Source organism: Microtus pennsylvanicus, chromosome 2, assembly GCF_037038515.1.
Source record: "Microtus pennsylvanicus isolate mMicPen1 chromosome 2, mMicPen1.hap1, whole genome shotgun sequence".
In the NCBI taxonomy this organism is placed as follows: domain Eukaryota; kingdom Metazoa; phylum Chordata; class Mammalia; order Rodentia; family Cricetidae; genus Microtus; species Microtus pennsylvanicus.
Window position 1 is genome coordinate 82,325,892 of NC_134580.1, and position 72,089 is coordinate 82,397,980.

A 72,089-nucleotide genomic window follows, 5' to 3' on the forward strand; every position below is an offset into this window, starting at 1 on the left:
AGTATCTTGACCTAAGGAATAAAAATAGCCACCATAAAGCTATGGCAAGTTCACCAACCTTAATGGCATTTTTGAGGGGTTCTGGTGTTTCCTACTGACATATGAACCACTTACCATACTTGTAGCTTCTTCTGCCACACCCTCCTAAGCTTGGCTTTAATATCCTAGGTACCATACTTTCATCTACCATGCTTTTCAAGTGACTGCCGGGAATGACTTGCCACCTGAACATTGTGGGCCTCATGGATTCTATCCTAATGGAGGCGCCATCATCCTACCTGTGCAGCTTGCTCTTCCTCTTTCTGCCTGAGCTCAGTCCGCAAAGTGCAAATGAGTTCTTTATTTTCTTGAAGCTGCTGCTTCATCAAGACAAACTCCTCCATTACAGCTGATTTCTCATCCAACTGAAGGAGAAAATATTTACTTAAGCAATGGGATTGGCAACTTTTAGTTGTTTTGACTTTCTCATTTACCTTGAATATCTACCCTATTTTTTTCTAATTTCCACTTTAATAATGCAACAAGAATTTTACTTGCTAATTTATAAAGTATCATTGAATCGCCAAAACTTTTCAGAAGACAGAAGCAATAGCAATACGCTTTTCAATTTCTTTGAAAGCTAACATAGCAAAGAGACAGACCAAATAGTCAGTGAGCAGAAAAACATGGAAAACAGTAACAATATGTAAAAACTATCCTAAAAACCTTGCACTAAACAAGTTAAGGGCAAACAATAAAAATTGGGATTTTCTTGGCATTAGAGACTATAAAATAATAATGATGAAAAAAAGACAGCAACAGAGCTACATCTGATGTTCCTGTGGAATAGGGAAAAATCCAAGGTAACCAAGAAGTATTTGCAGGAATAGGTGGCAACTAGTATTAGAAGAGATGCAACACTTCCCGTTCTTTGATCATGGCTAAATGCAGGCCATCCACAGGAAAAAAAAACCCAAATGCGATCTGTATAGAGGTTTAGCAATGGTTCAGTGGCAACTAGCATTTGCTGCTCTTGTGAAAAGATCCAGGTTCCATCACAGCACCCACGCTATCTGTAACTCCAGTTCCAGGGGATCTGATGTCCTCGTCTGACCTCTTGGGGTTATGTAGTGCATATACATACATGTAAGCAAAAACATTCACACAAAAGATGCATAAACAATTACATAATACCATTCAAAAGTCAGGCATGGTGGCTCATGCCTATAATTCCAGCACTAAAGAGGCTGAGACAGGAGGACTGCCACAAGTTCAAGGTAAAACTGGGCTACATTGTGAGACCTTCCTTCAAAAACAACAACAAAAATCACGAAGAATAAAAAGCAGAACAATATGCTGAAAGACACTGTAACTTATTTCATAGTTAACCATGATTAACAAAAATGAAGAGGACATGAAAGGAACATAAGAATTAGAATAGTTTTAAAAAGTAATAAAATTTAATGAGGTTGATATAAAAGAAAACTCGTTTCAGAAGAGGAAGCCAAACACAAAACAGAATGCCTTGAGTTAAATAAGAAAACGGATAAATCAAAAAAATATTAATCAAAATTGGGAAAAAAAATTACACAACGAAAAATAAAGGTTAACAGAAACCTGCAAGGAAAAAAAATGAAAGCATCGGAGCTGACCGAATGCTATGCATCATGTAATTCAAGAGTTTCTGAAAACACACGATCCATACAGGAAAAATACACTGAATATGTGCAAATATCAAGACTGTCACAAACACACATGCAAACTCTAATAAATGAGTAGACCAGGAAGCAAAGGAGAGCGGGAGGGGCAGGCAGGGAAGGACAGACTGACAGGAGAGCACTACTGCTCTGGCTCTGGCTTCAGAATGACCATGAAGAAGAATGCTGCATACTAGAGTCATTAGCAATGAGCCTCATACCCTCCACTTCTTTAGTCTATGTTCAGTAAGTAGCTTTAAGCCTAAGATATATCTTCCTAACAAGATTTTAATCAGAAAAGAATGGAGGTAATGATTTGATTTCTTTTGTTGTGTCTATCCATTTCCTTTGAGTTCCGCCATGAGCCCTTTCCTGAGATACAGAATCTCTGTGCTATTAAAATGGAGTATCTTGACCTAAGGAATAAAAACAGCCACCATAAAGCTATGGCAAGTTCACCAACCTTAATGGCATTTTTGAGGGGTTCTGGTGTTTCCTACTGAAATATGAACCACTTACCATACTTGTAGCTTCTTCTGCCACACCCGCCTAAGCTTGGCTTTAATATCCTAGGTACCATACTTTCATCTACCATGCTTTTCAAGTGACTGCCGGGATTGACTTGCCCCTTGCACCATTGAGGGCCTCATGGATTCTATCCTAATGGAGGCGCCATCATCCTACCTGTGCAGCTTGCTCTTCCTCTTTCTGCCTGAGCTCAGTCCGCAAAGTGCAAATGAGTTCTTTATTTTCTTGAAGCTGCTGCTTCATCAATACAAACTCCTCCATCGCAGCCGATTCCTCATCCAACTGAAGGAGAAAATATTTACTTAAGCAATGGAATTGGCAACTTTTAGTTCTTTTGACTTTCTCATTTGCCTTGAATACCTACCCTATTTTTTTGTAATTTCAACTTTAATGGACAACGAATTTTATTTGCTAATTTATAAAATATCATTCAATTGCCAAAACTTTTCAGAAGAAGACAGAAGCAATAGCAATATGCTTTTCAATTTCTTTGAAAGCTAACGCAGCAAAGAGGCAGACCATTCAGATACTGAGCAGAAAAACATGGACAACAGTAACAATATGTAGGTATCTATTCTACAAACCGTGGACTAAAGAAGCTAAGGGCAAACCATGAAAATTGGGATTTTCTTGGCATTAGAGACTGTAAAGTAATGATAAAAAAGACAGCAATAGAGCTACATCTGATGTTCCTTTGGAATAGGGAAAAAATCCAAGGTAACCAAGAGGTATTTGCAGGAATAGGTGGCAGCTAGTATTAGAAGAGATGCAACCCTTCCTGTTCTTTGATCAAGGGTAAATGCAGGCCATCCACAGGAAAAAAATCCCATATGCGATCTGTATAGATAGAGGCTTAGCAATGTTTCAGTCGCTACTAGCACTTGCTGCTCACATGAAAAGATCCAGGTTCCGTACCAGCACCCACGCTATCTGTAACTCCAATTCCAGGGGATCTGATGTCTTCGTCTGACCTCTGGGGGTATGTAGTGCATATACATACATGTAAGCAAAAATCTTCACACAAAAGATGCATGAACAATTACATAATATCATTCAAAAGTCAGGCATGGTGGCTCATGCCTATAATTCCAGCACTCAAAATGCTGAGACAGGAGGACTGCCACAAGTTCAAGGTAAAACTGGGCTACATTGTGAGACCTTCCTTCAAAATCAACAACAAAAATCACAAAGAATAAGGAGCAGAACAATATGCTGAAAGACACTGTAAGAAGAGGACATGAAAGGAAAATTAGAGTTAGAAAATTTGAAAAATTAATAAAATTCATGAAGTTGATATAAAAGAAAGCTCGTTTCAGAAGAGAAAGCCAAACACAAAACAGAATGCCTTGAGTTAAATGAGAGAAAGGAGAAATCTAAAAAATATTAATCAAAATTGGTTAAAAAAAATACTCAACCAAAAATAAAGGTTAACAGAAACCTGCAAGGAGAAAATGAAAGCATCGGAGCTGACCGAATGCTATGAATCATGTAATTCACGAGTTTCTCAGAACACACGATCCATATATGAAGAATACACTGAATATGTGCAAATACCAACCGAGAATGCCATACACGTTTGCACACCTAGGGGGCTAAACCTAGGGCCTTATCCACACTGCATAGGTGCTCTTCTCCTGAGCCACATCCCCAGTGCAGTCAAGGGACAGCAATGTCCCTGAAAGGCAAGGCTAAGCAGGGCACTGGGAGGTAACAAGTGCCCTCAAGGGCTGTGGCTCAGAACTTGAAAAACTCCCCTCAGAAGGAACACTTCTGACAATATAATACAGGGGGCAGGGGGAGTCGAGGCTGACTTACAACCACTGTGAGCCACAGGGGCACAGCAGCATCAGGGTAAACTGCACACGCCCCCAATACCTGACGGTTCCTGTTCGTTCTCTACAGCGATACCCAACACTCAGAAGGCAGAGGCTGAGAGATCAGGAGTCCAAGGTCATTCTTTGGCTAGCTACAGAGCAAGTTGGAGACCAGCCTGGAATACACAAGACCCTGTCTCAAACAAATTAAATTAAATTAAAATAATTTATCAAAAATTACTTAAACAAAACAAAAGCCCTCAACTCTTTGGCTTGCCACTTGTCTTTGAAAAAGTTCATGGACATCTTTTGAATCCTCAAGGGTTGGAAAATACAATGCAAACTATAAGAAAGGCAGACAAATTTACAGAAATAAACAGAGGTTTATAAACAAATACAGTGCTCCAGTCCAATTTACTCTTTACACTTTTCTTGTGGAACAAGAGTTATGTCCCTAAGGAGGAGGAAAGGGGGGATAGGGAGGAGGAAGGGGAGGATAGGGAGGAGGAAGGGGAGAAGGAAGATGTTAACAATAACTTTTTTGTATCTCCCCCCCCCCTCTCTCTCTCTTTTTTTTTCTTTTTTTTTTGGATTTTCGAGACAAGGTTTCCTCCATAGCTTTTGGCTCCTGTCCTGGAACTAGCTCTAGTAGACCAGGCCGGCCTCGAACTCACAGAGATCCACTTGCCTCTGCCTTTCGAGTGCTGAGTTTAAAGGCGTGCGCCACAACCGCTGGTTAACAATAACTTCTTAAGACAGTTTGATACTAAACTGTCTAAGTAGATAGCAGAGACCCATCTTTCCCGGCTCATCTACACTTGGTTTCTTTCCCCACAGCTCTCGGACTAACAGGATCATTTACAGAGTGGCAGTGGTTTTCTTAAACATCACTTCTACTGCACGAGGGAGGCTGCTCACATCCCTCTAGCTTAAGTTATTCTCCTCAGAAGAACACACAACGGAGGTCTTGTTAATCTGGATCTGGACAAAGTTACTCACAGCTTCCAAACGATCTTTCATCTCTTGCTCGGCATTATAGCCCGACAATTCATGTAAAACTGCATTCCCTATGTCATAAAATAGCCTCAGCATCTCTGTAAGAGAAATAGAAAGAAAGCGCAACAATCAGTAAAAACAGATACAGGCTGCTGGGGAGTAAGTAAAGCAGATGGGTGCAGCTAGACATTAGTACCCATATCATCTGTGTGAGAGAAGGGACTGTCACTGGATTCTGGGTGCAGCCAGCTGTGTGCCACACCCTGTCCTGCTCAGGTGCCTTATTGCACGCACCATCACTAGGATCAGTTTGAATAATAAAATGCAAGAACACAATCTTTAAATGCAAGGACATCATTGTCAAGGATGTCTTAAGGGCTGCCTTTTAATACCCTATGTTTTTTCATTGATAAACAAAAATCTTAAGTTTTCCTTCTCCCACATTGATCCTTTTCTGATTTTCGATAAAACCCCAAGACTCATCAAAATTTCCCTTCTCATGTGTTCCCGAAGCCCGTTCTTTCATGTAGTTTCCCTGACAAACCATGTGGTGTCAGTGGAGAGTCACTATTCAATGTGGAGTATAGACATTTACAGTAGTAAATGACTGAAATCAGTATCCGCTTGTTCTGAGCAGAATTAGAAAACAAAAGGCAACACAAGCAGAGAGCAGGAGACAAAGTCCAGAGCAGAAATCAGTGAACAGAAAATTAAACCCATAAAGAAAAGGCTGTGCTCAGAAAAGCTACACCCCCAAAGCCCCTATGCTGAGGATTCAGGGCCTGCGCATGCTGTGTAGACACTCAACCGCTAATCCACACCCCAACCATTGAAGATTAATTTTAATAAAGGAAATGAACACCATCAGTAATCTTTCATAGAGATCTGTATAAATCTTCTAAAGAAATTCATACTAGAATATAACTTATCAGATGATTATTCTGTCTTTAAATTTTACATGCCGCTCTTGGGAATAAGCAAACAACCAACTGATGGACTCAGAAGATGGCAATAGGCAGGGAAGAAGGAACATGTGTGTGCTTCTTAGATCCCCAGATAAGAGCAAAGCAAGTAGAGGAACAGCAAAGACCTGTGGGCAACCTGAGCAGAACAAACAGTGCCCCCCAACAACAGAAAAGTCCCTGCACAATCAAGTTTCCTGTCAACCCCCAGGTTAACGTAGCAACAGTCAAAATCAACGACCACCACCAAATCTGGCTTCAGCAGTGTCCGTTCAAGAGGAAACAGATGGTAGCCACGGGTGTGCAACAAACCAAGCAAAGGGCAGAGCCAATTGGCGTTTGTTAACTAATCAGTGTGTCGAGCACACTGATGAGGGAATGGCTCACAGACTGCCAGGTCTGGCAGCACACTTGGAATCCTAGAACCAAAAATGTGAAGGCAAGACCTCGAGACTCCCTGGACAGCCATCCTCACTTATCTGACCAGCACAGGTCCCAGGGAGACCCTGTCTCAAAAGGGCAAGGGTGGAGGATTCCTAAGGGCACCCAGGGGTGACCTCTAGCCTGCACGCACACACGCACGCACACACACACACACACACACAAACATGAACGCACACACAAGTGTGCACTACCTTCCCATAAAATTATTCAGAAAAAAAAAAACAACTATTCTAACATTTTCAGGCCCTGATCAAGGTATCTAGATACCGATCAGTCAATAGCTGATAAAGTAAAGTCCAGACATTATGAACTTCCCAAAGAAAGAAGATAACCACCTTCTAGAGTCTTGTCAAAGCATGGAAACTCAGGCCACCCATCCTGCTACATCTGCAGGAAACGCAGAGGACAGAGGAACACACTGAACCACATAAGCCATGTGCACTCCTGCGGAGTGTCCAACTCCACAGCCGCAGGACCCATGTCTCTCTACACGCCGTTGTAAGCAAAAGATGGAAGACGTAGCAAGTGAAAAGGGCAAGATTCCCAAAAGGATAATAAAACTAAAAGGAAAGCATAAAGAAGGGCTTCTAGAATGGACAACCAAGTTATATCTGTTACAGTAACTATATGTTTTATAGTGTGCCTTTCTATATCTGTGTTTTATCAATGAGAAGTGGTTTTCTAAAGAAAAATGAACAGAAACTGTTAAATAATTATGTTTAGAGACACCCATAGGAAACTTAAGTTCTTATTTTTATTGACACATATCTGTACATTCCATAAGGTATATGATGTTGAGATTCAGGCATATAGTGTGTGGTTTTCCACTGAGGGTGATTAGCATATTTATAAAGGAGTCTCTAGACTTAAAGCCAGGCTTTGTCACACACCCCACCTAGAAACACGCAGGACTGGCCGGCTCGCCCACCTCTGAGCCTCTCCCAAGGAGAAAGGACCCTGCTGGCCACCAGGGTGTCTAAATGCTCCTGGGCCTCATAGGGCTGCAGCAACTGGGCTGCCACCTAGGATGGGCAGGTGACAGAGGCGGAGCTGCGAGGGGCGGGGCGGCCGGCTGAGCTCCAGTGTCCCCTGGCCAGCGGTGCACTGTGGGCCTATGCGGGGCTCCCAGCGAGGCCTGCCCACCAGACTCACCTGCAGGTGGGTGGCACCGGCAAAGCCGGGCTCCCCCCCGCTCGACCTAAGCCAAGTCAACTCAGGAATACCGCTCGACCTAAGCCACGTCAACTCTGGAATCCCAAACTCAGCGCCTCCGCCTCCACGTCCCTGAAACACGACCACTCTCCCTGGGTCGGAAGACGAGACTGAGGCTTCTGCCTTTGGAACTGTGAAAGCGCCATTACCCTGGCGACCAGGCAGGCCTTGTTTGTTACCTATCGCATCACAATGACAGACACCAATTGATGCCCTACAACCTTCCACTTCCACAAAGACACAACCAAGGGGTTCTAAGGGGGAGAGGCATGGCAGATGATTATGTGTTGGGGTGTGACCCAGGAGAAGATCCAAGAAGGCGGGGCTATGGAGAGAGGATGGGTATTCTGAAAACATCAGGTGTTTGCTGCATAGTTTGGGAGTTCAGGTTTACCCTAATTTCTTACCTACTGCTGTTTGTGCTAGAGACTATGGGCCAGGCTTTTGAGGAGATTTTGGACTAGGGGCACCAGCTGCTAGTATTGGGTTCTGTGTGAGAACCCACCCGGAGTAGAGCCTGAAACTTGGTTTAGTATGGCTTTTTAACTTTGCGATGAAAAAAGGAGAACCAGAGACGAGGCTAGTAAAAGACAACAGCAATTTAGCAAGGGTCGGACTACAACCTGACCTCACAAGGCATCCTTTGTTGGGATCGCTCAGGATGTGATCTAAGAGACAGTCAAGAGTTGGAAAGTGGTGCTTCAGCTGGGATAAGCAGACAGAGATCAAAGGGCTCAGGCTCTGGGAAGAGTCAGTGAGGAGCTCCAACAAGAGACAGAGAGCACTCATCAAGTGCTCCTTCCCCCCAAAAGGCCGGCCGGCAGAGGGTGCAGAAATCTAGCCAACTCCTAATGATTTCAGACATTCTTCGTAAGAATGTTACTATGAATTTATGGAATCTCGTTGTACACCAAGCACTCAGCTAGCCCACTGTATTTGCAGTCTCATCCTAGTGACCACACAATCCCGACGCTCAAATAGTAGCTCAGTGAGGCATCTCTCAGCTGCTTATTTAAAGTTGTGTATTTACTATATCTATTTTGCCACCTAACGTAACTATCTTATTGCCTTATCACACTTTATTATAAGAAGTCTCTTTTGATCTCAGTTGTATGTCCACGTCCCTTGAAGCAGTATTATGTGTAATATCTTTAATTTAAATGCAATATAATAAACTTAAATTATTTAGCTTATAAAATAGGTTTATAAAAAATAAAACCCCGAAGGTGCAAATTAGGAAAGACTGTTGGCAGACTCTTAATGACTTCCAAAGATTGCTAGGGGACATTTTCCTTCTATGGCACACTATTGGAATAAAACCTGACGACCTGATTAATTTAAACAAAACCTTAGCTGGTGACAATGACTTAAACAGACCCAGGGTATTGTCAACTGGAAGAGAGAATTGGCTTTGATTAAGAGAAATTACAGAAGGCACATGTGGATCATGTAGATCTGAGTCTTGCCTGCATTTTGGTCATGTTATCCCCCTAACATTCCACTACAGGAATTTTAATGTAGAGAGAAGATATTATCTCAGAATGAATCTTTTACCACATAAACTGAGTATAAAATCAAAAATTTATGTGAAAAGGGTCTCAGTTATGTGGAAGGACACTTAAAAGAAATCCCACACTAGCTCAGAACTAACAAATAGACGGTTATTTATTTAGGGGTCACACAAAATCAGAATCCTCTGCTGGAACAGACATCTTCCTTACCTTTAGGACTCCACAGATTTCAGTGCTGTTCGCAATAGGGACCCTCTAGTTGCCTCGGTCCTAGTGTCCTCTTGCAGCAATTGAAAAGTAACTGAGATAGTGAGCAGAACAGCCTTACTGGAAGAAGTGTGTCACTGGGGCAGGCTTCGAGATTAAAATCCTCCTGACAGTCCCCACTAGTTCTCTCAGCTTCATGATTATGGTTTAAGATTTGAGCTCTCAGCTTCCTGTTCCTGCTTTTTGTCAGCTTGCTGTACCCACCATTATATATCCTAACCTTGTGGAACCCTAAGTCCAAATAAACTCTTTCTTCTATCAGTCGCTTTGGTCTTGGTGTTTTATCATAGCAACAAGAAAGGAACTAAGATAGCATTTTTTTTAGTTAATTTTTTAAAACTTAATTAACATTTTTTCCATTTATTTTACATATCAATTACAGTTTTCCCTCCCTCCTCTCCTTCTGTCCTGTGCATCAAGTCCCTTCCTCCTCCCATCCCCCCTTCCCCATCCACTCCTCCTCTGCCTCCATTCAGAAAAGTGCAGGCCCCCATGGGCTTGAACAAAGCAGGGCACATCAAGTTGAGGCAGGACTGAGCTCCTCCATCTGCATCATGGCTGGTTGAAGAAATCCAGCATGGGAAACAGATTCCCAAAAGCCATCTAAGCATCAAGGACAGGTCCTGGTCTCACTGCTAGGAGCTTTACAAACAGACCAAGGAACTAGGACATTTAGGGGTCTGGAGCTTGAGTTCTTACCTTACTTTTATGCTGCGGGAAAAAGGCAGTGAGGCACAGCCATCTTCCCTGATGAAGAGAGCCTGCACAAAATCAGAGGGTCAGATTTCCCTGAAGGGAGCTGACATAGGGAACTTACTCTGAAAGTACATCATCAGAGAGAGTCTATACCTCACATATCCGTGGGGTCAGCCCAACAGAAGCCTGGATGACAGAAAAAGAAAAACATTACTGTTCACTCTGGGCAATGCCCCTGCCCTCCTCTTACCCCCAAACACCCGGGATCCTGGACCCCCCCAAACACAGAGGAGGGGTGTGTGGGCTTAGTGCTAGCTAGCCACTATAGAAGGACGTATAAAACTTGAGGCTGGCACTATCAAGAGACACAGATGAGAGGCAGATTATTACCATAAATAGATAGGAGAAGCTGGCAAACTTAGACATGTGCTTTCCTGCAATGAACTTTATCATTTTCCACCACTAATGTGGTCTCTTCTAGATCCCTACTGTGTCTAGATCCCTAGATACAGAAGCACACACAAACACCCTCTGCAAAACTGCAAAAATCCAAAGAAGTAGGTATTTCCTCTATCTCATAACCAGAGGCTTAAGGTTTTATCCCTTTTGACCTAGTAGGATTTTTTTTTTCTTAATTTCAAATGTCTGAAACCACACTAACCACAGACAAAGGGAACAGTGAGCTGTACCCAGAGAAGTGGGCTATTTTTTCAGATTGTTTCTATACAATGTTATTTGTCAACCAGTGCTCAGGTCATCTCACTAGCATACTTCTATATCTTCTAGGTTTGTTTGTTTGTTTTGTTTTGTTTTTTCGAGACAGGGTTTCTGGAGCCTGTCCTGGAACTAGCTCTTGTAAACCAGGCTAGCCTCAAATTCACAGAGATCCACTTGTCTCCACCTTCAGAGTGCTGGGATTAAAGGCTTGCACCACCACTGCCTGGCTAGAAAGGGTATTCTTTTTTTTTTTTTTAGTTGTTGCAAAAAAAAAAAAAATCCCATTTCCCTCCCCCTCCTCGCACACATTACCCCTTCCCCCACTCCCCTCCCCCTCTCCCCACTCCTCTTTCCCTCCCAACACTCCATTTCCCCCTCCCTCTTGAGAATGAAGAGCAGTCTAGATTCCCTGCCCTGCTGGAAGTTCAAGGTCCTCCCACTTCTATCCAGGACCAGGAAGGTGAGCATCCAAACAGGCTAGGCTCCCACAAAGCCACTTCACATATTAGGATCGAAACCTAGTGCCCTCGTCCTTGGCTTCTCATCAGCCTTCATTGTCCGCCACGTTCAGAAAATCCGGTTTCATCCCATGCTTATTCAGTCCCAGTCTAGCTGGCCTTGGTGAGCTCCCAATAGATCAGTTCCACTGTCACAGTGGGTGGGTGCACCCCCCGTGGTCCTGACTAAGGGTATTCTTAAGGAATGCTATCCCCTTAATTTTATTTTTATTGCTGTTGTCTGTTTTGAGACAGAGTCTCAGTGTGTATCCCTGGATGGCCTGGAATCAAAGATTTGCCTTGCCTCTACTACCTTCAAAGATTAAAGGGATTAAAGGCATGTGCCACCATACCTGGCATTATCCCCTCAATTTTCTGTGATTAAAAACAACTTGCATTATACTCTACATTTTTAAAAGCCCCCAGCAAAGCTACATCTCTTGCTTTCTTCTAATACACATAGCTTTGAAAGCTGAACACGGCATTCTTATCCCTGTATAGCACTAAAATGCAGTCCAGGTTTAACCCCAGTCAAATTGTGAAGCTTTATGTGATGAACCTGGAAGTAATACATATATCCAGTGGGATCAACAAGGACTCATTGTCAAAGGGAATCATGAAAGTCTAGTTTTTCAAAGTTTCACAAAGAGAGACTAATTATACAAACTTTACTGTTCAGGTAAACTAGTAAAATGCCATTGTTAAGTATAGGAGAGGGTCACACGCATGCCTTTAATCCCTTTAATATTGATTATGGAGGTCATGCTCCATATCACAGTGGTAAGGACAATGTAAGATACAGGTTTGTTGTGACATTAGGAAGATAGTTCATTCCAGTGCTAACACTTACTGGAGTCCCCAGCATGGTATATGTCTTCCCAGAGCCCGTCTGCCCATAGGCAAAGAGGCATATGTTGTAACCTTGGGCAGCTCCAGACAGTACTTCAGTACCCAAGTCCTGGAACACCTGTAACAACAAAAGTAGAAAGCTTATTGATCCATCTTCCCACAGCACATTGAAAAAATACATTAAACCTAAAAAAAAAAAAATAAAATTAAAATATTGGGGCTAGAGAGATAGTTCAGCAGTTAAGAACACTGGACCTCAGGTTCAATTTCCAGTACCCACATGGCAGCTCACACCTGAACTGGTCATTTGTAAGAATCACTTCAGCTTCACAAGAAAAGATTTTAAGGGAAAATTCAAATTGCTCAAATATTCTTAGGTACCTACTGAGTACTAGCCTCATTTTTTGTTTGTTTTAAAATACGTTTCCTAGTCCTTTTTCTTTTCTTTTTTTCCCCAAGACAGGGTTTCACTGTGTAGCTCTGGCTGTCTTGGAACTTGATTTGTAGACCACTGCCCAGGGCTAGTCCTTTTAAAAAGGATTTATTTTCATCATCTGCATGTAGGTGCATGTAGTATGTGGAGTATGTGCACACGTGTGTGAGTGCCTGGTGAAACCAGAAGAGAGCATCAGAGTCCATGGAACATAAGCTACAGGCAGTTATGACTACTTGGTACAGGCACTAGAAACCAAACTTAGGTCATCTAAAAGAGCAGTAAGTATCTCAAATGGCTGAGCAGTATCTCAGCCCCAGTGTTCTGTAGTCTAACACAAAAGAGCCTAAGGCAGGACAAAGATAAAAAGGCAAAAACCTGCTCCTCCTGATACACAGAGAAATGTTCACTAAGGCTAATGAGGTGGTTACAGTGAAACACTGCTCAAGAAGGTGACTCATGGTCTGAAGACCCCACAGGACCAGCTAGAAGTTAGAGAGAGCTGTCCCTGACAGTCGCTCCTCTGACTGCTCCTGATAGCTGGTAGGTTCTGCTGGACAATCGCTTCATCTGTGGTCAGATTTTGTGACTAATTCAGAAACCACCAGTAATCCTCATGTGGCAACTGCACTTTAAGTTTCTAGGTTTCCTGAAATTTCAACTGAACTCTGCCAGGCAGCATCCTAACACTCTTGACCACCGATGCTGGTCTTGGTGGGAAGCAGAACCCAGTTTTCCACCTCGGAGCCCTTTCACTTGCTGGCAGCTGGAACAATGACACACACAAGGAGGCTGCCAAGCAGGTAGACAGTCCCATTTGACTTCCCGAAGAAAGACACAAAAGCAGAACAGCAGATGACAAGTTCTCCAGGAGTGCCCAGCACAGCGGCGGAAGTGTCAACTATGGCGCTTGTGCCAGCCTACTCTGTGTGGCACTGCCTGCGATTCCTGCTGCCGCGGGGGCCCCAGTGCTTTCCTGATTATTTTATTGACTTCCCTTTCAATTCTGTGAAACATCTAGTATGGTTCCAGATTGTGGTGTGCACCTAGTCTTGTGCTTCAAAGTTGGTGATCCTAGGCAAGTTCCTTGCATTTTGTAAACTCCAGTTTCTCCAGCTGTAAGATGTCTATCACACAGACTGCTGTCACAGGCGAAACTGGGGGCAACCAGGTAAAGACAGGAGCTAAGTCAAGACTACATCGTCTCGTATTCCAGCAGCTCCACTTAGGCTTCTTGGCCGTTATTACTTCTGTTTGCTTTTTAATGTGTCCATGGTCTAGGCAAAAGGCCAAAAGAACTCAGGGTGCTGTGAAGACTTGAGCTCTGTTCAAGAGAGATCCTTCCCATGGTCTCTCTTGTAGCTCTCTCTAGTCACACAAACTATGTTAACAAAGTTAAAAATTGGGAGAGGTCTTGCTTGCCTCCTAAAGTCTGGCCAGGTGACATTCCTTGAGTCTGAAGAAGCAATATATTTTGCTGCATTAGATTAGATGAATTGACTACCATTCATTCACTATTTGAAATATCCTCCACACACTCCAGCTTCCTGGGGCAGGAGGTGAGAACAGAGGTGGAAACAGCGAAGGGCCACATCTAAATCTAAACTTTATTTCTGCCCTGTTGCAGAATTGTTCATACTACCACTCTGCTGTGGCAATAAGGTTTACCTTGTATTCGAGGCCAGAGCTAGCTAATAGCTGACCAAAATTAGCCATAGAGGTTTTGGAGGACTGAGGATATATAGAGAGACATGGGAAGTAGTAGAGAGATGCTTAGAAAGATGTGTGTTCTTTGGATTAAGGAAGGAGACAGAAAGGAGGTCACTAGTTACTTCTCTGCCCCTGATCAATCTGGTTCTAACCCCATATCTGACTCGGGAGTTTTTATTAATAATAGAATAATTTAGGTAATCGTTACTACCCACAGTTTATGCTCAGCTGAGCAGAGTAAAGAGAGAGAAAAAAACCAAAGATTGTTACTTCGTTCATGTCCTTATCCAAATGCCTATGTGTTCTCTGAAAGTATCACTGAAGAAAGCACTATAGCTGATGATAGAAGAATATCAACAGGATCAGGGCTCCAGTCAAGAATGATGGAGACTAAGACACAGTACCACAGCTGGGCGGTGTTGGCACACACCTTTAATCCCAGCACTTGGGAGAGAGAGGTAGGCAGATCCCTGTGAGTTCAAAGCCAGCCTGGTCTACAAGCGCTAGTTCCAGGACAGGCTCCAAAGCTACAGAGAAACCCTATCTAGAAAAACCAACAAAAAGATACAGTACCCACTCCTCAAGAGCTGGTAGGCTTAGCTCATCAGAAGATCCTGGAAAAGCCACAACCTTAGAAAGAGGAAAACAGGGAGATAAGACATGTTCCACTCCACCCATGTTAACACAATGAGACATAAGCCATGTCAGGGGAGCAGCGGGTGACAATTGGGGTTCGAGGTGTCAGCCCATCAGTAGGAGACTCTCTGGTGGGTGAGGCAAGGCCCTGAGACTACAGACTCCAGGATGTCTTTTGATTCTCTTGTGCCTTTACATGTTGCTGTTGCTATCTTTCTCTGGTGTGAATCGGGTGTGGGGAGATGCCCTACTGCCTGTAATGTAATGTGTTTATCTCATGGAAACATCCTGCTCACTGGACATTTTTTACCTGTAGACTATAATAAAAAATGACTTCTCTCTAACAGATACTGTTTAATTGATAATAATAATGTTACATTATACAATATATTATATAATAATATTAAAAATACAGAGTTGTGATAAATAAAAGTAACTACAAGGAAACGTCACACAACAGGGGTCTATGTAAGGGGTCACTTAAGGAGCTGCCTAGATCATAGCTCAAGTTAATGATTAAGAGAAACAGTTGAGTCCCAGGAACCAGGCTGGCTCAAAATCCTTTAATCTTAGAGCTGAAAGACTCTAATGCCAAAAGACATAGTCACGGGTCTCGGTGTGCATCATTAGCTGAAACAAAGCGTTTTTACCTGTACTCTGTAAGAAATTTAACACAGTCACTGTATGGGGTAGATATATTGGATTGAACAGCCGTATTTCAGAAGTACCTTCATCTTGAAGAATCCTTGTAGAAAACAGTGAATGTTTTGCCAAAGGGTCCTGTGGCCATCCTATGACTTTGGTCACAAGACACCTCAGGTACACTTGAGGCTCTTGTATTATTGTGTATTGCACACAATGCATAGTGAATGACTAGAATCATGGAGGCATGTGATGGTCTTCAGTAAGATGTGCAAATTTAGATTAGGGACCTTGGTATGAGGAAATACTGTATAACAATCAATAAATACGTCTTTGTATGGCTGTTTGGGGTCCAGTCCAAGCCCAGTCCATTCCAGTTCAGTCTATCAGAAGAGGCTGGACCTTTCTGCTGCTACATGGGCCTTAAAAAATACAGAAGAATAAAGAAGGAAAGCATCAAGAGATTGAGTGAGTGTCTTTTTCCTTAACACCCTCAGACAGAAAAGTCTAATGTTGTGAATTGCCCTTTGAACCCTGTGCTGCTTGGAGGCTGGTCCCCCAGGCAGCAATACTATAGTGGCATTTCATTTGTATTTTAATAAATAAATGTTTGCCAGAAGATTAGAGAGTAAAACAGCCTCACTGTTCAGCCTTACACACACCTTTAATCTCAGTAGCCACACTAGTTGCAATAGAAACTGGGTGGTGCATGTCTTTAATCCCAGTGGTGCATGCTCTTAATCCCGGCCCTAGGGAGGATTATAAAGTGGGAGGAGACAGCTCTCAGACACAGTCTCATTCTGAGATTCCTGGAGGCAGGATCGCCATTTTTGGATGGAGGTCAAAGTAAGAGCCAGTAGCTGGCTGTTTTGCTTTTTGGGTCTTCAGGTTGAACCCCAATTTCTCTGAGTTTTTATTAATTGTGCCTCACAATATGACATCATAGTCTAAGAGTTAAGATAAATCACTGAACTACAGTCTGCCGCAGACACCAATTAAGAATAGATAGGTGACTTCCTTTATTTTTTAAGAATTCAAGTAATGGAACATATATAATGCACAGCACTATAGACCTTGTTCTTTTTTCCTCTCCCTCTCTCTCCCTCCCTCTCTCTCTCCCTTCCTCCCTCCCCCGCTCCCCCCCTCTTTCTTTCTTTCTTCCTTTCTTTCTTCCTTTCTTCCTTTCTCTCTTTCCTTTTTATTTTGTTGTTCTAAATAGGGTTTCTCTGTGTAACAGTCCTGGCTGTCCTGGAACTCACTCTGTAGATCAGGCTGGTCTCAAACTCAGAGAACCTGCCTGCCTCTGCCTTCAGAGTGCTGGGACTAAAGGTGTATGTCACCAGGCCCGGCTCAGACATCCCTTTCTCAAATCCAACCAGAATCAACAACACTGCTGACAATTTCCTAACAATGGTTCATCCAAGCATAGGGGCGGCCTACATATTCCTAGAGGGATTTGTCACTGATAAGTTGCTTTGGTTTGTATGGGTTTTTATTCTGTTAGCTATTATGTTCTCTAACCAAGTGGACTCATAGCAAAAGTAATTGTAAAAAGTGCATATGGACCCAGCAGTGTTAGTGCACGTCTTTAATCCCAGCACTCAGGCAGATCTCGGCGAGGTTGAGGCCAGTCTGGACAGCAAAGGCTGTTACACAGAGAAAGCCTATCCTAAAAACAAAAACAACAACAAAAAAACCATATAGTTCCTGGATAGCTTTGTGTCATCTTAACACAAGCTGGAGTCATTTGAAAAGAGGGACTCTCAACTGAAAACAGTGCCTCCATAAGAGCTGCCTGCAGGCAAGTCTATAGTGTATTTTCTAAACTATTAATTGGCATGGGTGGTGGCATCCTTGGGCTGGTGATCTTGGGTGCTACAAGAATGCAAACCGGGCAAGCCATGAGGAGCAATCCAGTAAGCAGCCAGCAAGCAGCCAGCACTCCTCCATGACCTGCATCAGCTCCTGACTCCAGGTTTCTGCCTTGCTTGAGTTCCTGCCCTGACTTCTCTCAGTGATGAACTGTTATTTGTATTTTAATAAATAAAGCTTGCCCGAAGGTCAGTGAAAAGCAGCCACACTAGTCAGCCATACAGACCAGGCAGTGGTGGCACACACCTTTAATCCAGCAGCCACACTAGTCAGCCATACAGACCAGGCAGTGGTGGCACACACCTTTAATCCAGCAGCCACACTAGTCAGCCATACAGACCAGGCAGTGGTGGCACACATCTTTAATCCAGCAGTTACACTAGTCAGCCATACAGACCAGGCAGTGGTGGCACACACCTTTAATCTAGCAGCCACACTAGTCAGCCATACAGACCAGGCAGTGGTGGCACACACCTTTAATCCAGCAGTTACACTAGTCAGCCATACAGACCAGGCAGTGGTGGCACACACCTTTAATCCAGCAGCCACACTAGTCAGCCATACAGACCAGGCAGTGGTGGCACACACCTTTAATCCAGCAGTTACACTAGTCAGCCATAGAGGCTGCATAGTGGTGGTGCACGTCTTTAATCCCAGCACTAGAGAGGAATATAAGGCAGACGAGGACTGGTTCTCTTTCAGTCTGAAGATTTCAAAGAGGTAAGAGCTCTCTAGTGGCTTGGCTGCTTTTGCTTTTCTAGTCTTCAGGTGGAACCCCAATATCTGTCTCTTGGTATTTATTATTCATGCTGCAGAAAATGACTCAGGAAAAACCAGAATGGAGCCTTGAAAATCAAGTAGGTTGTGTAACAGAAAAGATGTCTAAACTGTATAAACAACTGTGTTACACTGTGAGGGATTAACTTAATGGAATTTGGAAAATCAAATACATGAAGAAAAAGGACTCAAATGTTAGTGCAAGGTAAACACGCTTATTTTCTTCCACTAAGCGCGCTGCATTCTTTAGATGACAAGGCAATCACGTTCAGCCAGAAAACTATCAATAATATAAGACAATTAGACAGTACAAAAATGAAGAAATCACCGATAACCCTTCAATCACAAAAAAATAAAAACTGAAATTGTGGATGACCCAAAATGCAATAAAGATAATAACCTATTGGTAAAATACAGCAAACATGGACCACAGTAAATTATGGCTTCATCTAATTACAGAGAAAGGTCTAAATGTATTTTAACCTATAGTCTTCCTACAAATTAGGGGAAATGGGGTGGGAGGTGAGTAGAACTTAATTAATAGACAAACCATTAACTCCACACAAGGAAATTTTTTTTTACACAAGGAAACTTTTTAGAAACAAAGAAAATTTTGTTATGTGTAACAACATGGATGAAAAAAGAAAAAAGGTATTTTTCTCCACTTACTATTCAAGGTTCATCTATGTTGTTGCACAGATCAAACTTTATAAAACACCATTTCTCAGCACGTATCTCAACCACCCAGACAATATTAAAAGTATGTTGGTAACATAGAGGAAGAGGGAGAAAGGAGAGATAGGTAATGCTAAGAATGTCTGAAAAGGCCACATATTATTTTGCGAGTGCATCTTAAAATACTAAAGTAACATGTGTATGTGTGTGTGCGTGCACATATATATACATATACATATACATATATATATATATATATATATATATATATATATATATATATATATATTAAATGGAGTTACAGCACACCAGGTGATAATGTTCCTTTTGACCACACAGTTATCTTCTGAAGAAACATGTTCATAATATTGAGTTGAGCCAGATGAGAGTTGTGAGCAAAGGCCAGGGTGACAGAGAGAGTCTGAGTCATAGTCTTAGTGCTTCCAAAACTTTCCCCAACACAGTATTTATTTAGGCATAATAACATCACAGCTGGGGAGAAAGGAAAAACAAAACCAAGCCAAATAAGCATTGCCTTCCTAGCCTTTAGACTCTTTGTCCCTTCTTTCCTTTGTTCTCAAATGGAACTGTCCCTCCACCACTGCTCTCATGAGGATAGCATGTAAAACAGTGGTCCTGGGAGTTGGATCCCTGGCTATAGAGATTCTCTGGGTTCACCATCACGAGAAAACCCTAGGCAAGCCCCTGAAGTACTAGACAGAGGATGCTCATTTAAGGCTGAGGCTCCGACATGGCATCCACAAGCAACACAGTGCACATAAATGAATGTATAACAATGGACTGAATCCGGTATGCTCACAAAATATATGCAGAATAAAATTACATTATGGTTGTTCAGTAGTTTTCCTTTAAATCCTGAATTCCTTCCCACATGTTTGATGCTCGTTAGAGTCTTGCATACAGCACTGTTTCCAGTGTACTCAAAAGAGCTCCTCAGCATTGTTTTCAATGGGTTTGGTCCAGCAGCACCAAGACATAGTCAAGTAGGACCAAGCTGTTTCATATCGTTTGAGCTGCAAATACTTGTATAGAAGGAAGCTGGAAATATGGCTGAGTGGTATTCACCAGACAAGGCCAATGTGAAAACTAGAGTTTGGGTTCTCAGAACAAAAAAAGCTGGGGGGGTGTGGTAGACCACCTGTAATGCTAGCACGTAGAAAGGGAAGAAAGGGAATCCTCAGCTAGACTAGGCAAAAAGTTGAATCCAAGTTCAGTGGGAGAGACTGCCTCAGTATGTAAGGCAGAGAGTGACTAAGGAAAACACTGGAAATCAACCCTGGGCCAGTGTGCACACACAGAAAGAGACACCACAACCACACACACATGACCGTGAACCTCCATACATGTCTGCACACCACACATACACATACACCGGGGAAGGAAAACAAGCCTAGATGATTGCGTCTATGTGGAAAAAGTTTTCTGCCAATTATGCTGCTAGGAGCATATTTTCCTGTTTTTAATCTTGTTTAGTCTAAAGGGTCTCACGAGGCCAATGTTAGCACTGGAGACACAAGCGAACTGGTTTTATACTTTAGCAAGGCCAGTTGAAGCTCATCTCATTTTTAGGTTTGGTTTAAGAGATTAATTGTTGTGATGACCTGTGGGGTATCTGCCTCAGATATCCCACTTACAGTACAACTTCCTGACTAAAGCCATAGTCCCCTCCCCCAGCCTTAAAGCCTTTGCAGAAGGAGCGGCTGCACGCTAGTCACAATTCCTCAACACGCTGGCCTCAAGTCACTTCTTCCGCTTCAGCTCTCAGACTTCAAGTCCATCCCAAACTATACAAAACTAACTCTAGTTTAACACCTATTTCTGGAACAAATGGAGGCTGAGGTGGGGAGATCTCAGTAAGAGGCCAGCCTAGGCCACACAGGAGAATTCTGTCTCCAAACCAAAACAAAAGCATCATATATATTAAAAGTCTTCTGGATTCATTCTGGAGGACTTGCGTTCGTTCCCCCTCTGATTTGAAACTGGACACCCTAGGGTACAAGACAGATGAAAGAGAACCTACTTGGAAAGACAAGAGCCAGGAGTGCTGGGTTATACTAGGAAGAAAGCACAATGAGCTAGTGCAGGCCTGGAATCTCAGCACCCGGGAGGCTGAGACAGGAAGATAGCAAGCTGAAGGTTTATCAGGGTTATATAATGAGTTCCAGACCAGCCTTGGCCACACACTCAGACCCTGTCGCAAAACTCAAAGAAAGAAAAGAAAGTAGCACAATGACTACATTGTGACACAGATCCTAGTCGCCTGTGGGAGCATTCCAGCTACACTTCAACACCTAGCCCCTGGGTCACAAAGGAGTAAGTAGCATTCTCATTCACTGTTATAAAGTACAAACTATTGTCTCTATATCACAGAATACTCAAGTCCACTGAAGTACTCAGGTAATTTAGGATAAAACATCCTGATTGCATCCATAGACAAACACTTGCTCTGGTTACAGAACTAAAATCAGGTGGTGTTCTCCACTTCTCAGAAAGAGAGGAGTCACTAAGCAGGCCTGAAAATAACATGTCCTTCATTCATGACCGTTGGTTCTTTCTACACTACTGTAAGACTTAACAGTCCAGTATCTTCTAAATGTCAGATACTTCATTTCACACTTCAAATATCAGAGGGCATCATAGAGTGAGGAGATGGGGCAAGTTCATACAGCACTTAGGAGAATCTAGTATAAAAGTCAAGACTTTGAGGCAGCAGACCTGGGTTTAAATCTAGGTTCCACACTTTCCAGGACTGCCATGGAGAAGAAATGATATAACAGAACTTAAAATACCCAGTCTACCTAGAACAGGGTGGCCCTCAATCGGTTTGTAATCCTAGCATGAGGGTGGCAGGGGCAGGAACAAGTTTGAGGCCAGCCTGGTCTACACAGTGAGAGACTATCTCAAAACAACAACAGCATTTTAAGAACCCAGGCAAGATGGTACAAGCCTATAATCCTAGCACTTGAAAGGTAGGGGCAGAAGGCTTGTCCACACAGCAAGTTTAAGGCCAGTGTGAGCTACATGGGACTCTGTCTCTACAAAACAAAAGTCCTATTTTCTCCCTATAGAAGAAAGTTGGTTATGAAAACATTTCCAGAATTAACTCTGACTTTTCCAAACCCTGAAACCGAATCACTAAACTTCATGGAATGTTTCCAGATCCTTGAAGAGAAGGAAGAAGTTGTTTACTTTCTTAAAATGGATGTGGACAGAAGGAAAAATCATACCAGCCTGAAACCATGACATGTCTGTGTTTAACATCACCACAAACAAGATGACCAATTTAACATGAGAGGAATAATAGAGAGTAATTAAGGGTTTCTATTCTTGTCAAATTCCATCTCAACAGAGTCGCTGCTTCTCCCAGCTACATAGAAGCTGTATTAATCTTCCTCCTGTGTAAACTCAGTGAGTATCCCTAAGAAGCACCTGTCTTATACCTAAATGCTGAGCTTCAGAAATAAGAGCTGAACAATGAAATGAGAGACAAAGGAATAATCTACTATTTCTAAGAAATGTGTAAGGCAAATGAGCACATTTTTCTGCTTGCTTCTTCCATCCCTGAGGGACAGTTACTTAGGAGACCGTGTATAAACTAAGATAATTTTAGGGCTCAATTCCACATCTGCCTGAACTCCCCAGTGTAGCCTGAGGCATCTTGTTCATTTCCCGGTCAGCCAGGCCTGAAATGATCACACAGAAATTGTATTATTACAACACTGCTTGGCCAATAGCTCAAGCGTATTTCTAGCAAGCTCTTACATCTTAAATTAACCCATTTTTATTAATCCATGCATTACCACGAGGTCATGGCCTAGTGGCAAGGTTCTGGCGGGTTCCCACAGGCATCTTTCTCCTTGGGTGGCTACATGGCATCTTCCTGATTTGTCTGCTCTCCTCCACTATCTGCTTAGAATTCCCACCTTGCCCTATTCTGCGCTGCAATAGATCTAAAGAAGCTTCTTTATTAACCAATGATATTCACAACATACAGAGGGGAATCTCACATCACCCCAGGGTTCTGCCTTTTACAGCTTGAAAATCCATGGGTGCAGTGGCCCATGTCTTTAATCCCAGCTCTGGGGAAGCAGAGGCAAGTGTATATCAGTGAGTTCAAGAGCAGGCTAGTCTAACATATCCAGAGTTCCAGACTAGCAAGGGCTATATAGTGAGACCCTGTTCAAAAATGAAATAAAATAAAAATCCAGACTATGAGTGATGCCTGGACAAACTGTCACTATTGGAATTCAGGCTTTTATTGCATTCAGTCTTTGAGGGAGAGGAAATATAAATACCCCATACTCTCTGCTTCATAGTTGAAAAATACTATCTGTCTTCTATGTCTTTCTGCAGAAACAAGAGAGATTTCTATTGACATTTAGACAACTGAACCAAGGGTCCCCCATGAATCTCGTACATGATATACTGAGGCCAGCCTTAGCCAGATGATTCATACACCTTGGACTAGATGGAATACATTGAATACTTCTTGACATTGTTGGCACAATACTGACATCTACAAAGTTTACATACTAAACTGTGCAATTGACTTACAAAAAAAACCAGTCAAACAGTCGCACTCACACACACACACACACACACACACACACACACACACACACACACACACCTCACACATTTGAATTAAGTTGACAAGTTTGCATCGGACTGCACTCATAGCTATTATAGGCATCTACATGGCCTACAGACTCCTGGCTGAAGGACAGAATGAAACCCAAGAGGGAACTCCCAAGTTAAATTAGTGACTCACATGATGCTCTGAGAAATCAGATCCTCTTGAAATCCAAAGAGCTGAGGTTAAATGTGTGTATGTGTGTGTGTGTGTTACTTTCAAATCTTAGGAAAGAATGTCTCTCTCATTTTTTGGAAGAGAATCTACAGACTTAGGTTCTATCTTATTACAAACTAAGCAATCATATTGTTAATCAGATTTTAAAATGTTTTCATTAGCATATATTACCTATATATAATTTGTTTCATTATGAAATTTTCATATGGGTACATAATATATTCCAATTACATTCTCCCCTGTTTATCTTTCTTGCCTTTTTCCTCTCACCCTAACTCCCTTATACTCCCTCTTCCTAACTAGCTCCCCTTCTAATTTCATGTGTCTGTCCCTTTTTTGCTTATTTTCAATGATTTAGTGGACCGACCGTGCAGTTTATCAGTGGCGATACCACTGAAGACAATGTCTCTCCCTCCCTGACCACTGATAACTGCTTATAAATTCTCAAGTAAGCATGGGGGCCCCGTGAGTCCCTCCCACAACACAATTCTGGCAGGCTCAATGTAGTCCAGCTCTTGTGTAAGTAATCACACCTGCTATGAGATTAAGAGTACAACAGCCCTGTCACGCCTGGATGCCAGTGTCCCACACCCTTCAGCTCCTTTCTCCAGCTCCTACACTCCTTCTGCCCCATCTTCTATAATATGAACAAAAATTTTTATACTTTCTTCCCATCATTGAGAATAACAATTTACCCACCCCTCTCTTTGTTTTTTGTTTTGTTTTGAGATAGGCTCTAGCTGTCCTGGAAACGACTATGTAGACCAGGCTGACTTTAAACTCACAAGAGATCCATCCACCTCTGCCTTCCAAATGCTGGGATTAATATGGGTACATAATATTACATTCGCTACCACACCTGGTATATATCTCCCTTGAAATTCCATGAAAAGCTTGGGTAAAATGTGTGTTATTTTCCACATTGTTGGACTGAGGAAAACTGCTCAATGGACAGAGTGATGGCCATGCAAGTGTGAGGACCACAATCTGTACCCCCAGCACCTCTAACTAAAAAAAAAAAAGTGGGAGCCAGTGGTGGTAATGCACACCTTTAATTTCAGCACTTAGGAGACAGAGGCAGGCAGATCTCTGAGTTTGAGGCCAGCCTGGTCTACCGAACAAGTACCAATACAGCCATGGCTACAAAGAGAAACCCTGTCTCAAAAAAACCACACATACACACACTAAAAAAAAAAAAAAGAAGAAAGAAAGAAAGAGAAGAGGAGGGGGAGGAGGAGGAAGAAGAAGATGATGAAAAAGAAGAAGGAAGAGAGAAGAAGGGAGAAGAAAGAAGGAGGAGGAGGAGGAGGAAAAAGAAGGAAGAAGAAAAAGAGAGAAGAAAGGCTGGGAGAGTGTAGTTACCCTTTGTAATCCCAGCATCTGGGAAGCAGAAGTGGGAGAGTCCCTACAATAAACTAGGTAGGTAGATTAGCTAGACTTGGTGAATCCTGGGTTCAGAGAGACCTTACCTCAATAAAACAGTGGAGAACAGCTGAGGAAGGTCAACTTCAGGCCTACATATACTTCCAACACACATACAGACACACACGCCAGCAAATAAGCATACCTTCCTGTGCACACAAACATGCACACATATATGCATACAGACATGTACATCACACACAATGCACAAGTAAAAAAGCATAGTACTTACCACACTGTGATTATCTGTCTCCTCTAAAATAGACACATCAAATGTGATGCTGATTTAAGGGGAAATGTTTGAGAAAGGAGGACCAATCAAGCAAGAGCAAACAAAACCAAGATGAAAACAAATTCTTTCTCCTGTCATCTCTGTAGATATGCTTGCAATTCTAAAAAGGCAATTTTTACTAAAAGTTGAGATTATTTAAATGTATATAAACTGAAAAACAGTTAGACCACTGCATTATAAGTACCGTTCCTGACTTCAAATGTGTGTGAGCAGAGAACTCCTGCCCCAACAGCTGCTCATCACCAGGAGGAAGTTAGGTGAGTTTCCCAAGCAGAACATGCTGGTCCCAGGAGAAATACACAGCTTCAAAGAAGGGTTAGAAAAAGTGTGCACTAATGGATGGATCTAGATAACACCATATTGAGTGAGGTAACCCAGACCCAGAAAGACAAATATAGCATGTACTCACTCATAAGTGGCTTTTAGACATAAAGCAAAGAAAAACCAGCCTACAGGACACAGACCCAGAGAAACTAGACAACAAAGAGAACCCTAAATAGAGAACATACATGGATCTACTACATAGGAAGGTGAAAAAAACAAGATCTCCTGAGTAAGCTGGGAGTTTGGGGCTCACAGGAGAGAGTAGAAGGGGAGAGGAAAGGAAGAGAGGGGAGAAAAATGTATAGCTCAATAAAAATAAAGAAAGGAAAAAGAAAAAGCACGTATTTGCTTCTCATGTGCTGTAAGAGAATGGTTGCTCACTGTGCCAGGATCTGAGCGAAAGCACATAAAAACTCACATATCAACTTACTAGGTGGGCAATGAACATAAGTACTTTAACAAATAATTCATCATATGGTAATTCTGAGATATTCACTACCACAATGGTAATAATACACACACATAACTAATAAGAATAGGCCATAGAGATTTTAAGTAGCTTGTTCAAAGTAAGACAGTAAATTAGTATCTGTGCCTATTTCAAATGTGGGTCTAATTTCAGAGTATAAACAGATTAGCATTAGTGCAGATTCACACCAGGGAGAACAGATCAATTTTGATGAAAAGTTTTGGCTGAACATCCAAATATTTTTAATAGGGTATAAATACAATTTTTATCAACGAAGATCTTCCTTAAGAATGGAAAGTTAGGGCTGTGGAGTTGGCTCAGTAGGAAATGTCTTTTGCCACCAAGCCTAAAGACCTGAGTTTGATCCCTGGGGCCACAAGGTGAAAGGAGAGTAAAGACTCCTAAAAATTGTTCTCTGGCCTCCTTATATGTGTGTGGCATAATTTACTTATTTAGTTTTTAGAGATGGGGTTTCTCTGTAGCCTTGGAGCCTGTCCTGGAGCTGGCTTTGTAGACTAGACTGGTCTCAAACTCAAAGAGATTCTCCTGTCTCTGTCTCCCGAGTACTGGGCTTAAAGGTGTACTCCACCACTGCCTGGCAAATAAGTGTAATTTTAAAAAATTACAAATAATAGGAAGCTAGTAACACCAGGGTTATAGGATAAAGGATCATGGAATAAAGACAGATGTGTTCTTTCTCTCTTCTTTGAGACAGGGTCACTTATAGCCCTCGCTGCCCTGGAACTCTCCATGCAGACCATGCTGGCCTCAAACTCATAGATCCTTGGCTTTGCCTCCTGAATGCTGGGATGAAAGGTGTGCACTACCATCCCCAGATCCCGCTCTTACTTTTCTTGTTGCTATGATTAAATACCTTAATAAAAACAACAGAATGGGGGAAAGTTTATTTGGCTCACAGTTCAGGGTACAATCTATCATGGCAGGGAATGAAAGATGGCAGATGCTGAAAGTGGCTGGTCACACAGCATCCAGTCTGGAGGTGGGACACTATGAACACTGGTGCTCACCTTACCTTCTCTCCTATAGAGCCCAGGATTCCTGCCCACAGAATGGTACCATTCTCAGGGACAGGCTCTTCCTACCTGACCGTTATCCAAGATAATCCCTACAGGCCTGCCAACGCCAGTCTGCCAGGTGATTCTACAGCTCATCAATCTGACAACTGAAATTAGTCATCATCACACATTTACCTGTGAATTACTAACATTAACATCTGTTTTGTTTGTTTGTTTTTTGAGACAGGGTCTCAACTGAGTAAGTGGCCTGGAACTTGCTATATAAGCCATACTGGGCTCCAATTCAGAGATCTGACTACCTCTGCCTCCCAAGTGCCAGCACTTGGGATTAAAAGTGTACGCCAACACTGCTCAGGTCCTAGGTGACATTCTTGTTTACATCCACCAATAAACAGTGACATCTTGTTAACATCTGTCTATGAATGGTGACACCTTGTTCACAGGTATCTCTGAATGCTAAAATCTTACTAACCATTATCTATTAATAGTGATACTTTACAGTCTATAGATAGTGACATCTTGCTAACAGCTATCTATGAATGGTGACACTTTGTTAACATCTAAGTCATATATACACAGACACAAGTATGCCATGTTTGAGGTGAGCCTTACTAACTGTGGTGGTTTGAAAGAACATGGCCCCAAAAGGCAGTAGCACTATTAGAAGTGTGTCACTATGTGGGCCAGCTTTGAAGTCTTTTCCTCAAGCTTCACTCAGTGTGACAGTCAGTCAACTTCCTGTTGCCTCTAAGTCTAGATGTAGAACTCTCAGCTCCAGGATCACATCTATCTGCCTGCATGTCACCATGCTCTCCATCCTGGTAATGAACTGAACCTTTGAAACTGTAAGCAAGCCACCTCAATTACGTGTCTTTATTTTAGGAGTTGTCATGGTCATGGTATCTCTTTACAGCAATAAAAACCCCTAAGACACTGACCTATTCCAATAGTAGAAGACTACCTGCACTAAGCCCCACTCCTAGTCACTCTGAGGCCCAGATTTGAAACGGACACTAGTCAAGTTCCCACACCTTCACCAAGCAGTCTTTTTCCACCTCTTTGCCACATTAAAAAAGAAGAAAGAAAGAAAGAAAGAAAGAAAAGAAACTGATGCCACGTATTACCATTTCTCAGATTAAAACATTAGTTTCTAACCAGCATATCATAAAATACACTCATCACCCAGATTCCATGCTAATTTACCTAAGTATCCAGTTATAAAAACTAATGCTATCATTAAAATAACTTTAAACATTCCACAATGTATTTGAGGGTTTTCCTCTCGAAAACCACTTTTCATTTGAGAGTTTTCAAAGTTAAAAGTAGCAGTTAGAGTACTTTAAGTTTGCAACTGTCACAATGACCTTGAAAAGTAAATTTACAGCAAACATTTGTAAAAAGGAGAATAGAGGGAAAATGACATTACCACTTCCTGAGATGCATATTGAGGGTCCTCCGGGTTGACTGACCAATAGCAGTAATCAAAACCAAACGCTACAACCTTCTCCCGGGTGTCTCCAGACCTCTCTGGTCGACTGTTCACCTAAAATTAAACACAGCATCCAGTGTCTTTCCTGTCATATCATTGGAATCTGGACAGTGGCCCTTAATTATGCTCTCTGATGATTACAGAGACCTGGACTATCACTATAATGTTTACGACAGTCACAAAAGAAGAGAGGTAACATCTATCTCCATCTCACTAGGAACAAAGAAAGACCCAGGAACTAAATATGACCATGACACAAGCCTGAGTCTGCACACAAACACATGAACTACAGGACAGTGCAGGAGAAACAGGCTCTTTTAAAGGACATCTTCATCACTCGCTCTTCCCGAGGCATTTCTATAGAGGAGACTGACAGCATGAGTAGCACAGCCTCTGGGTGCTGCAGATTTCATCACCTTGGAGCTTTCGCTGGGATCCTTCAGGAATCTACCTTCAGTGACTTGGAAATAGTATTAAATGGAATAACCAGGAATAATATAGCTGCTGAACACAGGGTAGGGCCAAAACGTGGAACTATGCTGAGCCCTGGGTACTGGGTAGAATGGCTGGCATTCTTCACAGACATGCCTAGTCTTGGTATTTAAACTGTGGCACTCAGGAGTTAATGATCTTCCTATGATAAAATGCCTTTTGCATTTTCATCCTCTCCAGAGACAAGAAACTGAAGAATGGACACCTGGTGCACACCCTGAGTTCCTAGTTCGCTGGTATAAAATGGCCAGGATGCTACAAAATCACCAGTCGGTAAGCACGCACAGCTTTGCATGCTGGCTGCTCCACTGTCTTCTGTCAGCTCCAAGTGGGAAAGCATGGCCACAGAGGGTGCTCCTTGAGGAGGAAGCAGCACTAAGAGTGCCCATATCAAGGTTAAGGGGAAAATATACCCAAAACACATTTTAGACAAGAAGAAAGTTAGAAAAGGGGAAGGTAGCTCTGACATTAGCCATTCAAAATCTACAGAAGAACATGGATGTCATAATGAATAGCTTGTTCATAAACAACTGACCTTAGGGAAGCCAACAGCTAAGGAAGTGTGTAGAGGGCAAACTGGAATCTGTCCTTGGGTGCTTGAGAGGTGGCTCGGAGGTTAAGAGCACTGGCAGCCCATCCAGAGGACCTGGGCTTGATTCCCAGCACCCACATGGTGGGTCTTAACCATCTGTATCTCCAGGCCTGGGGGATCTGATACCCTCTTCTGGCCCCTTAGGCCACTAGGTACCTATGTGGTTCATAGACATATATGCAGGCACAACACCCATACACATAAAATAATATTTTTTAAGTTTGCTTTTAAATTTTCCTCTTGGACATACTTTATTCTCTAGACCCAAGAGTGTGAGATCTTACAACAAACTAGCAAGGGCAGTAAGAGAGAAGGCAAGGGATGGAAGGCCCTTTGTTCTCCAGGAGCTCCTGCTTAAACTTTCACAGGACCCCTCCTTTAACAGGAGCTGCTGACAAGAGGAAACAAATCACAGCAGGGAAGTAAGGGGGGGGGGGGTGACCAGAGCTCTGAGGGCTGGGATTTAGATGACCTTCACTCTGCCTCAGCTTCCTCAGCTCTTGGAAAGGCTGGCATTGCATCACAAGCTAACTACAGCATCGATCACGTGATCACCTCCCTGGTTTCTTTCCACTGCTCAAGGACCACAAAAGAAGAACCAGCTCATCTTCTGCATCAGGAAGGATGGAGGAAGTTGACTCTGGAGGGCAGGGTGAGGAGCAGGGAAGGACGTTCCCCGTGTCTGCCCAGTTGAGCTCCAAATTTAAGCAGGGTTGTGGAAAAAGAAATCTGAACAAGACTCGGGCTAGTGACCAACTCCCTTCTGGGATCTGCAGGCTGATGTCTGACACCTGGACCATATTATGGCCAACACAAACCCTGCATTATCAGACAAATACTAAAATTCCCAATAATGACCTGGATAAAGTATTATCAGTTGAGGGGCTCAGGATAAAGTTTAATTGGTGGCCAGGTGAGTTACATAGGCATACAAATTGCCCCCAGCATGAGTTACATAGTCTGGATTTGGTTTCAAAGCAGCTCTTATCAGTTTCCAAAACAGCTGCACTATTCTATTTAACAGCATGGACTACAACGCCACATTTTCTGGACTCTAAGCATAATTCTTTTGTTGTTTATTTACTTTATGATTGGTCTAAGCTTTCCCCACAATCCTTACATCTCCTGCTCTCTAATATATTAAACATATTCACCCCAGAGTCACCTTTAATCATAGATTCGTACCTAAGAAAACAAACACAATTTCAGACTTACCTTCAAATTCCTGATTTTTGCCACTTTGTCCTCAACTTCCACAATAATTCTTCCCCCTTCTTTGGCCTCGCTAAGAAATGAGAACAGAATTCCAATGAGAAGAAATACTTTTTGTTTTCTTTTCTGAGACAGAATCTTAGGTAGCCCAGGCTGCTTAAATCTACTCTCTAGCCAAAAATGACTGAGCTTCTGATCCTCCTGTCTCTTCTTCCTAAATGCTAGAATTACAAACATCTGCTGCCCACTTAACACACACACACACACACACACACACACACACACACACACACACACACACACACCAGAAACAAAAACAGAAAAGACAAAAAGAAATTAGTTTTCTCACTCCTGTCCCTGTTCCAGGAAGTGCAATGCCTGTCTCCATAAATAGCCAAAAGCACGTGAAGACTCCCTTGAGGGCACACTTTCCTGATCAGACACTTTGACTCCGGAAGCACTAACTGTCACCACCATTTATTTCGGTGATAATGTATAAAGCACCATATTGTGTATGGACACTGTAATTTCCCTACCCACCCTACTCTCCTGATACCACTTCATAGCATGTCTTCATTCTGACAGAATTTTAAAGCCTAGAGAAATTGCATAACTCATCCAAGGCCAACCAGCCAGGACCAGTAACTGAGATTTAAGTCCAGATCTGTCTGATCCTTAACTATAGCTTTAAAATAAGGCTTGGAAAATATCTTTGGTCCAGTGCAAGACACAATTTCTCACCGTCTCTGAACCACTGTACAAAGTACTGATGAGAACACTGCAGTCCTCTCTGCTGAAATGTTGGGCGTACTTCTGAAGTTGGAGAAAGCCAAGGTACTAAGAAATCCTCCTACCCTGTCCGTACATGGTAACACTGCTAGCAACTAGCCCACCTTTACATTCACTATAAACTTCTTCTTGCAGTGCTGGGGATTTAAACTTACTCATTTTAATAGGCTTTTTTAATGGCTTATTATGGTGATCCATGCATCTGAAGCCCACTCTTTTCATAACAAAAACCTCTGGCTAGGACAAGATGGCTCATCAACTGAAGGCACTTGGTGTATCTGGAATAAAGTCCTAGATAAAACTTAACTCTAGCTGGGCAGTGGTGACACATGCTTTAATCCCGGCACTTCAGAGGCAGAAGCAGGTGGATCTCTGTGAGTTGATGGCCAGCCTGGGCTACAGAGGTAATTCCAGGACAGCCAGGGCAATACAGAGAAACCCTGTCTTGAAAAAACAAAAAACAAGACAAAACAAACAAAAAGTAACTAGCTAAGTAGCATCTTTGTTAGTTGAACTTAAGTTTCTGTTGTTTCTTTCCCCTTAAGGCTTTACTGTACTTTCTTGTCCACTATACAGAAGACAGTACACGAGAGAGGTATTCTTTTGTGGTGGAGGCGATCAAGCCCATTGTCTTATACATCTAGGCAAGTGCTTTATCACCCAGTCACACACCCCCATGTACAGAGATATTCCCAACTCCCAGGATCATCAGTCCACAAGTAGGTGAAATTTTCCTACCTCCTCTGCTCACCTACAGACATGTTGGCATTAAATTTTAAGAGGGCAGAAAGGACATCAATCTCAAGGAAGAAGCTCGCTTCAGCTGGGTGGCACACACCTTTAATCCTAGCACTCAGGAGGCAGAGGCAGGTAGATTTCTGAGTTCAAGACCAGCCAGAGAGTGTTCCAGGACAGACAGGGCTACACAGAGAAACTCTGTCTCAGAAAACAAACAAAAATCAAAAACAACAACAACAAAAAGAAGCTGGCTTCAAACGGTTCAAACCAGTCCTACTAAGGAAAAGCCCTAAGCAAGGCAAAGCAGTCACTATTACTAGCTGCCAGAGCCCATCAGCAGAATCCATCTTTAGCATCAAAGACTTTGAATAGAAGTAAGTCTACAGGCTGCCTACATCAGAATTAAGAAGAATACAAGAAGGCTGAGTTAATTCAAATGTTTAGAGGAGTAGAGCAGATGATAACCAGCTTCTGGGGGGCAGGGATTTTATGTGTGCTGTAATTTGAAAACCACTGTTCTAGAGGGGAATTTAACCAAGCTACACATTTGTATTTATTTCTTTTTTTAAAACTCAAAAAAGGAACAAACGAGAAGAGGCCAGAAGAACAAAAACGATCACTAAAAATATGATTAACACCTGATTAGACATGAAATGGTAACAGGTGATATGATCAAAGTTCATTATCTACATATGTGCAAATGTCATAATAAAGCCCATTATTTTGTACAACTAAGACATGCTAATAAAATGTATTATAAAAAGATTGACATGGAGACAGGTGGTGTGGGATACACTTTTAACCGCAGCACTCAGGGGGCAGAGGTAGGCAGATCTTTGTGAGTTTGCCACCAGCCTGGTCTACAAAGGGAGTTCCAGGACAGCCAGGGCTACAAAGAAAAACCCTGTCTCAGAAAAAAAAGAGAAAAGATTGACGTGATTATCATTTTAGTCTATTTTATAGATCAAAAACAAAAACCAAAAAGTGAAACAAATTAAGGTACCAAGTGAAAGTAGAGGGCAGTGGGGCAGAGCTCAGTGGGGCAGGTGTTTTCTCCAGTGGCGAATGACTCTGGACAGGCAATGGCAGCATCTCTAACCAACAAACAGAATTTCTGATTATGGGAAACATATGGGTCAAGGGGAGGACTCCAAAATCACTTCTGTGTTATTTCATCCAGCATTTTCTCAAGTCCTATAGAACACAGGAACAATTTTGAGCATCTTGGGAAGGAGCAGTGTGGTTGGTTTAGTGAATCAAATCCTGCTTCTAGAACTTAAGCAAGACCATGTTCTCATTTGGAGAAAAATAATGTAAGCTTGGGCTAGATGGTTCCTTCTCAAGCACAGTTGTCAGTCATGATAACTTACCTGTAAGTTGGGACAGATGACACAGTCAGCAGACTCTCCGTATGCAAAACAGCGTCAATAAGCAGTGGGTACCACCACCATCTCTGCAGAATTCTGTGGGAATTGGAGAATGGTCTAGTCTAAACGTCTTAGCTGAGATCACACTAATTGTTTACAAAACTACTCCTGAATCAGTGACTGTGGATCTGCAGCCTGCTAAAAATCAGCTCACACCTGGAGACCAGGAGGCTTGATGATCTAATCTACCACTTACTCTCAAGCCTCTTCACTGGAGCTGAAAGTAAATAAGTTCCCTGATTGTTTTTCATTTTTGTTGGATGAGATGTGTTATTCTCGGCAACGACTGCAAGTAACAAAGGGTTTCAACATCCTTTTCTTAATCTAATCCATGCTATTTGAAACTCCTGGTTTCCAAGGAACTAAAAAGTTAAGAGTGGTCAATACTGCTATCCTAAGAACCCTAAAAATTAGTTTAGAAAGAATGAAATCTACCAGCAGTTACCTCCTCCTGGATAGCTGCTCCCTGGAAGCCTCCAACCCTGAGTCACCGCGTGTAGTTATGCAAACCCAGATGTTTAAAAACCAATTGTCCTGGCTGTCCTGGAACTTAGGCTGATAGACCGAGCTGGCCTTCAACACAGAGTGGTTCACCTGCCTCTGCCTCCTGAGTGCTGGAATTAAAGGCATTTGCCAACAACACTGGCATGGGTATATCTTCTTATGTCTTCCTCCTATCTCATGGTTCTCATTCTGTCAAAACTTTTCAAAGCAAATGACCTCTACAAGGACAAAACTAACACCCCATGATACTATTTCTGTCATAGGAGACAAAGCCTTTCTTGACCTCTGTGTACTGGACATTGAAGATTTTTTTCTACAATAAATCTCAAGATATGTCATCTGGTATAGAACCACACTCTGCCAATTTTCTCGCCCATCACACCCTGCGTCTGTCTATCCACGCACGTGTCCAAGGCTCCCATCTACACCCTAACAGCCTAAATTTACTTTCTCTTCCTGCTCTTACTTTAGAGAGCTCTGCACTTTCCCCTCCTGTCAGAAAACTCAAAGATCTTTCAGAACAGTTCAGACATCAACCCTTGTGCAAAGCCTTCTTTGACTTCCCGAGTGGGAGAGGATGAAATGTTCAGTTCCACAATGGTTGCCTCAAGGGCTGAGAGGTGTGGAATGAGGCGCAGGCACAAGGAACTGGCACTAAGGAGCAACTTCCCCTTCCCATGTCACAGTTCTGTTCTTAAATCACGTCAGCTGTTGAGCACAGATTGAAATCACATTCTCTCTCTGGGCCTCAATTTCCCTCCCATATCCCGACAATCCTTTTTCCTAAGTCCCCACAGAGGAATCCCATGTATATATGTATATGAACACACCTTTCAGTCCTCTCGGGTCCTCCTGGGTCACCATGAGGAGTGGAGACTGCCCACCTCTTTGCACCTCCTCACGTCATGATGCACGAGAAAGGCCCTACTAAGTGCACCAAGACCGGAGCCAGGGTCCCAAGAAACTCTTGTTGGCAAGATGCCAGGGACGTGTAGACAGGGCAGCGACCTCTGGAGGGAGGCACACAGGAACCGCTATCTACTAGCTTGACGGGAAAGCTCGACTTGAAGCCCTGTCCCTCCAGGCCTTCATGGCTTCTGGACCCTGAGCCCTCAGGGCACTGTGAGTCTGATTTTTCTCCAGGCCAGTCCACCTAGAGAAAGGCGCCTTCTCGCTCTCCTCTCAGTTCACTTGACGCCCCCCCCCCCCCCCGCCCCTGCCAGACTCACCGCTTGCTGAGAGGCCGGACCCTTATGGCCACCTGCACATTCGCCACCCCTCCACCACAGTCCAAGACCCACACAGCGGGTATAAGCAGTGCATAAATTACACACCAATTAGTTCTTCTAGCTACTGATCAACGGGAGCATCTTTATACTTATCTCTTTGGTGAGGGTGTATAAAATATATACTTGAAGATTCTTTTCTAAGTGTGTGTGTGTGTGTGTGTGTGTGTTTGCGTGTGTGTAATAGAGAAGGGGAGAGAATGGGTGCGTACTTGTAGAGGAAGTCTGTAGGGTGGGGTCCCCCCGAGGATATTTTTTACTTATAAAGATTGCGGGCGCACTCCCGGCCGCCCCTTCTGCTTTCCTGTTCTCCGCTGGAACCTCTGGTTCTATAAGTCTATTTATCAATTAAAGCTGTATGTATTATTACAATTTCTGTCTGCATTCATTTTCGCCGATACAGAAGTCAGTTTCCGCCTTCCACCTTGTCGAGGCAGTCTCCAGTTTCTGCTTCTGTGCTGTGTATCCCAGGCTGGCTGTGTCCCTCCACAAGAGCTGAGAGTGCTTACTTGCCCTGACTTCTCACTTGTTCATCAGGCTTTAGCAGCTATCACTTTACCTGCTCTCTCCCTAACCTGTTTCCTATTATTCTGACTTTTGCTGCTTGCTCTTCAAATAGCATTAAACTTTTACCAATAATATGTACTGACACGTTCAATTTTGTTAATCTGCCTGATCATTTCTGGGTCTTTTTCATATACCATTATCCAAACTAATAATGACAATAAAACTCATTTTTTCTCTTATGACTTGTATCTTTTGTGATTGACTCAAAAATCTCAAATCATACATATAACTATTGCCCCGAATTACCTTCTAAATGTTTTATAGTTTCACCTTCAATATGTAAATCTTTTATTAAGCTGTACATGACTATTTCCAGCTACATAAATTAGAACTGCGTCCCATGAACAGCGAGCTCCTATTTGCTGATGCGCACACATACAGACAGCTGCAATTTTAAGGTGTGAAAGTGGAACAAGCGAACCTGAGAAGGAGCTTGACACCTGGAGCCCTGCTTCTGACTGCTGTACTTCCCAGGGCTCTGCTCAGCTACCCTGACAGCTCCCAGAATGCCCTGCCCTCTTTTAGGGTACCCTGTGCCCTGCAATGGCCTTCCTCCCTCCTCCTGGGCTCTGCCGCACATTACGAAGTGTCTGATAACAAGACTATACACTGCCTGGGGGCAAAGTGCCTACAATCAGACATCTAAGGACTGAACCATGGGACAAGTGTTGGCTAAAGTGTCATGAAGTCAGTGGACTGGCCTATGACTCAAAGAGTGGCTATACAGTCACACCGCCTTGGCTAGAAACTAGCTCCACCATTTAAGAACTGCACAGAGCTGCACAAACTGCGTGCCTACCCTAAACTGAATGCACCATAGTGGATAAAATGTAGGACACGGCTTCAGAGAATGTGCTGGGGACTAAATGAGATTATGAAAAGTTTACACCAACTAAGAGCTCAAAACATTATTGTTATTTTCATGGAATTCTGTTTATTACCTTTATTACTCCTTAGTACCAAGTCCTTAGTATTTCAGACACTTCCAATTTTCTGGGGTAAACACTATCCCTCCCAAAAATTGCAATGACAGAGGCCAGGTGGTGGTGGCGCGCGCCTTTAATCCCAGCATTCGGGAGGCAGAGGCAGGTGGATCTCTGTGAGTTCAAGGCCAGCCTGGTTTACAAGAGCTACTGCCAGGACAGGAACCAAATAAACTATGGAGAAACCCTGTCTCGAAAATCAAAAGAAAAAAGAAAAAAAAAAAAGAAAAAAGAGAGAAAGAAAAGAAATTGCAATGACAGTTGCTGCTAAGAGCAGAGGCATTTAGATTCCCTGCACTCTCACAAAGACTACACTGTGTCGAGAGAGCTAAGGGTCCTGCTACCTAGGACTACACGGGACCTGCAACAATAACAAGTAGCACCTCCAATTGCCTTCACTCAAAATGTTCAGATGCTCAAGTATACACCAAAGTGGTAAGCACCAGCCAGCACTTGAAATGCCACTTCTCCTTGCTTAGCCAGTTTTTGAGGGTAAATTAACAGGAGTCCAACAAGCTGACTGGTAATAGTCACATTAAACCTTTTTGCTCTTGAAGTTACCTTCATATTTTAAAAGAATCCAGGGCTGTTTATGAGATGCTGTGACACAGAAAATACACTGTCTCCCCTCCCTAGGAACTAGGTGGTCTGGCCAATCTTATGTCCTACCACTTAGAACTTTAAAGGACGCAATGATGGAGACGCAGAGGGGACTCAAGAGTGCATCACAAAGGTGGTAGTTTCTCCAGTCAGTAGCAAAATTCTAAGCAGACTACTTACAGGATGTGGCCAAGCTACGACCTCAGTCAGACCCCCAGTCTCTCTCCTGGAACACATTTCTCCAGCCTGCTATGACTCTTCCAGTACATGCCCCTCTGCTTACATCAGTCAAAGCCCATTCCTAGCTGACACCCAAGAACCATGAGCAGCAGTGCAATGCCTCGCCCTCAGAGAACACAGGATCAACACGAGACTGTACTGCCACGGCCAGTTACTACCTGGTACTCTGCTATCCCAACCATCAGTTTACTTGCTACAATGACTGGGACAAAGCAGGCAGACAAGAAATGCTTCCTGTATGAACTCCACAACTAGGGAGAATGTTAGGCCACCGTGCAGAAACACCCACTAGCACTCACTTATTGCCAAGAGGGTCCAATTGCCAGGTGGATCTGCACAGCTTAACTCATTCGGGAATTTACAAACTAGGATTCTTTTCACCACCTAATTAGCAAACCTACCTCCCCCGCCCCCCATGTGTATGTATATGTGTGTGGTGCGTTTATTTTTAAGAGAGAAATAAAAAAATTAGCATTCTATTTTACTAGCATTCTCTTCCAGTAAGAAAAGCCTAATTTGGGCCGTGCAGTGGAGGCGCACACCTTTAATCCCAGCACTCGGGAGACAGAGATAGGTGGATCTCTGTGAGTTTGAGGCCAGCCTGGTCTACAAGAGCTAGTTCTAGGACAGGCTCCAAAGCTACAGAGAAACCCTGTCTCCAAAGACAAAAACAAACAAACAAAAACCCTTTTAAGCGTTTTTCAGGTTTGTAGAAAAGTTGTAGTGGAGCACAACCAGTGGGTATGGTCCCAAAGCAATGTCTCCACTTCCTGTTTGTGCCGGCCATTATTCTAGATTCTGGAAAGCTAACACTTGGCTATTTTAATAAATGTACCTTGTAAGTGCTAAAACAGACCTGCAAATGTAGTGGAAGTTACCTGGTGGGGTTTTTTATTGTAACCAGTTCTCATCTGCTGTAGCACAGAGCCTGGCTTGTGCCAACAGGAATACTCCTATCTGGAACAAGTACCAAACATTTGACTGTGAACATTGATTTTGCTCAAGTTATTTTATGGATGTTAGTGAATTTGGAGTAACTTCTATACAAAGTTGTCCTGCTTTATGAGTTATAGCGTATGTTCAACAGACAGGAGATCTTCGAATACTTTCTAATCAGTATTTTGTTTCAAGATGGACTAAGATCCCACCAATTAGGTACATACTGTGTGTGACCAGCCCTGTCAAACATAGGCTAAAAAGTCACCATTGGACTTTTACATCCCATTACATAATAAAAAAAAATCGGAGAGAGGGGGGAGGAGGAGAGGAAGAGGGATACAGAGAAAGAGAGGGGGTGTGAGTGTGGAGCAGTGTCTTCACAGAGGCCAACTCCGCCAAGAGGTCCTGTTCCAGAACTCTTCAATATAAACGCTCCACTCAAAACCCAACGCTACCAACAGGGGTCAGCAGCCTCTGCTCCCATCGCCCAGCAGACTGAACTGAAGACAGAAGGCAAGCACAGCCGGCGGTGGTCCCGAGGGTGCCGAGTTTAAGTGGGACGAGGCGCACTGCCCACTGCCAAGCTGACCGGGGTCGACCGCCGCAGGGGCCCGAGTCCCCCGGCAGTCGCGCAGAGCAGGAACCTACCTTTCCGTCGTGGGCTCCCGGTCACCGGCATGGCGTAACGGAAGAAGCGCGAGTGGCAGCGGCGGCAGAGGCTGCAGCGGCTTCGGCAAGGCACCCGGGTGCACGGGAGCGGGCTGCGCGGAGCCTCTGCGGGGAAGCCCGTCCCTCGGAGCAGACGCTGGGCAGCCGGGGAAGCGTGTTCCTCCGGGACGGACCGGGGAACGGCCAATCCCGGAGCCGAGGGCGGCGCGGCGGACTCCGAGCACGGCTGTCAGCGCTCCAGCCGAGGGGACACCCGCGCCCAAGGAGCCCGAGAGGGCGCGAGGCCGCCGCGGCCCCGACAGCTGCAGCACCGGCCGGAGGTCGCCGGGCAGCGGGACGAGCGCCGCCGACGGGCGAGGGCCTGAGTCCCGGCGTGCGGCGGGGAGGCGTCGGCCCCGGCGGGGAGGGGCGGAAGCGGAGGAGGGGGCGGGGGCGCGGCCGGCCCGCGGACACCCGACGCCGCGCCGCCCGCTGGGGCCCGCAGGCCGCTGCTCCCGCACCCCCGCCGACGCCAAACCATCCCCGCCGCCAGACCCCCCGCCACGTCGGAGAATAACTCACCTGTTTGTCGGGGAAATCGCTCCTGCTCGGCCCTCTGACTGACTCCTCCGGCTCACCGTCTTCCCTCTGGGAGGAAGAGGCGGGACTTCCTGTTTCTCCGTTGAGCTACTTCCGGCGGTTCCCAGGGCGACTGTTCTGGATGGCGTGCAGAGCACCATAACCGAAAAACAGAGATTTTACAACTGCCTGGGTAAAGGCCCAAGTTCTTGTCCTTTTTTTTCCTTGAATAGCCGTCAGCTCGGCGTGTCGAGTTGTTTTCAGCCCTGCAGTAGTTTCCTGAAGTCCCTAAGACATGATCATCAATACAGATCCCAGCTGTAATGGGACCAGGGATCCAGACATGGAAGCAGCTTTATCCCCAACATCATCATGGCCACAGTGGCAACATGGTCATCCAGATCAGTATATCCCCAGCAGTAGTATGACCCTTGGACATCAACATGGTCTCTGGTGACTGACCAGATGCCAGGTTTTCATACAGTTTGGGTGGAGCTGCTGCCTAGGCCATGTCTGGGGCCATGGTCCTGCAGCAGTCAGGGTCTGAATTTATGTCCATGGCTCCTCTTACCACAGACATCACTTCTTATATTTTATTTACATATCTATACGGAGTTGCCTCAAGACTGAATTCCAATCACTAGTGACCTGCTGCTTAGCCTTTTACATTTGAGTAACAACAGATCTCCAAACACCTATTCAACTAAGGAGGGACCAAGCTATCCACACCAAGGAACACTGTCAATGACCTATGTCTAGATTCTTTGGTCATATCACAAAGACAGAACATGAATAACTAAGACAACATGCCTCCTACAAAAATGCAGACATGACTATTCTAACATCTGATGAAAAAGATTTCAAGTCAAAACCAGTCAGAGAGATAAGAAGGACCAATACATATGCATTAAAGGAAAAATCCAAGAAGCTAATACAATTCTAGACATATACACATTGAACACAAGAAAACCTGATTTCATAAAAGAAATACTATTATTCTTAAAACCACAGATTAACCACCAAATAGTGATAGTGGATGACTTAAATATCCCAATAAGTAAGTCTATAGGACAAAAACTGAACAGAGAAAACCTGAAGTTAAATGACATAAAACAAATAGACTAAAGAAACATCTACAGAACATTTTACACCAGTAATAAACAACACATCTACTTCTCAGCAGTCCATGAAACTTTCCATAAACCCAATTGTATATTAGGATGCAAAACTTTACTCAAAATAGAAAAACTGAAATGACGTTTTGTCTTTTATATTACCCCAATGGGATAAGGTTGAATATCAATACCAGTAGATTCTACAAAAAGCATACCAGCTCATAGAGACCAATCAACATACTACCGAATGATAATTGACTCAAGGAAGAAATGGAGAAGGAAGTTTAAAAATTCTATAATTGAATGTAAATGAAAACACAGTATCTAAAAATTTATGGAACATAAATAAGGTAGTCAAAACTGGCAAATTTTAGAGCACTATGTCCCTACTCAAAACTTGGAGAGATGTCAAGTGAAAAACTCAATTAAGTGCTTGAAGGCCTTTGAATATCGACAACAATCAACTCACCCAAACAGTAGATGGGAAGAGATAATCAAACACTAGCTGAAATGAACAAAATAGAAAAAAAAAAGATTTACAAAAAAATCAATGACAAACAGAGCCTGCATAATACATATATATATATATATATATATATATATATATATATATATATATTATAGGACAGGCTGTTTGTATTGGATAGCCAATTAGTGTACTCTTTCATGGGGAAGATTATTTCTCCCAAAATCAGCATTCCTGAGCTATCTGTAGTTCTCTGTGTAGCAATGAGCCTCTCGGGCTTTGCTCACCCATTTTACCATGGATGTTTGCCTTGTTCACATCATGTTTAGACAATCATGCTGAAATTTTATGATTACAACTTCTGACATAACTAGAGGTCACAATCTCATAGCAAACTCCCTTTCCTCTGACTCTTACAATCTTTCTGACCTCTTCTACAATTACTCCTGAACCTGAGGTGTGGGAGTTGTTTTGTTTAAATAATGGTCTACATCCATTCCAAAGAGGAGCTTCCTTGATGAGGGGTGAGGATGACACCTCTCTTTGTTTATAAGGACAAATATTTATAGTGCAGTTTGAGATAACGCTGGTTTAATAAAGTGACAGTTGTTGGTTTTCCTCCATGATCCATGAATCTCCTAGCCCAAACTAGCTGGCAAGGTTTCCATTCGTGTGCATAATTACCCTCTTCTTACACAGTTGTTTTATTTGTTTATTTATTTAGTTTTTTTTTTTGACACGGGTTTTTCAGTGTAGCCTTGGCTGTCCTGTAACTTACTTTAGACCAGGTTGGTCTTAAACTCACAGAGATCTACCTGCCTCTGCTTTCTGTGTGTTGAGATTAAAGGTGTGTGTTACTGCATCCCAGTTTGAACAAGTTTTAAGAAATTATGTATTTTTTTCCTTTTTTAATTTTTTTTAAATTTTATTTTATATTCCATCCACATTCTCAACCCCAACTGAAATAATCACACAGAAACTGTATTATTTAAATCACTGCTTGTTCCATTAACTCTAGATTCTTATTAGCTAACTCTTACAACTTAATTTAACCCATTTCTATTAATCTGTGTATCACCACATGGTTGTGGACTACCAGTGTGGTTCTGGCATGTCTGTTCCTGGTGGGGCTACATAGTGTCTCTGAGATGCCTCATTCTTTCTCCCAGCATTCAGTTTAGTGTTCCCTGTCTATCATTGTTCTGTCCTGTTATAGGCTCAAGCCAGCTTTCTTTATTAGTTAATGTTAATCACAGCATACAGAGGGGAATTCCACATCACAGGATGAAGGCTTAATGATGATAGTTGGAGTATTCAGCCATCTGATTACAGGGGAAGACCACTTAGGGTTCTCTCTCCACTATTGCTAGGAGTCTTAGCTGTGGTCATCCTTGCGGATTCTTGGGAATTTCCTGGCACTAGGTTTCTCCCCAACCTCATAGTGGCTCTCTCTATCTAGATCTCTCCATTTCACTCCCACAATGTCCCTCTTCCTCCTCAGCCAGTCTATTTCCTCAAGTTGTCATCTCCCATTACCTCTTCTTTACAACCCCATTTCCCCTGTTTACCCAGGGAGAGTTCATCTGCTTCTCCTTCCCTGAGCCATCCATGTGTCACTCTTAGGGTCTTCATTGTTACCTGCCTCCTCAGGATCCGTGGATTGTAGTTTGAATATCCTTTGCTTTATATCTAATATCCATTTATTGTTGAGTATAAACCGTGTTTATCTTTTTAAGTCTGGGGTACCTCATTTGGGATAGTTCTTTCTAGTTCCATCAATTTTCCTGTAAATTTCAAGATGTCATTGTTTTATACAGCTGAGTAATACTTCAACATTTTCTTTATCCATTCTTTGGTTGGTAGGCATCTAGATTATTTTCAGGTTCTGAGTATTATGAATAATACTGCTATGAAATAGTTGATCAAGTGTCCTTGTGGTATGATTGAGTATCTTATAGATATATGACCAGGAGTGGTATCATTGGCTGTTGTAGGAGAGATGCTATTTGTTTTCCCGGCCACCTGGCTAGCTTACACCCAAAATAACCACACAAAATCTGTGTTCATTAAATCACTGCTTGGCCTATTAGCTCTAACATCTTATTGGCTAGCTCTTATACCTTGATTTTGCCCATTTTTATTAATCTATGCGTCGCCACATGGCAGTGGCTTACCAGGAAATATTCAGCACGTCTGATTCTGGTGGCTCCATGGTGTCTCTCCCCTCTGCTTTCTTCTTCCGAGAATTCAGTTCTGTCTTCTCCACCTACCTAAGTTCTGGCCTATCAGGCCAAGACAGTTTTTTTTATTCATTAACCAATACAAGCAACTCATAGAAAGAAGTACCTTCTACACCAATTGGCCTCAAAGTAGACTGATTTCCAGTTTTCTGAGAAAAAGTCACACTGGTTTCTAAAGTGACTATACAAGTTTGTACTCCCACAAGCAGTGGAGGAGTGATCCCCTGACTCCACATCTTCTCCAACATAAGCTGTTCTCAGTACTTTTGATCCTAGTCATTCTGAAGGTGTAAGATGGTATCTCAGAGCCATTTGATTTGCATTTCCCTGATGATTAAGGATGTTGAGCAATTCCTTAAATGTCTTTATGTCATTTGTGATTCTTCTGCTGAGAATTCTTTGTTTAGCTCTGTACCCCATTTTTTTAAACTGGAACTTTTGGGTACAGTTGATTTAGTGTTCTGTAAGTTTCTTGTATTTTCATAAGTGTTTCCTTCCTTAAGATTGTAAAGTTTTCTTTTATGATTTTGTTTAATATATTTTCTTTGCCTTTGAGCTGCTATTCTTCTCCTTTATCCAACCCTATTGTTTTTAGGTTTGGTCTTTTCATGGTGCCCCAGATTTCTTGGACATTTTGTGTTATGACCTATTTGCCTTTAATTTTTTCTTTGCCCCCAAAATTTATTTCTTCTGCTTTTTCTGTGTTGGGAGGTTCAGGTCTTTCTGTTGTAGGACTACAAGGCTCTGGTGGTGCCACATTGCTCTTTAGATTGTTTAATATATTCTTGCATTAGTGTCTACCCATCTGTTAGTCCAGTTGGTGCAGGCAGTGTCTTTGCTCTTAGTTTGACTTTTGCAGTAGGTGTCTGGGTCTCATGTCTTGGACCAATCTGTGCAGTTACTGCCTGTTTTAGGGAGTGGCTCTTGGTTCACTCTGTGTACTCACAGTCTGTTTCTCAGGGAGCTGCTGGTCACTTGCCTCTGGTCAGTTCTGTGCAGTCACAGTCTGTATCTCAGGGGACTGCTGAGGTCGCAGAGAATGAGTAGGCTTGTAGGGACATGTAGATTGCAGTACCTGATAGGTGGTGCTAGGGCACACTGCCTATAGGACGCTTGCTCTTGTAGCTGAGGTGTGTCGGGGGTAAAGGGCCCAGGTTTTGCCTAGGGCCTACATACTGGGCTGTCCAGCTGAAAGGCTGGTCACTCACCTTTTGGTTTGTTCTATGCAGTTGTAGTCTGTGTCTCGAGGAGCTGCTGAAGTAGCCTGAGATAGGTGGGTTTAAGGATGAAATGGTATTTGTTGATGCTATGTATTTTGAGGTGTCTCTGGAGCAGGAAAAAATTATGCAAATTTTGTAGAAAAAGATAAAATTGCAGTTTAGAGTGTCACAGTTTCTTTATCATGAACACACACATGCACACACACATACACACACAAACAATTTTATACATGTTCTCTAGGTAATTTAAACAAGGAGATAACATCTACAAGACAATCAGGACAATTTTTCGGGATAGTCTCCTCCATACTCAGATGATTCTAATTTGTGGCAAGTTGACATTAAAACCAACCATAATGTACATTCTCTCTCTCTCTCTCTCTCTCTCTCTCTCTCTCTCTCTCTCTCTCTCTCTCTCTCTCTCTGTGTGTGTGTGTGTGTGTGTGTGCGTTCATACAACTTGCAGTATATTTTCCATAACCCAGAAGAAAACATAAACCTGTATTGTGAATGTATTCACATATATTGGTGGCCTAACTTGGAATTGACCATCCACTGAAAAAAATCTAATACAGAAATCTTTCACTTATATGGTTTTGACTCTATATTACGATGGGGACTGGAAACATGAGATTTAGACTTTAGGGATTGTATTTATATTCTTTTAATAATCTCTGATAAGTGGTTTACATGTGCTGTAAATAAATAATGATACATATAAAATGAATCACATCAAGGTATATCGCCAATTAAAGTAAAACTATTTTACTTCTTAAGTAGAGAATACAATATAGTACAAATCCTGATGGAGGATAAGATGATCTGAGGGAAATTGTGCTATTAGAAGAAATCTCATGATAACATGCAGACAGTTATCTTGCAAAGATATAATTACTCATTATATCGCCCAATGCTTTCTTAATTTGATATTATTTTCCCAACTCTGCTCATCCCTCAGATTTAAGAAAACGGAAGGTACAAGTATTTCACCCCTCCAGTTACACCCAGTTTCGGTTTCTCTCCTATTTGGGGATATATTAAGCACCTGTCCAAGCCCTTGACACAGTATGCCATTCCTAGGCGCAGCCATTTCCAGTATAATTCACAGTACCTAAACTCTTACTGTGCTGTGATACTTATTGAAAAATAAATCTAGTTTTGTCTACATTCATGTTTATTTACCTGTACAACATTTTATAAGATGTTATTCTGCTGTCTGTTCTTTGTATAAACTGTAAGTCTTCTTATATAGTCTCAACATACTTTTTCGGGGGTTGTTACGTGTGTGGAACATAGTTTCTTTGTTATTCTTAGTTGACAGAAATTTTAGTTATTTACTTTTGAGATTTATTTACTGCACTTGATTTCTGTCCATCTCAATCTATGCACACATCTATAATTAAAGGTCACAGTTTTACAGAAAATGAAGACTTCTCAAAATTCTTCTTTGTTTTAAACTACACTTTAATTAGTACATTAGTTTGATTTAACTCGGTGATGATAGTTAAACATTGAGAAAATATTTATCAATTATTAAGGAATAATATCAATGGGATTTTTTTGCTTTGAACAAGATCTCACTATGTAGCTCTAAATGTTCTGAAAGTCACTATGTAAGGCTGGCTTCAAACTCACAGAGATCCACCTGCCTCTGTCTTCTGATTGCTGAGATTAAAGGTGTGTGCCACCATGTTAACTTTCAAATTCACGTAGGTTAATGTTACCATAACAATCCTGGTTTTCTTTTATTCTTCCTTTTAATATCATACTATGAGCTACAGAAATTCTTTGGTCACATAGACCAAACCAAATACTCTAGAGAAAAGAATTTTATAACCACATGATGCTTTTAAATTGCTATGTTTTTTGAGCATATCTTAGTCTGTGGCCTCTTGAGGTACATTTAATTAGCTTCTTATCTCCCTAATGGAAGATTCCATGTAGCATTTTATGTTAGGGCACACAGAGAAGCCTGACTCTGCTTAGATGATGTTGTTATCATTCAGGTAAAATGCATGGCTGAAAATAAACTTAACAATGCTTGGGTGGCTAATTCCCAGATGCTAGTTTGTGCTTGGAATTACTGTGGATAAGAGCCACATCCTAAAGGGCTTGAGGAAGATGAGCAAAGTAGAGAGCAGTCAGGAAAAGAAATTGAATGCACAGGAGGATAGCTGATAAACAGCAACTGAAGTATTGGCAAAGGCTAAGTAACCGACTGCCTATGAGCTAGACCCACATTGTAAATGGCCTTGAGAAGCCAAACAACCTTGTAACATTTTCTACTAAGTTTGTGTAGCAATATAATGAATCATTCTTTATTCACCAATAATTGATTGAATGAATGATACAATACACCCTACGATCTAATGAGATATTAAAGATACTTGTAAGTAAAAAGGAAAGATTTGTAATTTTCTCCTCACTGACTTTTAAAAATAGTTTGAATGTGAACAAGTCACCTTCTACCAAACATTATGTGATTCTTCTGTAAAACAGAAGTAAATTTGGTCAAGATTTTCATGCTTTTCAGGTTGGAAGAGTGTTATGAAAACCTGACCAGAAGTAAATTTTAACATGTGACCAAAAGCCTCAATGTTGCAAACAGATGTTGTGATAAAATGTCATTTTAATTTTAGAACAAAATGGTACTTAAAATATAAAAAGTTGAATTTATTTTCTTGCTTTCAGCTCTGGTATAAAATATAAAGTTGGAATGTTTGTATTAATTTGATTCTGATCCGTGATCTGATCAGAAAGACTTTAAAGATGTGGAAGTGACTTTTACCTAATTATATTTTTGAAAAGAATACAGAATTATTTATATCTTACAAACTATTTAATAGATATAGTTATGTTTAAATTAGAAGCATCCAAATTTGGGTAGGTATCCTTAAGTTGAGGAAATGATTTGAAATAATAAGCATAGTGAAAATACAGACAGATTCAACTGAGATAAGTTCATAATTTAAATATTTATGCCTGGTTTATAGTACGCTTCCTCATTTTTCTATTCCCAATTATATACCAACTTTTCAAATTTTATAGTCCTTCTATGTGCATTCTTCATGATCTAGGTCTAGATTTTTCTTTCAATCTTATTTACCTCTTTATTCCTGCTTTTTGTAGCCTGAAAATAATTTTTTAATGTGTAGAAGAAAATTACTCCAGGGAGGACAATTTTTAAATCTCAACAGCACTTTAGGGGAGAAACGATGGAGAGGGGCAAAAGAAAGAGTGTGAGAGCGAGAGGGAGAGAGAGAGAGAGAGAGAGAGAGAGAGAGAGAGAGAGAGAGAGAGAGTTAATTTGACATGGAAATAGGGACATGGAATAAAAAAGGAACTTTAAAAGAAAGAGTAAGGACACCCTGAGAACCAGAGGAAGTATGCTTAAGGCAGGCTTAGGGTAGAGTTAGAAAGATTCAAATAAACATTACAGTTTATATTCTTTATCAATTCATAACTCTATCCAATCTTTAATATTATATAATCATGTGTATTTTGTGTAGTTTTAAAGAACATAAATGAGGAATTGTCCGTGTTTGCCAAATATGTATTTTTCCCTCATTTTCTAGGTTTTCTGAGTCTAAGCTTTGGGATGCACTAATGAGAAGCCAGACTTAAATTGAGCTGTATAAGGGTTGCTGTTTGAGAAATAAACCAATGAATTAAAATTTTTGAGTACTAAACATATATATGATATTCTTTGAAAGCAAATGTACCAATTTCACATTTGAAATGTTGTGATATATTGTTGTTGAAATGATGTGAATAATGTAATGTGTTAGTTAATGGGAGATGGGTAGAGCATTTTGAAACATATTTGGGCATGGTAGTGTGATGCCCTATGCTTATCCATATTCATTAATGTTTTTAAGTAATCTCGTGAGTTAGTCACTATTATGAGCAAGAGGAGAAATACATTGATATTATTAGCATTAATTGAACATCCAAAAATGGGGGACTTATCTATTGTGAACATGATTGTGTCTATGGCCACCTCACCTGGCCCTGCTCATCTTTACTGAATGCATGATTGCAATCTTTGTTTTATTCCTATAACTTTATTGTAGTAGCCATTTTAATATGTTTAAGACAAAGAAAACACAAGTTTTGGGGCATAGTACCTTTTCTAATAGTAGTCAGCACGTAGCTGATTAATCAGGGATCCTGAATCAAAAGCTCAGATGTTGTCTGCTGTGCTGTTTCTTCTCTAAATAAAATGAAACCACCAAATAATATGATAAATCTTTTCATAGAGTTATGATAAAAGGATTATTACAATATTTTTTGTTTTTATGTATGTCCATTTGTAATCCATGTGTCTATAAGTGTTCAATGGACAGAGGTTGTCATCATAATATTAATTTTTAGGAATAATACAAAAAATGGGAAAAATATATTGACTTAATGTTTCTTTCTGGATATATACCCTTAAGGTGAGAATTTCTATATTCTTTTCTTTTTTATTTATTTTTTCCGTTTATTTATTTTTTAAATATTTCTGTCTATTCCCCGACACCGCCTCCCATTTCCCTCCCCCTCCCCCTATCAAGTTCCCCTCCCTTGTCAGCCCATAGAGCTATCAGAGTTCCCTGCCCTGTGGGAAGTCCAAAGACCACCCACCTCCATCCAGGTCTAGTAAGGTGAGCATCCACACTGCATAGGCTTCCATAAAGCCAGTACGTGCAGTAGGATCAAAAACCCACTGCCATTGTTCTTGAGTTCTCAGTAGTCCTCAGTGTCCACTATGTTCAGCGGTTTTATCCCAGGGCTTTTTTAGATCCAGGCCAGCTGGCATTGGTGAGTTCCCGATAGAACATCCCCATTGTCTCAGTGTGTGGGTGCACCCCTCGAGGTCCTGAGTTCCATGCTAATACTGCCTCTCCTTCTGCTCCTGATTTGGACCTTGAGATTTCTGTCCAGTGCTCCAAAGTGGGTCTTTGTCTCTGTCTCCTTTCATCACCTGATGAAGGTTAACATTCAGGAGGATGCCTATATGTTTTTCTTTGGGTTCTCCTTATTTAGCTTCTCTAGGATGACTAATTATAGGCTCAATGTCCTTTGTTTATGGCTAGAAACCAAATATGAGTGAGTACATCCCGTGTTCCTCTTTTTGGGTCTGGCTTACCTCACTCAGGATAGTGTTTTCTATTTCCATCCATTTGCATGCAAAATTCAAGAAGTCCTTGTTTTTTACTGCTGAGTAGTACTCTAATATGTATACATTCCGTACTTTCTTCATCCATTCTTCCATTGAAGGGCATCTAGGTTGTTTCCAGGTTCTGACTATTACAAACAATGCTGCTATGAACATAGTAGAACATACACTTTTGTTTTATGATAAGGCCTCTCTTGGGTATATTCCCAAGAGTCGTATTGCTGGGTCCAGGGGTAGGTTGATCCCGAATTTTCTGAGAAACTGCCACACTGCTTTCCAAAGTGGTTGCACAAGTTTGCATTCCCACCAGCAATGGATGAGTGTACCCCTTTCTCCACAACCTCTCCAGCAAAGGCTATCATTGGTGTTTTTTATTTTAGCCATTCTGACAGGTGTAAGATGGTATCTTAAAGTTGTCTTGATTTGCAATTCCCTGATCGCTAAGGAAGTTGAGGATGACCTTAAGTGTCTTTTGGCCATTTGAACTTCTTCTGTTGAGAATTCTCTGTTCAATTCAGTGCCCCATTTTATAATTGGGTTGGTTAGATTTTTACGGTTTAGTTTCTGGAGTTCTTTATATATTTTGGAGATCAGACCTTTGTCAGGTGCGGGGTTGGTGAAGATCTTCTCCCAGTCAGTGGGTTGCCTTTGTGTCTTAGTGACAGTGTCCTTTGCTTTACAGAAACTTCTCAGTCTCAGGAGGTCCCATTTATTCAATGATGCCCTTAATGTCAGTGCTGCTGGGGTTATACGTAGGAAGTGGTCTCCTATACCCATGTGTGTAGAGTACTTCCCACTTTCTCTTCTATCAGGTTCAGTGTGTTCGGACTGATATTGAGGTCTCTAATCCATTTAGACTTGAGTTTTGTGCATGGCGATAGATATGGATCTAGTTTCATTCTTCTACAGGTTTTCATCCAGTTTTGCCAGCACAATTTGTTGAAGATGCTCTCTTTTTTCCATTGTATATTTTTAGCTCCTTTATCGAAAATCAGGTGTTCATATGTTTGTCAGTTAATGTCAGGGTCTTCTATTCAATTCCATTGGTCGACTTCTCTGTTTTTATGCCAAACCAAGCTTTTTTTAATACTGTAGCTCTGTAATAGAGTTTGAAGTCAGGGATGGTAATGCCTCCAGATGATCCTTTATTGTATAAGATTGTTTTGGCTATCCTGGGTTTTTTGTTTTTCCATATATAGTTGATTATTGTCTTCTCCAGCTCTGTGAAGAATTTTGATGGGAGTTTGATGGGGATTGCATTCAATCTATAGATTGCTTTTGGTAGAATTGCCATTTTTACTATGTTGATTTTCTCAATCCAAGAGCAGGGGAGATCCTTCCATTTTCTGGTGTCCACTTCATTTCTTTCTTCAAAGACTTAAAGTTCTTGTCATATAGATCTTTCACTTCCTTGGTCAGAGTTACCCCAAGATATTTTATGTTATTTGTGGCTATTGTGAAAGGTGATGCTTCTCTGATTTCCCTCTCTGTTTCCTTATCCTTAGTGTATAGGAAGGCCACTGATTTTTTGGAGTTGATCTTGTATCCTGCCACATTACTAAAGGTGTTTATCAGCTGTAGGAGTTCTTTGGTAGAGTTTTTGGGGTCGCTTATGTATACTATCATATCACCTGCAAATAACGAAAGCTTAACTTCTTCCTTTCCAATACGAATCCCCTTGGTCCCCGTATGTTCTCTTATTGCTATTGCTAGAACTTCAAGGACTATATTGAAGAGGTATGGAGAGAGTGGAGAATTTCTATATTGTATGGTACTTCATGTTTAATCATTTGCATCTTTTGTGTTCTTTTTTCTACCTTATATGTCACCACACTTCTCTTTTTGTATTATACTATTAAGTATAAAACCAATGCTAGTTCCAGGACAGGCTCCAAAGCCACAAAGAAACCCTGTCTCGAAAAACCAAAAAAAAAATAAAATAAAACCAATATAAGGATAAAATTTGTTAGACAAGCACACCTATACTGTGCTGCAAATCTAGTCTCTAGTTTTTAAAAACTTCCCATACTTTTTTTTTATCGATGTGTTAATTTAAATTGTCATCAACAGTTTATAAAAACATTCTCTTTATAAATATTCATTTAAAAATTACATGTATCTGTCTTTGTGATTAATTTTATGATTCATACTTGAGAAAATCTCATGAAACTAAGAGGTGTCATTAGATTCCCTGGAGCTAGAACTGTAGACTATTGTAAGCTACTTGGTATGGATGCTAAGAAAAGAGCAGGGGTCTTTTGAAAGAGTAGCAAGAGCTCTTAATGAATGAGCCAGTTCACCTGGCCCTAGTATCCTCACTTAAAGCCCACCAAACCTTACTGTCTTTGAGTTTTTGATGAAAACTTTTGTTACAGGAGTTAAATTCTATTCCCAACTAATTTATAAATTTCAGATTATTGGTTGTGTATAGAACTTACTTGTCTCACACTACTCACTTTAAAGTTAGTTTCAATGATGCAATAAAATAGATTTTCATTACTAGGAGATTCTCCTATTCTATTTATAAAATTATAATTTATAGTTTCTCACATTTCTTCCTTCAGGTAGCACTGCCAACAGAGCCAATGGAAGGAAAGAATCAGTCTGTGGTATCAGAGTTTGTGTTCCTCGGACTCACCAACTCTTGGGACATCCAATTATTCCTTTTTGTGTTCTCCTCCATGCTTTATGTAGCAAGCATGACAGGAAACTCTTTCATCATGTTCTCTGTGGCTTCTGATCCTCACTTACACTCTCCCATGTACTTTCTGTTGGCTAACCTCTCCTTCATTGACTTGGGTGTTTCCTCTGTTATTTCCCCCAAGATGATTTATGATTTGTTGAGAAAGCATAAAGTCATCAGTTTTAGAGGATGCATCACTCAGATATTCTTCATTCACTTCATTGGTGGTGTGGAGATGGTTTTACTCATAGCCATGGCTTTTGACAGATATGTGGCCATATGTAAGCCTCTCCATTATCTGACCATTATGAGTTCAAAGATGTGCGTCTTGTTATCAGTGGCCTCCTGGGTGGTTGGCCTTATGCATTCTCTTATTCAATTGGCTTTTGTAGTAAACTTACCATTCTGTGGACCAAATGTTTTGGACAGCTTCTACTGTGACTTTCCTGGGTTCATCAAACTTGCCTGTGTAGATACACACAAACTGAAATTACTGGTCTTTGTCAACAGTGGATTCATATCTGTGGGCTCCTTCTTCATACTGATCATTTCCTATATTGTCATTATATTTACTGTTCACAAACATTCTTCAAGTGGCTCCTCCAAGGCTTTGTCTACACTTTCAGCTCATGTGACTGTGGTGGTCTTAGCTTTTGGTCCTGTGTTGTTCATCTACACATGGTCTTCTTCTTTCACACACTTGGATAAGTTTCTGTCCATATTTGATGCAGTTGTCACTCCCTTTCTGAACCCTGTGATCTATACGTTCAGGAATCAAGAAATAAAAATGGCAATGATGAGAGTATTTAAACAGATAATGGTTTATAGACAAATAATTAAACACTTGCACACTGATCATTCTTAACTGAGTACAAATGTTCATTGTTAATATCTGAGAAAAATATTTCCTTGCAAATTTGGTCTATTTATTCATATAAATTAACCATGGGGGTTTGGAGGACTATAGACAGAGAGGAGACAGTAGTAGTAAGGTCCAGGGGGAGAGGATCTCTTTTTGGATGGAGTAATGGTATAGGTATAAAGCTACTGGTGGCTGCTCCCTGTTTCTCTGGTCTTTCATATTCTAACCTGATAACTGACTCCTGATTTTTTATTTAAAGATATTAATTAGATTAATGCTTTGGAGGATGGCATGCTGCAATTGGGATTTGTTGCATGAGAAAAAATAAATAAAAGAAGAAAAATGTTTAAAATTCTCAACATCTTTAGCCACTAAGGAACTACAAATTAGAACTAATGGTATTCCACCTTGCTCCAGTCAGAATCTTTATCATCAAGGAACCAGATGACAAAAATTGTACTAGAAAATACTGGAAGGAAAACCATAACCCAAGGAAGCTAACTGCACCAACAAAATCACAGGCATCTGATAACCATCCATCAGCATCACCCAAAGAAGGGAAATATAAAAACACTACTACTGAAAAATAACCAAAATTAACAATCATTCATCATTAATATAGCTTAATATTAATAGAATCAATTCACATATAAAAAGACACAGGCTAAGAGAATGGATACAAAAAAGGATCCAGCATTCTGTTGTTTACAAGAAACATACCTCAACCTCAAATGCAGATACAACCTCAGAGTAAAAGGTTGGGAAAAGGTTTTCTAATCAAATGGACCTAAGAAACAAGTGGGTGTGGTATTCTAATATCTAACAAAATTGATTTCAAACAAAAATCATCAGAAGAGATGTAGAAGGACACTTTATACTCATAACAGGAACAATTCATCAATATGGAGTCTCACTCCTGAATATCTATGTCCCTAATACAAGAGCACACATACATGTAAAAGAAACATTACTAAAACTTAAATCACACATCAAATCCCACACATTAATAGTAGCAGATTTCAACACTCCTCTCCCACCAATGGACAGATCAACCAGACAGAAACTTAACAGAGAAATAAGAGAACTAACAGATGTAATGAATTAAATGGACATAACTGACATCTATAGAACATTCCACCCAAACAGGAAAGAATATACCTTCTTCTCAGCACCTCATGGAACCTTCTCTAAAATTGATCAACTATGGTAACAAAGCAAAATCACAGATAAAAAAATTGGAGTAACCCACTGTGTCTTATTAAATCACCAAGGACTAAAGTTAAAATTCAACAACAGTACTACTTCCAGAAAGCCTACAAACTCATGGAAATTGAACAATCAACTACTGAACCACCCTTAGGCCAAGGAAGAAATAAAGAAATTGTATTCTTCCTTGAATTCAATTAAAATTACAGCACAACATATCCAAACCTATGGAACACTATGAAAGCAGTGCTGAGAGGAAAGTTCATAGCACTAAGTGCCCATATAAAAAAATTGGAGCAAGTTCACATTCGCAACCTAACAGCACACCTGAAAGCTCTAGAAAAAAAGAATCAGACTCACCTAGGAGGCATAGAAGACAGGAAATAATCAAAGTGAGGGCTGAAATCAATAAAATAGAAACATAGAAAACCATACAAAGAATCAATGGAACAAAGAGCTGGTTCTTTGAGAAAATCAATAAAATTGACAAACCCTTATCCAAACTAATCAAAAGGCAGAGAGAGAACATCCAAATTAACAAAATCAGAAATGAAAAGGGGAACATAACAACAGACACCGAGGAAATACAAAAAACCATTAGCTCTTACTACAAAAACCTTTACTCTACAAAATTGGAAAATGTAAAAGAAATGGACAATTTTTAAGATAAATACCATATACCAAAATTAAATCAAGAACAGGTGAGCAATTTAAATAGTCTTATAAACCACAAGAAGATAGAAGCTGTTATCAAAAACCTCCCAACCAAAAAAGCCAGAGCCAGATGGTTTTAGTGCTGGATTCTACCAGAACTTTCAAGAAGAGCTAATACCTATACTCCTCAAAATGTTCCACATAATAGAAACAGAAGTGTCATTATCAAACTCTTTTTATGAGGCTACAGTTACTCTGATACGAAACCTGCACAAAGACTCAACCAAGAAAGAGAATTACAGATCAGTCTCACTCATGAACATCGATGCAAAAATTCTTAATAAAATACTGGCAAATCGAATCCAAGAACACATTAATAAAAATCTTCCGTCATGATCAAGTAGGCTTTATTCCAGAGATGCAGGGCTGGTTCAACATATGAAAATCTATCAATGTAATCCATCATATAAACACACTAAAAAAAAGACATATGATCATTTCTTTAGATGCTGAAAAAGTCTTTGATAAAATTCAACACCCCATAAAGGTCTTGGAGAGATTAGGGATACAAGGATCATATCTAAATATAATAAAAGCAATATACAGCAAGCTGACAGCTAACATAAAATTAAATAGAGAGAAACTCAAAGCCATTCCACTAAAATCAAGAACAAGACAAGGCTGTCCACTCTCTCCATATCTCTTCAACATAATTCTTGAAGTTTCCAATAGCAATAAGACCACAGAGGGAGATCAAGGGGATTCAAATTGGAGAGGAAGAAGTCAAACTTTTGTTATTTGCAGATGATATGATAGTGTACATAAGTGACCTCAAAAACTCTACAAGAGAACTCCTACAGCTGATAAATACCTTCACTGATGTGGCAGGATACATGATCAGCTTAAGTAAATCAGTAGCCCTCCTATACACAAAGGATAAAGAATCAGAGAGGGAAATCAGAGCTTGAAGTATTGAAATGCAGAGCCACAGTATTAAAATCAGCTTGGTATCGGCATAAAAACAGAGACATTGAATTGAAGTCCTGGATATTAATCCACACACACATGAACACCTGATTTATGACAAAGATGCTAAAATTATACTATGGAAAAAAGAAAGCATCTTTAACAAAAGGTTCTGGCATAACTGGATTTGACATCCTGTAGAAGAATGAAAATAGATCCATATCTATCACCATGTACAAAACTCAAGTCCAAATGGATTAAGGACCTCAATTTAAATATGACCACACTGAACCTGATAGAGGAGAAAGTGGGAAGTAGCCTTCATTGCATGGGCACAGGAGATCACTTCCTAAATATAACCGCAGTAGCACAGATAATAAGATCAACAATAAATAAATGGGACCTCCTGAAACTAAGAAGCCTCTGTAAAGGAAAGGACACAGGCAATCAGACAAAAAGGCAGCCTACTAAATGGGAAAAATATTCACCAACTCCACATCAGACAAAGGACTGGTCTCCAAAATATATAAAGAACTCAAGAAATTAGGCATTAAAATTCTAAATAACCCAATTAAAAATGGTGTATTAAACTAAACAGAATTCTCAACAGAAGAATTTCAAATAATCAGAATATACTTAAAGACATGTTCAACTTCCTTAGCTATCAGGGAAATGCAAATCAAAACAACTCTGAGATACCATCTTATATCTGTCAGAATGGCTAAGATCAAAACCACTAATGATAGCTTATGCTGTAGAGGATGTGGAGCAAGGGGAACACTCATCCATTGCTGGTGGAAATGCAAACTTGTGCAACCACTTTGGAAAACAGTGTGCCGGTCTCTCAGAAAGCTGAAAATCAACCTACCTCAGGATTCAGCAATACCACTCTTGGGAATATACCCAAGAGATGCCCAATCACACTACAAATCATTTGTTCAACTATGTTCATAGCAGCATAATTTGTAATAGCCAGAACCTGGAAACAATGTAGATGCCCCTCAACTGAAAAATGGATAAAGAAAATGTGGCACATCTACACATTAGGGTACTACTCAGCAGTAAAAAACAATGACATCTTGAATTTTCATGCAAATGGATGGAATTAGAAAACACTCTTCCGAGTGAGGTAACCTAGACCCCCCAAAATGAATAAGGTATGTACTCACTCGTAAGCGGCTCCTAGCCATAAACAAAGGATATTGAGCCTATAGTTCATGATTCTAGAGAAGCTAAGTAATAACATGAACCCAAAGAAACACACACACACACACACACACACACACACACATATATATATATATATATATCCCCCTGGAAATTGGAAAGAGACTAGATCATCTGACATAATTTGGGAGCATGGGGCAGAGGATAGAAGTAGGGGAGAATGGGAGGGTTGAGGAGAACTTGAGGGAATGGGATAGTCGAGATGGAGGAAGGACAGATATGAGAGCAAGGAAAGAGATATCTTTATTGAGGAAGCCCTTATGGCTTTAGCAATAAACCTGGATCTAGAAAAATGCACATGAATCCACAAGGTTGACCCCAGCTAAGACCCTAAGCAATAGTGGAGAGGGTGACTGAACTGGCCTTGCCCTGTAGTCTGACTGATGATTATTTTAAATATCACCATAGAAACTTCGTCCAATAACAAATGGAAACAAAGGAAAGACCCACATTGGAGCACTGGACTGAGCTCCTGAGATCCAGTTGAAGAGTGGAAGGGGTGAGAATATAAACAAGGAAGTCAAGACCATGAGGGGTTCATCCACTGAGACAGTTTGTCTGAGCTAAAGGGAGCTCACCAACTCCAATTGGACTAGGAGTGAACGGGCATGGGAAAAAACTAGTCCCTCTGAATGTGGTTGAAAGTTGGGGAAGACTGTGGGGTCACTGATAGTGACACTGGGATTTGTCTCTACTGAATGTACTGGCATTTTGGGATCCTATTCTCTTTGAATGTATACCTCGCTCAACCTAGATGTAGTAGGGAGGGCCTTGAAGTTTCCCCATTGTGGGGTGCATTGCCCTCTCTTTGGATTAGAGGAAGTGGGGTAGGATGGTGAGTGGAGAGACTGGAAGGAGGGGGGAGTGGGAATTTGGATTGGTATTTTTTAAAGTAATAAAATAAAATAATAAAAAAATTGTTCCCACCAGCAGCGCAGAAGTGTTCCCTTTCCCCCACAACCTCCTTCTGCATTGCTGGTGGGAATGAAAGCTGGTACAACCCCTTTGGATGTCAGTGTGGTGATTTGTCAGAAAATTAGGAAACAACCTTCCTCAAGACCCAGTAATACCACTTTTGAGTATCTATCCAAAGGATGCTCAATCATGCCACAAGGACATGTGCTCAACTATGTTCATAGCAGCTTTGTTTGCCATAGCCAGAACTTGGAAAAAACCAAAATGCCCTTGGGCTGAAGAATGGATAAGGAAAATGTGGTACATTTACACAATGGAGTACTACACAGCAGAGAAAAATAATGACCTTGAATTTTGCAGGAAAATGGATGGAGCTAGAAAACACTATTTTGAGTGAGGTAACCCAGTCACAGAAAGACCATTATCATATGTACTCATTCATAGGTGGTTTTAAAACATAAAACAAAGAAAGTCAGCCTACAAACCACAATCTCAGATAACTTAGAAAAATGATGACTTAGACTAAGAGAGACTTACACATATCTAATCTACATGGGAAGTAGAAAACAGAAACAGACAAGATCTCCTGGGTAAATTGGGAGCTGGACCTTGGGGGAGGATTGAAGCAGGGAGGGGAAAGGGAGGGAAGGGAGGAGAGAAAAATGTAGAGCTCAATAAATATTAATAAAAAAGAAAACAAAGAATTGTTGGTTAGAAAAGTGAAATCTTCAATCATTACTGTTGAGGTGATAGGTGGAGCCACTATGGAAATCAGTGTGGAGGCACCTAAAACATACTGACTAATATTCATAGCACTGAACGGTACTATGAACATTACTGGAGGAGAAAAGTATTAATAAATTTCACCCAGCCACAAACCCTGTAAGTTACAATAGAAACATATCTGCATGATACATGCATTCGTGCAATAGTGACACAAATGCCATGGAACTAACAAACCATTGTTTGATTGGATTCAAGACATATACAATGATATGAACGCCATATTTGAGACTGCTAATTATGTCAAGAACATGAGACTACATAGGTAAGAGACATTATATAAAATATACTACAATTATTCTGCTAACAAAATGACTCTAAATAACATTACTATACTTATAGATTAGGCAGTCACTCAGTTCTCATCAATGAAAATTCTTGCAGTAGAGGGTAGTTAACACAGAGGCCCACAACTTGTCACCAGGAATAGGATGAGAGACTTCAGACCACTTATCTTTAAATGTGATGACTGTATTACTGCTCCTCCCTCAAGGTCCAGAAATCTATATGGAAGAATAGATAGAAAGATCATAAGAGCCAAAGGTGGTGGATCTTAAACTTTAAGGAAACAACATGGATGTTGGGCAAATGAACTGTCAGAGACTATAATTGCATGCACAATATCCAGCAAGTCCAAAACAGAAAATACCCTATCATGAAGAAAGGGAAATAGGCATAAGTTTCTACTCCAAGAAGCTATTTACAATTGAATGATGTTGGCAAAGTGAAAGTCAGTTTCTTTCAGTGGAGTGACACTGGGTATATGACCCCAGAGAAAGCTATATGCTCAAGAAATACTTGATCAACACAAAACAGACTCTATGATTTTGTTTTTGTTTGTTTGGGTGTTTATTAAAGCTTTTATTTGTTTTTGTGGTTTTTTTCAGAGAGGGTAAGAATATGAATTTGGAAGAGTAGGGATGTGTTGTGGGGAGGAGTTGAATTTAGGGGAAGGAATATAATCAAATTACATTGTATGAAATTTTTTTCTTTTTATTTTTTATTGAAAAAAAAATCCCGCCTCCTCCCAGCCTTCCATTTCCCTCCCCCTCCTCCCACTCCTCTTCCCCTCCCCCCATTTCTCTTTCCCCCCTCTCCAGTCCTAAGAGCAGTCAGGGTTCCCTGCCCTGTGGAAAGTCCAAGGTCCTCACCCCTCCATCCTGGTCTAGGAAGGTGAACACCCAAACTGGCTAGGCTCCCACAAAGCCAGTACATGAAGTAGGATCAAAACCCAGTGCCATTGTCCTTGGCTTCTCATCAGCCCTCATTGTCCGCCATGTTCAGAGATTCCGGTTTTATCTCATGCTTTTTCAGTCCCAGTCCAGCTGGCCTTGGTGAGCTCCCAATAGATTAGCCCCACTGTCTCAGTGGGTGGGGGCACCCCTCACAGTCCTGCCTTCCTTGTATGAAAATATTCAAAAAATTAAGAGAAGAAAAATTTAAAATAGAACTATCATATTACCAGCTATACCAACCATGATCACATAATAAAGGACCCTGTCTTACTTAATTTTCCATTTATATGAGATAAAACACCATGACCAAAGCAACTCCAAGAAGGAAGAGATTATTTAGATTTATAGTTACATAGACCTAAGCATCTATGATTTCAGAGCAGGAGCATGGTGACAGGAACCAAGAACTTATATACTTGTTATAAACACAAAACAGACTGCACTGGGAGTGCTGCGAGGCTTTGAACCCTCAGAGCCCATCACAGTCACCTACTTCTACCAGGTACTGTGTAGCTCCTAAACCTACCCAAACAGTGCCACCAGCTGGGGACCAAATATTCAAACATTTGAGCATATGGGATATATTCTTATTTGAATGACCACAGGAAATATTCTACTGCAAAGATATTTTTATATTCATGTTTTTGCTTTTCTATTTACAATAGCTAGAGAAAGGAATAAGTCACAGATAATACACACAAAGAAATTTTATTGAGCACAAAACAATGAGTTATGATGTTTAAAATTTTTATAATAAGTATTAGTTTTGTAAAGAAAGATTGTATGGAGTTTGAGTCATCTGTGAGGGGTCAGTTCTCTTCTTCCACATGTTAGCTCCAGAGATTGCACTCAGGTCCTCAAGCATGATAGTAAGTGCCTTTACTCATTGAGCCAACACATTGGTCCAGTATATTTGTAATCCTTTGATTATTTATGTTTAACATTGAGAAAATATTTACCTTGAAGAACGAAGTAATTGCAATGAATAATTAACAGTTATTGGATCCAGGTAGCTTAATGAGACCAAAACAATTCCACTTTCTCTCTATATCTGAGTTTCAGAGTTCTTTGGACACACTGACCAAAACAAATAATTCTCTGGAGAAAAGTTCTGTAACCATGAGCTCCTTCAAAGCTGTCATGCTTTTCCATTGTCCTTGGTCAGAGACTCACAAGGTGTAAATAATTAGCTTCATATATTCCTAATGGAGGATTCCATGTGGCACTTTATCTGAGAGGACACAGGGAAACCTGGCTCTACAAGATGTTGTTATCATTCAGGTAAAATGGAGAGATGGAAATAAACTTATCAGTGTATAAGTGGATTATTCACAGATTTTAGTTTGTGATTAGTGTTGCTGTGGATCTGAGTTGCATCCTAAAGTACTTGAGGAAGTCTAGGGCAAAGTAGAGTACAGGGAAGAAAAGGAATTGAACAACACAGAAGGATGATTGTAACAGTATTCACTGTGTGAAAAGGCTTTGAATTTGATTGGAAAGAGATCAAGGAGGGGTAAATGAAGTGATTTGGAGGGAGAAAAGTGGAGGGAGAAATGATGTAATGAGATTACAGCATAATCACAAAAATAAGAGAAAAATGTCTAGAAAATGTTAGAAAAAGCAAAACAATTGACTGCATTTGAGCTAGAATCACATTATATATAGGGGAATATAAATAGGACTAGAAAATGCCAAAAACATTGTAATGTTTTGTGTGAAACTTCTGCATTAATCTGTTATTCTATGCTCAGAAATGATAAAATGATATAATCTCCTACTGATTGACAAATAGCTTGTTAACACATACAAATAAAATGGAAGGATTTGTTGCCTTTTCTTTCAGTTTTTTCCAAAAAGAGGAAAATAAGCATACCATTTTTTATAATATAGTAGCAAATTTTATTAGTAAGTTTGCAAGATGAAAGTGCCTCATGTATTCCTGAATAGGAAATAGTGCTTACCATGTAGAAAATAAGACCCAGTGCTGAAATCATACTATCCCATATAATTTTATTTTTTCATCATGATAGGTGCAATTTCAGAACACAGTGATTCCTGAGGTGCCAGGAGCTATATTTATTTCTTGCTTCATTTTAAAGAACGTAAATTATACTGATAATTTTGTTTCTAAACTATAAGTATAGTGGAGAAGGTTTAAAAATTTTGCCAAACAGATTCAGTAGAATGTGAAAAAAAATCATTAATACAAAGGCATTGCAAAAGCTATTTAGACAAGTGTAATCATTGTAGTTTTTGACTTTCTGTTTATTATCATTTATTTATCCAGCATTCTCTATTCAGTTTTAATAATATCATTTTTCTTCAGTTTTCTCTGTTGCTTCAGAACTCTGCCTACACTATCTCAATAAACTATACAGCTACATATAGAGTTGTTAATCGATAAATAACATCTTTTCGCATTCTACAGTAAAATATAATGACATTTTGAAATTTTCAGGCAAATGGATGGATCTAGAAAAACCATACTGAATTAGGTAACCCAGACTCAGAAAGACAAGTATAATACACTCACTCATAGTGACTTTCAAACATAAAAAAAAAATCAGCCTACAGTTCACAATGTCATAGATGCTAGTCAACAAAGAAAATCCTACGAGAGCTTTACGAGGCTTTACTTAGGAGAAAAAATCAAGATCTCCTGAGTAAATTGGGAGCATGGGAGTCACAGAGAGGATAGAAAGGGAGAGAAGAGGAAGGAAGGGGAGTGAAGAATATGTGTATCTCAGTAAAAGGAATAAAAAAGAACATCTTTTAGCAAATATTTGCTTCTTTATTTTTACAGTTTTTCTGATTTTAAGGTTTGGGACGAGAAGACAGGTAAAAAGATGTAAGACTAAGCCTCATAGGCTGGTGTCTAATGGAGGAGGGTTTAATGAATTATATTTTTGATGAGTAGTAAATACAGACCAACTGTTCTTTGAGAGCAAGTGAACTAAGAATACATTCATTTATTTGCCAGACTATAAACACAAACATTAAAGTATTGTTAAATAAGTGTGCTACTATGTTTTCAATCTGTATTTTTGGTGCTTACTGCTAATGAACATTCACTTTTTAAATTGGTTTATCTAACGTGTTGGGTCCTATTATTGACAAGTGATAGTAACAAAATGATAACATTTATTGAAGACTCACATTTGTATACTTACTTATGGAGTATATGGTTAGGATATTCATTTTAGGCTGGAAGTTAAATATAAATCAATATTTTTATTTGTTCAGTAGATAAGTAAAACCAATTCACAGATTTTTATACACTTAGCATGGTATTAAACTACCAGTAAAGTATGGCATTAATCTTGGTTTTTGAACCAAACCCTTATCTTATCTAGTATCTATGTTAATTCTTTAAATAGAACAAAACCCTAAATTATAATGTGACAACCCATTTTACAGAGATATGAACATATAGTTACTATTACATTATGTCATCTTGCCAAGGATTCAGTTCATTTGGAATTACTTCAGGGCAGTGACTCCTGTTATTCCCAGTACTTCAAAAACTGATTGTCTCCATGAATGTAGTTTGGATGCTTATCTTGTCACAATGTCAATTGCTAGAAAAATTTCTTGTTTCAAAGAATAAAATTATGTATCAGTCTAACTCTGTTTGGTGAGTTAGTCTCATGTCCAGTTAGCTCAATTAAAGTATAGTATTTTAATGTTAATTTGTAAGCAAGACATGGCAAAGGGACACATTTCATAATCTTGATGTTAACTATTTTGCAGTGAAGTTAGAAGTTAGGGAATATATGTCAGAATAAGGTCTGTAGCCTTTGCTATAGATATCAATATGGATAGTTAAAAATGATGAGTAGCTTTTTATTCTGTAATTGAACTGATAACATATTAGTCTTCAAATGAAAGTGTAAAGACCTTGGGGATGAATTTTGATTTTAGTATTTACTAATCTTCCACCTTACGTGGAATAGCTGTGAACTCACTCTAGTTTGCACGTAGAGGGATATTGAATTTATAAATAGCTCAACATGACCGCATGACTGGCAGCAGCTTCTCTGCATGACTACAAATTCATATTATATGAGCATAATAGGAAACCTTTCTTCCTCTAGTTTTATGAAGGCACAATTAACAAATAGATTTTGTAATATTTATATTGAATAGCGAGATGTTTTATATATGTGAATATATAAAATACAAAAATATATAAAAACCTTAAAATACATGTGCATGTTGTGAGCTAACCAGCTTAGTTGCCACCCATACTGATTAGAAAATGAATGGCGAAGTTCTGCACTTACCAATTTTCATGTAAGTACTACTGTTAGTGACAGTCACCTCACTGTGCCATGAATCTCCAGAAGCTACCCATCCTGTCTAATTATGCATTTCCCTTTTTACAAATATCTCCATTTTCCCCTTTCTATCCCATCCCATTTGCTCATGATCTGTTGTTATATTTTCTGCTTCTATGAGTGTAGAATCTCTAGAGTCCATGCCGACTGATACATTTCAGCATTAGACTCTCCATGTTTCTTTAATTCAGTTAGCCCATTGGCCTCTAGTCTTATTGTGGTAAAAGAAAAATAGGATTTCTTTGTTTGAAGGAGAACAAAGAATAGTCCATGTGTGTTAGAGTGTCTTTTCATGTGTGTGTTATCCACTCGTCTATTATTTATCACATCTTATTTACACATATTGCTTGTTATTTGTGAATGTTACATTTTCTGGATAAATATTCTTCACATTAGAATTGCTATATCATATAATATATCTATATTTATTTTAAAAATTAAATTTACTATTATTATTATTACTATTATATTGTATTGTGATTTTATATATATGAGTATGGTCAATGTACACTGGATGTGTGTGTGTACATATACATACATATAAAATAATACAGACTCGTGTACATTGGAGGTCAGAAGACAATGTTCTGGGTCCTGCTTTCTCATTCTCTACTTGATTCCTTTGAAACGGTGTCTCATGCTGAGCCTGGATCTAGTCTGGCAGTCCCCAAGCTCAAGTGATCATTTATTTCCAGCTTTCACAACACTGTAAGTACAGACACACACAGTCACAATTAGCTTCTTGTTTGGATGCTGGGATCTGAACACAGGTTATCACAATTACACAGTGAATGCCCTTACCAGTCAAGGTATCTCTCTAGCTTAATATTTCCAGTTTTTAGTCTTTTCCATTGCTCTTCAACTGTTTTATTCTTGGCCTACACCTCTTTATCATTTACGGTGTTGAGAAGCTAATATAGGTCCTTATTCATCTGTAATTTTATTTCATTGGGCTACAAACCCAGTCTATATTTTTAACTTTTTGAAGGACCTCCACAAATTATTTGTCTTCCTAAATAAATAGACTAATTCATATTCACTTCAATTTTTTAAAAACAACCAATATTTGTTTTCTTTAAAAAAATTAAAGCTTTTGAAATATAAGTACAATTACCTCATTTCCATTTCCTTTCCTCCCCCAACATTTCCCAAGCACCTTCTCTTATTATCTTTGGAAACTATGAGGTGATATTTTGTTATGGTTTGAAGTCATGATCTCCTGATGACTAGTGATGCCCAGCACTGGTTTATATATAAATGCAGGATTTTATCTTAATACAATTATAATTTATCATTTCTCCTGTTTCTTCTCTCAGGTAGCGCTGACAAAAAGGTCAATGGAAGGAGTGAATCAGTCCGTTGGTGTCAGAGTTTGTGTTCCTGGGACTCACCAATTCTTGGAGTATTCAACTATTGCTCTTTGTGTTCCCCTCCATGTTTTATGTAGCAAGCATGACAGGAAACTCCCTCATCGTGTTCGCTGTGGCTTTTGACCCTCACCTACACTCTCCCATGTACTTCCTGTTGGCTAACCTCTCCTTCATCGACTTGGGTGTTTCTTCTGTTGTATCCCCCAAGATGATTTATGACTTATTCAGAAAATACAAAGTCATCTCCTTTAGAGGCTGTGTCACTCAAATCTTCTTCATTCATGTCATTGGTGGTGTGGAGATGGTGCTGCTCATAGCCATGGCTTTTGACAGATATGTGGCCATATGTAAGCCTCTCCATTACTTGACTATTAAGAGCCCGAGGATGTGCATCTTGTTTTCAGTGGCCTCCTGGGTGGTTGGCCTTATTCACTCTCTGATTCAACTGGCTTTTGTAGTAGACTTACCTTTCTGTGGGCCAAATGTGTTGGACAGCTTCTACTGTGACTTTCCTCGATTTATCAAACTTGCCTGCATAGACACTTACCAACTGGAATTCATGGTCACAGCCAACAGTGGATTCATCTCTGTGGGCTCCTTCATCATACTGATCATTTCCTATATTGTCATCATAATCACTGTACAAAAACACTCGTCAAATTCTTCCTCTAAGGCTCTGTCCACTCTCTCAGCTCATATCTCTGTGGTTGTCTTATTCTTTGATCTGTTGATATTCTTTTATGTCTGGCCTTCTCCTTCAATACACCTGGACAAATTTCTGGCAATTTTTGATGCAGTTGTTACCGCTTTTCTGAATCCTGTGATATACACATTCAGAAATCAGGAAATGAAGGTAGCAATGAGGAGAGTATGCACACAGCTAGTTAGTTATAGGAAAACTTCTTAAATTGATGAGCTGAGGACTTTCTTCAATGAATGTAGAAGGTTACGATCCATCAACCTCAGAAAATATTTGCACACACACACACACACACACACACACATATATATTACACATACACAAATTATGTATATATCTTTGTCTTTCTCTATATGTTTACATATTCTTCTGATTAGTCTGGATTAATAATCTCTACTGAAAACAGAGAATCACATTTATTTATAAAGCAAAGATTATAATAATCTTGAACTTACATTCCTAAGGAATAGTGTTTACTTCGACGTAACTGATACTGAAGGCCTTTAGAAAAAGGAAAATTTCTCTCTTACTTCTTTTACACTTGTTTTATTTCTTGAGTATTTCATGTATGAATATTGGCTTCAAAAATTTCCATTCTTCTTTCTCCCCCCTCCTTTTATTTCTGGCCCCTCTTATTTCTTAAATCATTATGACTTCTTAAATTTAAAATATATTCAAATATATATGTTAAAACCATAAGATATAAATAAGATACTGAATCCATTGTGTTGCCGATTTGTATATGTGTTTACTAAACATTGTCTCCAATGCAGGAATTTCTGGACAGTTTGCTTATAAAAGCTTATTCTACTGAGCCATTTGTCTGTCTTTTGTAGTTAGTTATGTTACTCATTTGGATTTTTTCTGCTGTAGAAGAAAATTCACATCAGGAGAACACACACAGGGGTGTAATAGATGCTTGTTTTGTGTAGAAGAGTTGAAAACCATTTTGGAATACCAGCAAGGAAATAAGTAAACATGGTTTTTCTGTCAGGTTAACATTACTCTTTTCACATACATCATATTTCTATTCCTTTATATTTATTACTATTTTCTTAGTATATTTCTATGTTACAGTAAAACTCAAGAATAAATTGTATAATATTTGAAAGGAGGAATTGAAGCAACATGTATGTTTACTTTGTGAGTTCGTAAACAGGTACTAAGATACTGCATGTGTTGCTACAAGTACTCTGTGATATGGAAGTAAAACCATCCCTGAAGATATTCTGCACTTTTATAGATCTCAAAGTTCAGTTCCTCCAGGTCCCAGTCATTTGCAGGTCATCGCCAATGTAATGACAGTCACCCGGCACATACACGCACCTGCATCATCAAATTTGGTGCACTCAGACAGACACAGCAGAGTTAATCCTTGCTCTTCACTACATGACATTTTCATTTCCATTGTTCTCATTCACTGGCTTGAGGTACAGCATGAGGTTAATTGGGATCAGACTTAACTGCAGGACTGAATGACTTCCATGTTCATAAAGTCTTGTTCACATAAGTAGCCACTGTACGTCCTTATGTTCTTTGTCCTTTACTGAGAAACCTGTGAGTGGTTGGTGTCAACCCTATGATTTGTTAATCAAAAAACATTTTCTAAATTTCCATGTTATTCAAATGATATTTCATCAAGCACAGGACACTTTCATAGCAGATGAAATGTGATAATGAGCTCACAACACATGAAACTCACTAGTCTACCCACATGTTTCATTCCTTATAAGCCAGTGATGGAAAACTTGGGCTAGGAATTGGGCTAATGGTTGTGGCTCCAATGTGGTAGGCACAGAAGTAGCTGTGCCAATCTTGCTAACAGTTCCCAGTTGTTCACTCTGTTCTGTAGTCATACATTTTACTTGTAGTTTTTCAAGCCTCTATTTTTTTTAGCCCTGTTGCCCTTTTATGGTAAGAACTCACTATTCTAGACATCTCTGATTCTTTTATTATCTTTTATTAGTTCTTATAACCCTGCTCAAACTCTAAATATCTTTGCTTACATAAATTCTCTTCCATTATCAGAGTTTGTTATATTTTGTTTTTTGGATCTTGATTTATTACCTGTTACATCTGTGAAAAAATAAACAGAAAATTGAATTACATTTATTTGCAATGACAAATATATATAAATGCAAAATACATGAAAGTTCTGAAAGAACACAGACGACACAATGGTTATCCCAGAAGGATTAGGTAGGGGTTTGTTATTCCTGAGTTGTGAGATGCCCCCAGCATGACCACCAAGAATCAATGAAATTAAGAGCCTGCAAAATACTTGTACATATATTATAGGACAGACCATTTGTATTGGATAGCCAATTAATGTGTTCTTCCTTGGAAGACTATTTCTCGTAAAGTCAGCATTCCTGAACTATCTGTAGTTCTCTGTGTAGGAATGAGCCTCTTGGGCTTTCCCTCATCCATTTTACCATGGATGTAGGCCCTGTTCACATCATGTTTAAACAATCATGCTGAGACTTTATGATTACAACTTCTGACATTACTAGAGGTCACAATCTCCTAGCAAACTCCCTGCCCTCTGACTCTTACAATCTTTTTGACCTCTTCTACAATTACTCCTGAACCTTAGGTGTGGGAGTTGTTTTGTTTCAATAATGGTCTACATCCATTCCAAAGAGGAGCTTCCTTGATGAGGAGTAAGGACGCCACTTAGCTGTGTGTATAAGAAAAAATATTTAGAATGCAGTTAGAGATAACGCTGGTTTAATAAAGTGGCAGTTGTTGGTTTTTCTCCAAGATCCATGAATTTCCTTTCCTGAGTAGCTGGCAAGGTTTCCAATTCCACATAATTATCCTATTGGACAATTCCTTTATTTATTTGTTTGTTATTTGTTTATTTATTTAGGTTTTTAGCCAGGGTTTCTTAGTGTAACCTTGGCTGTCCTGGAACTCAATCTGTAGACCAGGCTGGCCTGGTGCTCTCAGAAATCTGCCTGCCTCTGCTTTCTGTGTGCTGAGATTAAAGGTGTGTGTTGCAACCATCTGACTTGAGCAAGTTTTAAGAAGTTATGCATTTTTCCTTTTTAAATTAATTTTTAAATTTCATTTTTCATTTCTTCCATAGTTCTCACCCCAAATATCCGTGTCAGATCAAATCCCATCCACTCCTCCCAATGTGTAAGGGTTCCCATGGGAAATTAACAAAGTCTGGCACATTAAGTTGGGGCAGGACTAAGCCCCTCCCCCACACGCTGCATTAAGGCTGAGCATAGCATCCCACCATAGGGAATGTGCTCTAATAAGCTTGCTCATGCACCAGGGATAGATCCTGATCCTACTGCCAGGTACCTCACATATAGTCCAATTTTCACCCTTGTCTCTGATGTAGGGAGGGCCTAGTTTGGTCCCATATAAGTTACACAGCTTTTTGTCTAGAGTTCATGAATTTCCACGGGCATGGTCGAGATGTCTGTAGATTTCTCTATCATTATCTCGACCTCTCTTGCCCACATATTCCCTCATCCCTCTCTTCAATTGGATTCTCAGAGTTTGGCCTGGTGCGTGGCTGTGGAACTCTCCATCTGGTTCCATCAGTTGCTGGATTGTTGGAGCTTGTTTTTCCTTGCTGCCCAGAACTGAAATAATCACACAGAAACTGTCTTATTTAAATCACTGCTTGATCCATTAATTCTAGCTTCTTATTGGCTAACTCTTACAACTTAATTTAACCCATTGTGAATCGCCACATGGCTGTGGATTACTCAAATGATTCTGGCATGTCTGTTCCCTGTGGGGCTACATAGCATCTTTGAGATGCCTCCTTCTTTTTCTCAGCATTCAGTTTAGTTCTCCCTGATATCTTCTTCAATTTCTTTCTTAGAGACTTCAAGTTCTTATCATACAGGTCTTATACGTTTTTACCTAGAGTTAACCAAAGATATTTTATGTAGTAGGGCTTCTGAATTTTTTGGAGGTAATCTTGTATTCTTCCACATTACTGAAGGTGTTTATCAACTGTAGGAGTTTCCTTATAAAGTTTTTTGGGTCACTTATATAAACTTAACCTATCTCATCACAGTGAAAGTTTGCCTTTTCTTTTTTAATTTGTATCCTCTTGATCTCCTTTTGCTGTCTTTTTGCTCTAGCTAGAACTTCAAGTACTATATTGACTAGATATGGAGAGCCTTGTCATGTTCCTGATTTTAATGGAATCACTTTGAGTTTCTTTCCATTTAATTTTTCTGTTAATTTTTGGGTTTTAAATATTGCTTTCATAATGTTTAGATATGTTTCTTATATTCCTGACATCTCCAAGATCTTTATCATAAGGGGTGTTGAATTTTGTCAAAGGCATTTTTGGCATCTAATGAGATGATCTTGTGTTTTTTTTTTTTCTTTCAGTTTGTTGATACAGTGGATTATATCGACAGATTTTCAGATATTGAGCCAACCCTGCATATCTGGGATGAAGTCTACTTGATCATTGTGGTCTTTTTTTGATGCAGTTTTGGATTCTGTTTGTCTGTTTACTAAGTATTTTTGCATCAATATTTGTAATTGAGAGTGGGCTCTAGTTCTCTATTTTAGGTGCATCTTTGTGTGGTTTGG

At 40.5% G+C, this 72,089-nt stretch overlaps 2 protein-coding genes, 1 long non-coding RNA gene and 1 pseudogene across 3 annotated transcripts; 3 read left to right on the top strand and 1 right to left on the bottom strand.

The window, feature by feature from the left end:
* Nucleotides 1–2,367: 2,367 nt before the first annotated feature.
* On the bottom strand, nucleotides 2,368–40,535 carry LOC142844267 (uncharacterized). The gene is made up of 10 exons (XM_075962604.1): nucleotides 40,421–40,535; nucleotides 39,796–40,372; nucleotides 33,972–34,064; nucleotides 31,078–31,147; nucleotides 28,716–28,832; nucleotides 12,171–12,287; nucleotides 10,260–10,292; nucleotides 10,110–10,171; nucleotides 5,018–5,112; nucleotides 2,368–2,486 (listed from the first exon to the last, which is right to left on the bottom strand). Exons 1-9 carry the CDS (start codon nucleotides 40,533–40,535, stop codon nucleotides 5,091–5,093), a joined length of 1,206 nt encoding a protein of 401 aa, XP_075818719.1. The 3' UTR covers nucleotides 2,368–2,486; nucleotides 5,018–5,090.
* Nucleotides 29,456–31,033, top strand: LOC142843729 (uncharacterized). Its single transcript, XR_012909684.1, has 2 exons — nucleotides 29,456–29,543; nucleotides 30,351–31,033. It is a non-coding gene; the product is annotated as an uncharacterized LOC142843729 (long non-coding RNA).
* A 12,626-nt stretch (nucleotides 40,536–53,161) lies between the features above and the next one.
* LOC142844924 (olfactory receptor 4F21-like) lies at nucleotides 53,162–54,124 on the top strand. The gene has a single exon (XM_075963702.1). The coding sequence runs from the start codon at nucleotides 53,162–53,164 to the stop codon at nucleotides 54,122–54,124; it is 963 nt and encodes a 320-aa protein (XP_075819817.1).
* Nucleotides 54,125–66,781: 12,657 nt separating this feature from the next.
* On the top strand, nucleotides 66,782–67,721 carry LOC142844925 (olfactory receptor 4F3/4F16/4F29-like; annotated as a pseudogene).
* The last annotated feature ends 4,368 nt before the right edge of the window (nucleotides 67,722–72,089 follow it).

What these genes read in the sequence shown, in the direction of transcription:
- LOC142844267 (XM_075962604.1), bottom strand. Translation starts at nt 40,535, where the DNA reads ATGGTGCTCTGCACGCCATCCAGAACAGTCGCCCTGGGAACCGCCGGA. An exon ending in TCATCTGTCCCAACTTACAG is followed by an intron (nt 31,148 to 33,971) that starts GTAAGTTATCAT and finishes CTCATTTCTTAG; the next exon opens with CGAGGCCAAAGAAGGGGGAA. An exon ending in TGACCCCACGGATATGTGAG is followed by an intron (nt 10,172 to 10,259) that starts GTATAGACTCTC and finishes GATTTTGTGCAG; the next exon opens with GCTCTCTTCATCAGGGAAGA.
- LOC142844924 (XM_075963702.1), top strand. Translation starts at nt 53,162, where the DNA reads ATGGAAGGAAAGAATCAGTCTGTGGTATCAGAGTTTGTGTTCCTCGGA.